General features: G+C 39.6%; 2 protein-coding genes across 2 annotated transcripts in view; both read left to right on the forward strand.

Annotated features, from left to right (window-relative positions):
• VPS4B (vacuolar protein sorting 4 homolog B) overlaps positions 1 to 19,827 on the forward strand; it is a 20,498-nt gene extending 671 nt beyond the window's left edge. Inside the window, exons 2-11 of the mRNA XM_052780605.1 lie at positions 2,218 to 2,329; positions 3,485 to 3,635; positions 4,901 to 4,968; positions 7,928 to 8,047; positions 8,285 to 8,441; positions 9,908 to 10,056; positions 10,215 to 10,296; positions 12,374 to 12,593; positions 15,574 to 15,711; positions 17,578 to 19,827. Of these exons, the coding sequence (XP_052636565.1) occupies positions 2,218 to 2,329; positions 3,485 to 3,635; positions 4,901 to 4,968; positions 7,928 to 8,047; positions 8,285 to 8,441; positions 9,908 to 10,056; positions 10,215 to 10,296; positions 12,374 to 12,593; positions 15,574 to 15,711; positions 17,578 to 17,679 (1,299 nt within the window). The 3' untranslated portion in view covers positions 17,680 to 19,827. The remainder of the gene's footprint in view (positions 1 to 2,217; positions 2,330 to 3,484; positions 3,636 to 4,900; positions 4,969 to 7,927; positions 8,048 to 8,284; positions 8,442 to 9,907; positions 10,057 to 10,214; positions 10,297 to 12,373; positions 12,594 to 15,573; positions 15,712 to 17,577) is intronic.
• Positions 19,828 to 34,642: 14,815 nt separating this feature from the next.
• On the forward strand, positions 34,643 to 60,226 carry KDSR (3-ketodihydrosphingosine reductase). The gene is made up of 10 exons (XM_052780619.1): positions 34,643 to 34,927; positions 44,231 to 44,320; positions 45,438 to 45,494; positions 49,399 to 49,464; positions 49,616 to 49,711; positions 50,814 to 51,005; positions 52,834 to 52,917; positions 55,622 to 55,705; positions 56,743 to 56,844; positions 57,200 to 60,226. The coding sequence occupies exons 1-10, from the start codon at positions 34,820 to 34,822 to the stop codon at positions 57,317 to 57,319; spliced, it is 999 nt and encodes a 332-aa protein (XP_052636579.1). The 5' UTR covers positions 34,643 to 34,819; the 3' UTR covers positions 57,320 to 60,226.
• The last annotated feature ends 722 nt before the right edge of the window (positions 60,227 to 60,948 follow it).

A 60,948-nucleotide genomic window follows, 5' to 3' on the forward strand; every position in this document is an offset into this window, starting at 1 on the left:
TCTTCTGCTTGTGTTAACCCTCAGGTGGGGCTGTCTAGTCGGTCCCGCGGCTAAGTTGGCAAAACAGATCCAGAAGTGACCTGTGGTAAAAAATCGTAATCTTTTGTTGAGCTGTTCTGAACCGTGATCATTTCTGTAAGCTCGTTACAGCCACGTAATGCTTACGCTGGCAAAGCTAGGGGAGATATCATAGGGTCTAGAATAAGCAGAAGGAGAATGAAACATGTTTAAGCTGATGTTCTTTCTGAGAGTGATGTTCATCAAACTATCAAACCGTAGCCTGATAAATACAGCTTGTGCCTCATGGATAATTAGAGCTGGGCATCTATTTCCCAGTCCACAGAACTTTCTAATAACTTATTTCCTGTTTGATAGCAGTGTTCTTCATCACAGTAACAGGCTAAGATTCCAGCTGATGTAGTTAGAGCTGAGAATCCAATACCCAAGTAACAGTCTTTGAGTATTTACAAAAACGGAGTATATCAAAAACAGTCAATACATGATGTAGACTTTCTTCTATTTCAGAGGAGCAGGGCTGCAACGTGCCCTGTTTTCTCACAGTTCCATTTTAGCAGGTGGTCTTTGCCATTTATTCTTTGAATTTAGTGTCACGTCTGTCACTCTTTGTTGTACTGGATCCAGGAATCATTGGACTGTTCTGTGGTAATTTAAGTCTCTAAGGGACCCAAGAACTTTAAGAAGGAGGTAACTTCTTTTTTGGGTTAATTTTTATGCTTTTGCTGGATTCGAATGATGCATAGCGGGGCCTAACAGAGCCAGCACAAGGTGAGCAGCAAGGAGGGGACTGCTCATTCAAATGTGGTAAACTGCTTATCAGCTCATGGCTTCTCCAAAAAGGAAAGGCTAAGTTCTGTTCCAAAGAAATAAGTGCTTCCAGTGTTCCAACACTTGCCACAACAGAACTGTAGAGTCTGCTTTATTGGATCACTGTTTTTAAATAGATTACTCTTTGATGTCAAGTACATCTGTTGAGATGATCTTTGCTTCCAAGACAGCAACACAAAGCAATAGAATGAGAGATTTTGCTGTTTCTTCTTTCATGTCTGCTGTTTACTATCTTTGTTTTGACTGAAACACCTCAGAGTGTCCAGATAGTGGCAAGAGTATCTGTACTGGAATGTCTAATGAAAACTCCTTGCTGCAGTTGAAGCTCTCCACCTTGCTCCCTGACATTACCATAATCATCCTGAGCATACTAACAATGCTTAGGAAAAGAAATTGACTGAATGTGGAAAAATACATGTGGGGCTATAGAAGATTTAGTTAGTCTTGGTTAACGCTGGCTAACAGGCTGCCTTTTTTAAACTTACATGAACTAGTTGCTCAAACCGTCAGCTTTAATTGTCCTGAAGTGGTATAGGCATTCCAAGGACCAAAGTGTAATAAAAGGTAATGAGCACTTAAGAGCAAAGGAATAACGGTGATACCAACAAATCCACAGGCTGGTGTATGCAACATGATGGCTTAGATCACAGTCAGTTTTATTTGAAACTAGCTCAACAAATAAATTAAAAATCCATCCATAACTTCTCCTAGAACTTTTCTTGATGCTCGCGATTTGGGTACATTCTTTGTCTGGTGGAGTTTTTTCTCCCCTCCCACTGGAGTGGTAATTAGAATTTCTCACTGGGATATCAAGATCCTAAATCCTTCTAGAGAAGCCAAACAAATAGTCAGTCTTTGAAGATGTTTCCTAGCATAGGGTTGGAAGAGTGATAGTGCTAGTTTCAGTGCATTGTAATCACGTACTTCCTGTATTGACTCTGCTATTGACAGGGTTTGCTGATGTCATCGGTCATAGTTCAACGTGTCTGGGTCTGTGATAAAAACCCCACAACTTAGAATGGATTTCCAAATCTTTCCATAATAAATGCAAGAGATTGGTAAGGAAAACCGCATAGACAAACCAGTAGTACTTCCAACTTAGCACTCATAAACTTGTTTTTCTAACTTACACTTTTTTGTGTGATAGTAAATTTCAGCAGTTTGTTAATCACTGTTCATAAAAGGATAGAAATATGGTCATGTACAAAGCACCACCTAAGACTTGCAATCAATTGTATTTGACTTTTGGGGATAAATGTTGAAGAGCAGAAAAACTGGCCATCAAAAACCAGTCAGAGCAATAGCTTAGAACGTCTCTTTGATCATGCAAAATGCTCTCACACACCACTTAATTATTTCCTTGTGTTACAGAAAGCAATAGACCTTGCTAGCAAGGCGGCACAAGAAGATAAAGCAGGAAACTATGAGGAAGCCTTCCGCTTGTACCAACACGCTGTGCAGTATTTTCTCCATGTTGTTAAATGTAAGTGTAATGTATTGGTTGATTAAGTAAAGTTTAGTAGTCAAATTGCACAGAGTAATCTCTTATGTTGACATCAGTATTTAAATTTTTACTTTCTTCATCAGCTGATACTTGCAAATTGTAGTTTGACTGAGGTCATATATTTTGTAGCTTTTACCTTTACTGTGTTGTGTACTTGCTCCGTTCTCGTAAGAAACCAGATTTTTTTTTTTGCTTGTGTTTTGTTTTAGGGGTTTTTTTTAAGAGAGGAAGGCAGGGGTTTGCTGTCTCTCTTCTGAACTTCTGTCTTTGTATGTTGTAATTTTTCTTCAGTTTCCATATTCTCATTATTTTATGCCTTTTCACACTTCCGTGTACCTTTTGTATCATGTCAAGTGTTTGTATGCAAGGAGTGGGCTTTCTTAATGTAGATACAGCCCTAATTTAAGTGGGCTAGGGTTGTTGGCCTGACATAAGTGCACTTGCAGATCTCCATGATTTGAAAAAACCACTATTTTCTTTATAGTCACATAGGATAATTTGTGTTTATCACTTCCTATCCATTTATATTTCATTGACTTTATCAGAATATCACTTTTTGTGCTTTTAACAATACTGATGTACTTTTGGAAACTTAACACATAAACCTAACGTTAAATTTTGATTGCTGATTTGAAATACTGTAATAGTGACTAAGAGAACAGTGTGGCTGTTGAACCACACCTAACTTTCAGATGTTTTATGTAATTTTTTTCTTTATGATGTGAACATCTTTTAAATTTAGTAGGCTATGGAAAAATAAAGTATGCTTCTAAATAAAAATTGCTTAGCACAAGCAGCTTCTTGATGAGCTATTTTAGAAAAGGAGTTACTAAGACAATGCATAGCAGCTCGAAAGGCTGACAGAAAAGCTTCCAGTGCCATTGTCCTTAATCCTGTACAGTCAAATTTTAAGCCAAAGCAATGTTGAGGTGTATATTTGATTTCTGGCAGGTAATGACATCCTTCCTGTCACTTCTTTCCGTGATACAGTGGAAAGATAGGCGTTTGATTATGTGGTGAACCCTGAGAGAGGTATATTAATAAGATATAAAGAAGACAGATTTAGTCTTGTTTTCTGATTGATGCACATGTGTTTTGCTGTTAACAAAGCATTGTTTCTCTTCAAACTCTTAGATGAAGCACAGGGTGATAAAGCAAAACAGAGCATTAGAATGAAATGTACAGAATACTTGGACAGAGCAGAAAAGCTGAAAGAATATCTGAAAAAGAGAGAAAAAACTGCACCAAAACCAGTTAAAGAGTCTGGTCCTACTGATGGAAAAGGGTATGTTTTTGGAGAAGGTAAAGCAAAATACTTCCTGAACTCAGCTTATTCTAAAATTCAACTCTTCAAAGATCATTTTAACTAGTGTTTTTTAAATGCTTCAAATGACTACTAATGCTGAAATACAGTGGGCTAATAAAAGAAAAATAACATGTATTAGCGTCACGGGCATTTCTGTGCTTGTTTACTAAAATGTGCGAACATTTGCTTAGGAAATTCACTGAAGAATGAAAGCTGTTTCAGACTAACACATGATTATAGGATTTAATGGCAATAAGTCTGATGACCCTTAACATTTTTCTACATTTAAATACTTACTAACTAGAAAATAAATTCAGACTGATGATTACTAGGGCCCGAGTTTGATCTGTCTCGTGCTCAGTAAGAGGTGCAAAGCTCTATGTAGGGTGAAGTTTTATAAGATGGACTGAATCATTCTAATGCCTTGCTGCATTAGTTTCTCTGCTGTTTTCCTTCTATTAGATTTGGTTTTCATTTTGCGTATCAGAGCGCTGAACAAGCAGAGCCTTTTTTGCATTTGCTACTGCCTTTGTGGGGATAGGAGAGAGGAAGGATTCAGGATGATACCTTCTGGTGGGATTGCCCTTTTTAGCAGTCCTGAACAGCTAGAGTTGTTCAGTTGTCTCTTGAAACTTCACCTGATTTTCAGTCTCCTTCATTGTCTACTCGTCTCATCAGTTTTATTTTTTGAGCTGTACTGTGTTCTGCTGGTTTATTATAGAAGGAATTGGTAATATCACAGAGGCTACATGTATTTTCATGACCTCCACTCCAGTTGTTCACTAAGTCTCTTTTTTTCCCTTGTTTAACTTCCGGTTTCCTTTGTTCTGACAAGATGATGGTGTAGAGTTTCATAGTACTAGAGGGAATTGACCAAGTCCTGTGGCAGTTCCAGATAGGGGACAAGTGCCAATATCTACAAATAAACCATTTTAGTGCTTCCCTGTTGCTTTTGTTTCCTAAAGGCTGGCTCAGAGCATGTAGGAGTGTGTTAAAAGAGCTCAGACCCATAAGAGGAAGTTGAAATGGTGAGGAGGGTGAATTAGAAAGAACGTGGTGTAGAAAAGCAGGAGTACAAGAGGACAATGATGTAAACTTGTAGAGATCTGAAGGCATCTCAAGGTTTCTTTCATTCCTCAGACTGGTGGTTTTTCTGCTTTCTGCATTCTGATTTTTATCCGAGGTCAGCAGTCTCCCTTACTGTATTTCAACATTTTCTTGTTTTTCGTGTTTTTCCAAATCAGGAATGACAGTGATGGGGAAGGGGAGTCAGAGAATCCTGAAAAAAAGAAGCTACAGAATCAACTTCAAGGTAATTTTGAAGCATCCTTTTCTTTAAATAGGGGTGTCTTCAGTCAAGCAAATTCCTATGTTTTTGCCACATAAATGTTACGGATTAACTTGCTGTCTGTAAGTGGCTCAGATAGTATGAACTCTTCACATATAAAAGCATGGTCTTTATGGAAGTATGGGTTTGCGTGCCATGAAATTATACAGTGACTGTGTTGAAATGTTTCTCCTGTACCCTGTGCTTCATGTTAAAATTGTACCATTTATCAGGAAAGCGTTTTCCAATGGGAGAAGTTGCAAGATCCCAGGTAGCTACTGGCTAAACTGAATCAGTATTTTTTTACTCTAAAGTGCATTGGATTATTGCCTAGAGGCTAAGGTAACAGACATCACACAGTTAGTGTAAGCAGGACCATTTTCACAAAAAAGCTTGTGCTCAAGCATAGGAGTTGAGAACATGGATTCTTGCCCATTTATAGTAACAGGCAGCATTTTCTCATATGCAGTGATGATGCTTTTCCAGTTGAGTAACATAATAGTTTGGGTTTTTGAACTGAAATGTTGAATACAATCAGTGATGTGATGTATAGCAGCTACCAGTAGTTTTATACACAGTAAAAAAGAGGCTTTGTTTGTTGTTTTACCCTTTAATGGTGAAGCACTGTTCAGAGCTTCCCTGCCAGAAGGTGCTTATGGATCTGAAGAAACGTGGTTGTTCTTCCCCTATTTTTCAGTGTAACAAAGATCAAATGCATTTACCAAATCTCTCTGCCTGTGTAATTTCAGGAGCTATTGTATCATATTTGGAACCTGTGCCAAGTTTTTTTCTACTTCTCTGCGCATTTATTTAATGTTATGGACAGTTTCCTATACTTTAAAATGACAGAAAAATGATGAGCATTAGACTGTTGTCCTGTCTCTCACTATAAAGGCTTTGTTTCTTCCCATATGAATCTGATGTTCTTACTTCAAGAAGTAGTTTCTTGCACCCACCACTTCTTTGATACTTTTTATAAAATGACGATGTTCTTGCTTATACATTTGATTGCTTGAAAGTCTGAGGTGTGAGATCCTTGGTACCTTTAAACGTAACATAGGAGTCTGTTACTCAGATAATACAAGCTCTGGGCAGCCTTCAGATTACCCATTTTCATTTTGCTTCCGACAACAGCCACAGAAATTTTTTGTATTTAATTTTGCTGCCTTGTTACTCCCAGCTGACTCTGCCTTATGGAACTTCCCCAAATCTGTGGGTATTTATCAGGTTTTTAATTATAATAGCAACTTGGCTTATTGTGGGTGAAGTGACCAGTAACATTAAGACTGGATAGTAGTTGTGGGTCTATTGTCATGTACTCTCATTTAGAATTTTAAAGTACCTTTTGTACTCTATTGCTTAATCTTCCAGCTATTAATTTACACCTACAAAATTAGGAAGCCTACGATTCCAGTTCCATTTGTGTCCTGGTACAGGTAATCTCTTACAGTGCAGTGATTTCAGTTACCATGGCATGTCTGATTAAGATAACTCTGATATTTCAACTTTAAAATAATCTCCTATTCCTATCTGAACTGGTACCTGTTCTGCTAATTATTTTAGTGATGGAGCCCATAGTTCTGTTTACTTTAAGAAAAACTGAGATGTAATCAATCTAGCAAAAGAATTTAATGCATTGGAAGTGGGTGGTTGAATTAATTCCAGTAAATAGATTGCAAGCCAAGATGGTTTGCAATCAACTTTCTCTATAACATTTTTAACACCTTTAACAATATGATGTTGCTTTTGGACTCTAAATTCCACATTGTTAGCAATTGCAATTGTTAACAGAAATTGTTCATTTCAATCTGATAGAAAAGGAATGCGGCAAAAGAAAAAATCTCAAAGGAGATACTTAAAAAGTAAGCAAGTGTTATTTGCTTTATTCATTAGCCAGTGAGTAACAGTAAATTTTCAATCCTGTAGAAGAAAAAAAGCCTTAAATTACTTCACAGAGCCCTGAAGGCATAAGGTGAAAGTGTCAAGAAAAGAGCTGGTGAAAGCCAGTTGTGAAATTATAGAAAGCTCCTTGTAGAGAAATAGGGCAACTGAAACTTTCAGTGTGTTTGAGTACTTAGATAAGCATTGGGTTGGTTGTCATTTGTTCATGTTAGAAAATTTCGCTTACCTTTTGGATTTGCCTTGGCTAGGATTACAAGATCTAATATTCAACTACTAGCTCAGATCCAAGTTGTCCCATCTAAAAGCAGTCAAGACAATATCATTTTTAGCATGTCAGACTAACCAGTCTGAAGTGAAGGCTAAATTACAGCTCAGTTAGCTAAAATCAAGCTGAACTAGTTGGTTGAGCAAGATGAGACCTGATGATAAACTTTGAGAGAATGTGGCTAGACTAAGAAGATGCTGCTTCTGCAGCTAAGCAGGCTCCATAAAACCTTTCCAATGCTTTCAGCCCTAGCTCTCAAAGCTCTTTACCATGAGATGATCCAATTGTTTGCTGCCCATCTGGAGATACCCAACAAGTTACTTCATCTGCTGGAGAATCTTATAAATCCTGGGCTAGTGCAGCTACATTGCTTCCCTTGTTTAAAATGAAGTTTCAAATTTTTCAGGAAGTACAGTGGTGGTTTAGTGAGGAGATGATGCCTGGGTACCTGTTAGAGAAGGTACTACTCCTCTGTGACTACTAAATGCACATTTGCTGGTCAGTTTTGGGCTAGCTTTAACCATTGCAGGACTTCTACTAACTCTGAGTATTCTGGTTATCCATGGTTTATTGCGATAAAACAATGTGACAGATTTCTGTAGAAATAACATCCATTTGACTAACAGTATTTGATGTTTATATCTACTTAGAAATGCCTTGTTTTTATTCAGTATGGACATGGGCATAGATTTCCTAATTTATTTCTTTCCAAAATGGAATTTGTTGAAGTTGTGAAAAGATATGTGCATCACTAATTTATACAATGTTTTCTTATAGGAGCAATCGTTATGGAGCGACCAAATGTCAAATGGAGTGATGTTGCTGGCCTCGAAGGTGCCAAAGAAGCACTTAAAGAAGCAGTGATCTTGCCCATTAAGTTTCCACACCTGTTTACAGGTCAGAATTAAAGCATTTATTTGCTATTGGCCAGTCAGGACCGGCAGTGGCGTCTGAGGAGTGTTGTGCCAATGTATCAGATTCAAGCTGAGCTCTTAAAAAAGAGATTGTGATCCATCTGACAGAAGTTTCATGGGTAGATGTGGAAAACCTCTGAGTAAATTAGAGGGACTTCATCAGAAAAATAGGTTCAGTCTTTCTACAGTATTTTGAAGACTGCTGGTTTCTCTCTTGCAGGAAAGAGAACACCCTGGAGAGGGATTCTCCTGTTTGGACCACCAGGAACAGGAAAGTCTTATTTAGCAAAAGCTGTGGCGACAGAAGCAAACAACTCCACCTTCTTCTCAGTATCTTCCTCTGACCTTGTCTCAAAGTGGTTAGGTGAAAGTGAAAAGTAAGTTAGAGTTGCCAGAGGTCCGGGAAAACATTGGCAAGAAGAAATTAATGTAGAGCTAGATAAGTTGCTGTAAAGAAATTGAATTTGAGGGAAGGGTCATGTCTTTTTAAAAACAAACCTCAGGTGTTTCTATGCTTCATGCTGCAGTGCCATGTAAAGATATCATCATGTACTACATTTTGTGCTGCTGCAGCTGGACCTCTCTTCAGTGTTCAAGATAGTTTTTAAAACTAGCTTAGAAAGGTTTTGGGACCACCATGGAGCTCATTCCCCTTCTGAACTCAGCTGTGATTGCACACTACATCAGTCTGAAGCATTGGGGTGCTCTGCCTCTTGGCATCTCCCCACTCATCTGTCCCAGCAGCTGTGCTGTTAACACATGGCATTTCTTCATCCATACGGAGGTGTTTTTTCTTTATTCTGATTTCAAACAAAATCTGGAAGACATAAGAGACTTGCAAAAATAGGTTGAAGGAGAGGAGCAGCCATGAAAGAAAATTTCATGGTTCCCCATGCTAACTCTTTGTTTGTTACTATGTGATGTGTGAAGAAGACCAGGAAGCCTGAAGTGACATGTTGTCTGCAGTCTAGAAGTGCAGGAATTTGTCCATCTAGGTTTCCAATGAAGATTACCTGAATTAAGAAAAAGCTCTGGGTTTGTACAGAAGAGACTTTCTGTGATGATGAGAATACTTGTCAAAACCATGCTTTAATAGTTTGAAGTGTGGGACAACTGAGCAACACTATTTAAAGTTGATAGGAAGAGGAAGAAAGGCCATTAGATAAAGTGTTTGAACTGGTTTTTTTCCTCAAAGCTGGAAACCTTAAGCTGCTTTTCTGTTGCAAAAGGAATACAGAACTGGAGTCCAGCTTGGCGTTTTTTCTGTTTGACTTCATTTGAGACTATTGCCTGAGATTTAGTGACGGTAATGTGAAGAATTTCCCAGCATGTTCCTATTTATTTTCCTTTTTAACTTAGTGAAATATGTTAATAAGATATGGCTAGGGTTTTTTTGCAAACCAACTTTTCTTGTCATATAAAAGGTATTTAGTAAAGTTTTATAACATAAATGTACATGTTATTTCTTACAAAATCTCTAGAGTTAACCTGATTAGGTTACAAACGTTAAATAAGAGAAAGCCATGTTCTTTTGAGTCTGCCAAAAGTGGTGGTTTTGTATAGTCCAGGCTGTCTTGTAGAAATGTAAACCAAAAAAGGGCTTTTTCTTGCAAAACCATGCTTGGAGTACTCTAAAATGTTTCACCTCCATTTAAGCTGGGCTATCTCGCTCAGTATAATGCTGAGTCTTGGAGCTGGAAGAATGTTGTGTCTTTGAGTAGCTTTATGTTAATACTTTTCTTTTTTTAGCTTTCTCTAAAGGAAGTGACTGTATCATAATCTTAAGTTATGTGTTTTTACTGGTGTAATCATTAAGATAACTGAAGCTGTTTCCTTTTTTAAGATTAGTGAAAAACTTGTTCCAGCTTGCCAGAGAAAACAAACCTTCTATTATCTTCATTGATGAGATAGATTCCCTCTGCGGGTCAAGAAGTGAAAATGAAAGTGAGGCTGCTAGACGGATAAAAACAGAATTTCTAGTCCAGATGCAAGGTAAGTTTACTTGGTTTTCAGAATCAGTCAAAGGAATTAAGATAGGTATTTTAAGTATAGCTTGCATGAGAACACTAAAAAGATCTGCAGTTCCACGACATTTTAAAACAGTCTCTGTTTATCATCTAAACGGCGAAATGATTTCTGCCCTGCTATAGGGGTTGGTGTTGACAATGAAGGAATCTTGGTCTTAGGAGCGACAAACATACCCTGGGTTTTGGATTCTGCTATCAGGAGAAGGTATGATGGCATTTTTTTCATGGTATGAAATTTGCAACTGTTGTGAGAGTTCAGTCTGAGACCACTTTAGGTAGTAATCCAGCTCATGTTTGCGGACATGGCTAATGTTCTACAACTCAATTCCATGAGATGGACTGAGCCAATCTAAGAGCCCCTTGCCCCTTTAAAGAGGTAGGTTGTTCACTCTTATATTGGCCCTGTAGTTTATTTGATTTCTTGGTTAGATGATTGTGCTTGAGCAAGCACAAAACTATTCTGTTTCCTTGTTGGTTGGTTTTCTGGTGGGCTTGGGGGACAAGTTACAAAATATGTACCTCAGAAGGACAAGAAGGGGTAGAGGTTTCCTTTTCAGCTGTTAAACTGTTGAGCAGCTTGAGTTCTTTCATGGAAATGTAGCCTTATGTTACACAGAAACAGCATGTTTTTGTACTGGTCAGGCATAATTTGTGATCTTTCAGTGCATGTTTTAACTGCTGTTTTGTAGATAAAGGACTTCCATACCTGTATCTAATTAGCTGGGTCTTTTTTGAGCTGCAGAGCAGCAGAGGACAAATAACAGCTATGTGGCAAATATGATTATGTTGTGATGAGAACACAGCTTGGATAATGGTCATTTTTGTAGGCTAAAGAAACATTACTTTTTTGTGCCTGTCAGTGACTTTTATTTATGTACTTAATTGAAGCTGGCCATACTTTGGGGGTCGGACCAGGTGACCTCCAGAGGTCGCTTCCAACCTGTATGACTATAGTTTTGTGCTAGAGATTTAGAAGTGAAGGTGTTGCTTAAAATTTCAAGTCATTTTTGAAGTTCCAGCTCTGGGGTCCACAGCACAAGGCAGGTATGGATGGACCTGATAGAGTGGGTCCAGAAGGGGGCCACAAAAATTATCAGAGGGCTGGTATACCTCTCCTGTGAAGAAAGGCTGAGAGAGTTGGGGTTGTTCAGCCTGGAGAAAAGGCGGCTCCAGGGAGACCTTATTGTGACCTTTCCATATATAAAGGGGGCTTATAAGAAAGACAGAGAGAGGTTTGGGATTTTTTTACCAAGGCCTGTAGTGACAGGACAAGGGGCAACGGTTTTAAACTGAAAGAGGGTAGGTTTAGACATATCCTTATGTCTTAGACATATCTTCCTTATGTCCATGTTTGGACATAAGGAAGAAATTTTTTATTATGAGGGTGGTGAGACACTGGAACAGGTTGCCCAGAGAAGTTATGGATGCCCCATCATTAGAAGTGTCCAAAGTCAGGTTGGATGGGGTTTTGAGCAACCTGGTCCAGTTGAAGATGTCCCTGTTCATTGCAGGGGGGTTGGACTAGATGACCTTTAAAGGTCCCTCCCAACCCAAACCATTCTCTGATTCTCTGTAGTGTGAAAGAGCAGCTCTCTAAGTCTTGTCCGTAAGACTTAAAGGAACTTGTACAACAATGGCAGTAATCAAATGAGGTTTTCATGGATTTGGCCCACTTTGTCATGTATATCAAGTTGATTGTCTTCTACAGAATTTGGAGTTGCTCCTATTTTGTTGGTGGGAGGTAATCCCCACTGTGAGAACAGACGCTGCGTCAAAGGAAAAACTGCACTTATCAACATTTTCTGACAACTGTATTGAGAATATGACTTCAAATTTGCTTCCAGCTATGAGGTTTTCTTTAATTTAGTTGGAGACTGTAGAAAGTGGTTGTGTCGGCTTGTTATCAGGCAGTTCTTTGAGTGTGAAAACTGTTCAAATATACTTCAACACTTGAAGACTTTTTCCCCTCAATTTTTTGTTTTAAAACACAAACTCTGATGGAGAATATCTGGAAAAACTTCAGTCTGAAGAGAAGATCTTTGTCGTGAAAAGGAAGTAGTTGTTACATTCTGGATGTTAGCTTATGCTAGCTACAGTATGTATGAGAACAGGTTGTTGAATATTTGCCTTAGAAATTTTTTTTAAAGGTTTATAATACTGAAACTGCTTCTTTTAATATTGTTAGGAACAAACTATATACTTATTTGCATAAGCTTCTTTCCACTGTGCACCTGCATGAGCTAGCATCTGTGGAACATCTTGTTTTTTCTTTTTTAAATGAGGTTTGAGAAGCGTATCTATATTCCTTTACCTGAAGACCATGCCAGGGCTGCAATGTTCAAACTTCACCTTGGGTCAACTCCGAATCTCCTAACGGAATCGGATTATCGAGAGCTTGGAAAGAAAACTGATGGCTATTCTGGTGCAGATATAAGCATCATTGTACGTGATGCACTGATGCAGCCTGTTAGAAAAGTGCAATCAGCTACTCACTTTAAAAAAGTAAGTAGGAATCAAAAATTTTTCGAGTTATTTCATCTCTGAGAACTAACTTAATTTGAAAATGCCTTGCAAGTAAACTGAATTGGTTTTGGGAAATACTGCACGCTTATGAATGTCCTTTTTATTGACCAGGGGAGAATTTGGGTATTCCTCCTCTTTTTTAATCTTCCCTCATCTCCCTGCCCCCAGCCTGTCCTGCCATAAGTCTGGTGGAGCTAGTTTCTGGGTATTCATGCTGTGTAATCCAAGCTCTGATGACTGTTCATGTCTCTAGGTAGTGTTAAAAGCATTCATTTTGAAGTTTGACTTAAATGGGAATGTTACAGAGGTGCTCTTTTTCTGGACCAAGTTACATGTTCTTCATGTTTTTCTAGCATGTTTAAATAAATGTATCCCTCATCCACATGGGAACAGATGGGTTATAATTATGAACATTCTGCTTTGTATATTTTTCAAACTGAAAAATTAAAGTTCTGGTAAAAACATTGAATCAATGTTACTTGTGACAGTAGTAAAGACGCAAGACAACTGAGCAAGGTCTGTGTTTCATTGGGCAGCATGCAGCATCCTATGGATGCTGCTGTAATGTGAAACAGTTTACACTTATTTAAGTGCACTTGAAGGAGACTATTGAAACTATATTGTTTGGCTTATCTTGCAGTTACCTCTACATACTATGTACTGACTTAAACATTTTTTCTAAATGTTTGGATCTCAGAAACTTTATCTGACAAAGAACCAGCTAGAGTTCTTTAGCACCAGTCTAAATCCATTAAATCTGGGAATGCTCTTTTTTCCCCTGGAGAATTTGCACATATGGGTCTTGTTCAATCAAATTAATTGTTCTCTATAAACTATTAAGCTCTTCAATGGGAAAAAAAAAGTGTGATAATGTTATCAATGGTTATAAACAGAGTTCCAAATACATACAACATGTGTATTGGTTAAATAAAATTATATTTTTCCTGTGTAGCATTTTTTTTTAGAGTAGACCCAGACTAAAAGTATTTTTTGTTTACATTTTTACTGTAAACTTTGATTTTGCAGAAATTCGTGTATCTTGTGTAAAGGCAAGTCAAGGTATTCTGTAGAGGTCTTTGCTGCTGTAAAGGGAAGTTTTCATCTGTTGCTCCTTAAAAGAGCAGGTGTGGGGTTGGGTAAAGTAGTAAAAAATTTAGATCCTAACCTGTCAAGAGATATGTACCATGTAATTTGTTTTGGCAGCAGTTCTTCGTCATCTCAGTTACAATTACAGGTTTTTTCACCAGTAACTCAGCCTGACATAAAAGGGTTAAAGGCCCTAACCTGAACAGCTACAGTTGTTTAGAATTGAAGATAGGCTCTTTTTTTCCATGTAGTTTCTTCCAAGGAACACATTCAGCTTAAGATTTGAAGAAAAAGGAAGACTTAAATCCAATATGGTCCAGAATATGAGAGGACTACGTAACTTTCCAGAGTCTGCATTGAGGAAAGCTTGGTCAGCTTTGTAGTTATTAACATAAACCTGCAGCCTGTCATTTTGGTGAGGGGGGAAGAAAACCAAATAACATTTTAAAGGGTTTTTGAGGAGCTTTTCCCAGTTTAAAAACAAAACAAGTATTTTGAAACACTGAGTTGATAAGTTTCTTTGGGGGGCAACTCAGCAGTAACACTGTAATGTAAACTGTTTAAAAAAAAAAAAACAGCTCTTTTGGTATATCAAAGATTTTCTAGGTGCTTCCTTTCCTTAAGCAGTGATGCCTGAAGTATTGTTGACTTTAAGTGACAATGACATTTCTGGCTAAAGGGCTGTTAGCTTTTAGCCTTTTGTTCAAATTTGGAAGAATCTGCAGCATGTCTCAGACTACCATGGAGCCATGAAATAACCTCAGTTGTCACAGTTTGCAGAGCAACTCAAAAGGAATTCTTACCTCTTGCCTCCTTTTGCCCCAAAAAGAGGAAGGAAAAAAAGGCACAACTGCAGTACTTTGAGGGCTCTGACATAAGCCAAGTTGATAGTTGATTCCATTTGGGCTCTTAGTACTTTAATTGGATGCAATTTCCTATTTTTGTAAGCAAAATCTTAGCTTTAGTAATGATTTGCATCTAACAGGCAACTTTCCCCAGTTAAACAGTGCTTTCCTCAATTATTACTCATTCATTGTAAAACATTCCTTGCTTTATGTGGTAATATACATTTGTCAGTATTTTGAATATTACAATCTGTGCTCTCCAGCATCGTCCTTTAAATGCGGTTTAGAATAGCAAATCCAGTTCTCTGCTGTTAAAAATAGCCAGTTAGTGTGGTGTCTTTCAATCTTTGCATGTGTCTTGAGTTTCTGTGGATGTGTGATGCTTCAGGTAATGATGAAGGAAAATAAAACTGTGGGTCCCAGATAATGTGTTGCAGAAAGGGAACAGACACACCTGGTGCAGCTTTTTTGGGTCTGTCCATGTGTCTGGGGAAAAAAAGGATGGTTTCTGTTCTCCCACTAGATGGCCCTGTTTTCTGTCGAGTGGTACTGAAGTGGTGTCAGGAAAGGTGCTCAGAATTTTGTAGTGCAGTATGTCAAAGACTGAAAAGCCCATCTCTGGCTTCCTAACCTGAGGGGCACTCAAGGATAATTATTGAGAAGTTTTTAGAAAGCTGTTAACCAGTGATGAATGAACTCCCAAAGTGACCAGGGACTAGGAAGCGTGGTCTTTTCCAACTAGATTTCCTGGCATGTTAGTTTTCCACAGAAATCCTTGACCTTAGGAGGAAGCAGCTCCTGGGATTTGACCTGATGTGAATTTAAGTATCTGGCTACAGCTGCATGTTTTCAAAGTGAATGATGCTAGTACATGTATACAATTTCTCTTTCACAGGACACATCTTCCCAATTGGTGGGGCATCTGTGTAAAATCAAGGAATATTTTTGCTCTAAAGATGCTGTTCAGCTTCTGGGCTTTGTCTTTAAAATCGTAACTCCTGTAAACTGAGTGTTTCCATTTTTTTTAGGTAAAAGGACCATCAGTGTCTAATCCAAATACAATGGTAGATTTGTTCACCCCTTGCTCTCCAGGTGATCCTGAAGCCATAGAAATGACATGGATGGAGGTACCAGGTGATAAATTACTGGAGCCTCAAGTTTCCATGGTAGGTATTCTTCCTCAGCATTTCTTTCTTGTTTTGCAGAACTCTGAAAAGACTTTAAGGTAAAGACTCTTTTTCAAATGGTTCTGCAAGGCAATTGGATGAGTTGCTTGTTTTCAGAAATGCCAGACATACCAGATAACACTCGAATTCCCAACATACAGTGCTACTGTACGGTGTGCTTGTGAAAAAGCCAGCTCTCTATCCCTGATAAGCATTTCTTTCTTACTGTTCTTGTCTGCTGGCATGCAGCTTCTGTCCTTTCATCCGTAGACACAATCTGGCTCTTCCATTGTTCTTTCGCTTGTCTTTTATTCATTTAAAACCTTCGGGTTCCCTGCCCCATGATGGCTTCGTTCCCATCACTCTGTAGCATTAATATTGATACTGGGAAATGGAAAACTATATTCAGTGTAAATTGGGAAGTGATATGCTGTAGGTAAATATTGCCCATTAAATACATACAAGCATAAATAAATAAAATGTAAAATAATCGTGGATGTAATGGTAGTTTTGGTTAAATTTCATCACAGGGGAAACAGCTCTTTCAGCTGTTTTCTTTGTGCATGTTAAAATACTTGCTTTGGTCTAGGGAATAAAATATGTCATTTTAAGACAAATTGAAATTTTTAGTTCGCTGATTAAAAAATAAAAATGATTGCTGGACACTCATTCTGTATCTCTCCCCCAAGAGCAACAAAAGAAGATTCTGAATTTAATTACAATGTTTGAGGGAAGGACTTGATTACAAATCTGTGCTGCTGTCATTTCTTGTGTGCAAACAGTCCTGTAATGAATGAAAGAAACGAGTATATTTCATGGGGATCACAAACCTTTAAAACAGTAGGCACTGCTTTGTAAATATAACTGTCACTGTATTTCAGAAAATAATTTTCTGTGCATATCTGCATACTGAGAAAGCACAAAAGGATGTGTGCAGATGCAGGCATGCCCTAAAACTTCTGCCTGCATGGTCTAAGCAGATTTTTAATTAGTCTTTCCTGGGATTAAACATAACAATTCCTTGTGTGCTTCTAATGATACCTGGGCTCTGATGCACTATAGTTGCATAGGCAGTTGTTTCAGTGTCCAAAATCAGTTCTTGTCCTTAAAAAGATCAGTCTTTAATTCTTTCTAAGCAGGGTATCTCTAGTCTGATGAGACAAATATCAATTCTAGGAAATCATGATAGTAACTTTTGGTTTTACCCATAATTTTATAGCAATATGAGGTGTTAGGCATCTACTTTTTTCAGTTGCCTTTGGCTAGGACTTGATTAGTTTTCTTGCCCCTTTTTATTCATAGGGTGTTTTAACTGCTGCTTTCAACTTCATAGACCTGTGATTTTTCTGAACTCCATTTTCTAGTATCTGAGCATTTATCTAGGAAATTGACTGAATTGAAGAGACAGAAATTACCGGTCATGAACAGTAAAACTTCGCTAGAGATGAATCACAAACTACTGTTTTGTATTGTTGGACTATGAGAGTACATGGGAACATCTCATTATTTTCCACTTCAAACTGCTTTAGTTAAAGATGGGTTGAAGATAGTAACTGACAAAATAAAAGGAAGTTTGGTTCTTTACTGAAAAGAGATGAATAAAACTTGAATGGATGAGTGGCCTAAACCTGAGGTTGTGGTTTTGTTATTAGAAAACTCACTGACGGTTGTCTGTCTTCACAGGGTTAAAATGCTGCCTCTGTGCAGAAGTGTTTAGGCTTACTTAAAAGCTTTGTGTAAATAGGAGCTCCTGTGGTCATCTTGTTTTAACGGGCTTTTTAACGCATATTCGTCTTGGCAACAAGATTATTAGCAGTGGTACTATACTTGTTTCTGAAAACACTTGTTTTCTTTCTTTTCTGACAGGCCGATATGCTCAGGTCGCTAGCTAGCACAAAACCAACAGTTAATGAACAGGACCTGGAGAAGTTAAAGAAGTTTACAGAAGACTTTGGTCAGGAAGGATAAACCAAAGATACATGTCAAGCATTAGAACTTTTTTGCTTTCTTAAGTATTCTTGTGTCTTTATTGATGGCACTTCAAATAAATGCCAATAAAATCACTCTTTTCTTACTTTGCAGAAGGAACAGAAGATACCTTTGCAAAGACCCCTAAGCTTTTGTATTGTATTGTTTTCCTCAGATGTCTATTAAATGTCTTCTATTGAAAAATAATATGAAAATACAATTTTAGGGTGAGACAGCAAAGTGATGTGGTAATGTCTATTAAATACTAGAAAATTTTAATCTATTAGCTCAATTTTAGGTATTGGTACAAGTGAGTTTTAAACTCCCAGTAGGCTCAAAAAACCCTTTTTTGAGGGGTGGAAGAGAACATATTTGTTGGGTGTTTTCAGTATCAGTCAATCAGCCTACATATTAATTGCTCTCATTTCATTTAGAAAAATGCAACAAAATTTGCTAATCAAGCATATTGCAAGTGTGGGTTAGCTATTAAAGTTAAGAAAGAAAACACTGTGAGGATAAGACTACATGGGCCAGTACTTTGTTTAAATATTGATGGAACTGGTATTTGGCTTTTTCTGCTATGCTGTGTTAAAATTTTGCCTTAAACAGCAAGCTTTTGTTTTTAACTCTACTAGCTGATACACACTGTCACTATGCAATTTAGCAAAAGTTTGTTAAATGGAAGTATCTCAGAAGGTGTTTTGCTGGCTGTTCTTGTGGTTTTGGTTTGGTTTTTTTTTTTTTTTCCAAATGTGGATTTACTTTCTGCAGGAGTTTGACTAAAGTTAGAAAAAAGCATTAGTAATATCCTGTAAGATTCCACATGTCAAGGCTGGCAAGGTATAGGTAGTCTTTGGTGAATGTATGGGGCGTATTTTGTGAAACAGCATACTTTCACATGCAAGGAGAGTATAACGGATGTTTTAGCCACAGGCTTCCCAGTGATAAATTAACTCAGAACCCTACTGTTGACTATTGCATATAGGCTACATCAATTTAGTGCTTAAACTTTGAGAGAAGGCTGGCACTTTAGTACAGAAGTAGCACTTCCATTGATCTTTTTTTGAAGAGCTGTAAGTTGAGATGTGCCTGAATGTAACTTACAACACTACAGTGTCAGCACTGAGTTTGTGCCTTGTAAGTTTGCACTGGCTGTAGATACAAAACATCATTAGGATACCTAGAATACTCTGTGTTCCATTATCATTGTACAACTCTATCCTGCATATGCTTTGTTTAACTTGCATTAAAAGAAATTTGCACATTGTGTGTATGTTATATGTACATATACACATATATGATCGTCTTTTGATGGGGTTTGGTTTCCTTTGTGTACATATTTTGTGTACTTATAAATCATAGGATGGGTGAAATTTGCTGTACTTAAATGAAGTAAAATATTATAGTACATCAGCTATGTTCTTTGAGTATTTCCTCAATGTTATGTTCAAGTATTTACTACTTGATTTTTTTTTAGTCCTTGGTTTCTATGTTTAACAGCTAAACAAAATACTTAGTTAAAAATTCTTTGATCTGCAAGGTGCTGAGCTTTTGTTTACTAACATGATGAAACATTCATTCCAAAATCATTGTTACACACAGCTTTACCTTTGTCTTACATTGGAACATGTAAATGTGAATCAGTGGACTGCAAATCTTTTTGTGGACCTTTGTGGGGGCAGGGGGGACGACAGGAATTCCAGTGTGGGTGCAGGCAACTATGGTTAGTAAACGTAATCCTCATTGCAGCAGGATTGCTTTTTTGTCATTGCCTCTTGTGAACACTTTAGAAGTAAGCCACATACTGGCAGGGCTCTCACTCAGAGGTTTGAAGCTACTCTCTGAAGTACTTGTCTCTTGACCTTTTTTTAAAATGAGAGTCCTTACTGCAATCTTAAAATTCTCAGGAACTTTTTTTTTTTTGTGGTAGGCTGATTTGTCCTATCGGTTTCCATAAGCTTAACTGTGTAATCTCTTATCTTTAATGTAGAAGCAAACTATACTGTATGTTTTAAATTTACATCTTGCTGCTTGCTCAGTTGTGGGATGACATCTGTAACAGAAGCATTAATGTTTGATGTTTAAAGTTGTTTTTAGAAATATATTCCAAATAAACATTGCTGCCTAGAATTGCAGCTACAAGGACAACTTTTTGGTTTGCTGTCTTTGTAAAATGGGAATAAATTAATATAGATCACAGAGCTTCCTAGCTAAGTTATCCCAGAATAGATGATAGCCAAATGGGGGTGAGGGGAGGCTGCAAAATCACTTTTTTTTGTTTTCGGTGTTAATTGAAAATACTCTAAATTAAAGAACTTATGAAAGGTTATATTTGCTTTACATAATCAAAACCTCTGTAAATACTGGATAAATTAGTTGTACATTTTTCATAAGGTCTGATGTATGACTCATCTTTGGCTAATTAGCTTACAAATTTTTTTCCTAACTTCTGGTGTTACTGCTTACTCTGACTACAATATGAAAAAATGTCATTTTCCTTCCTGAGGGTAAAATAGTTATTCAATTAAATCTGTTGTACATGTGCTTGTTGTGTTCTTCACAGATGGTTTCTTGACATTGACATTAAACTTTGGATTTCCTGTCACTTGTGGTATACATCTCAATGCATGTATACTCATAGGGTTAGGAAAGCTCAGTAAATTAACTTGTATTTTTTCCCATGTTGCCTGACAGACCTCAGATTCCAGAGTCTTGTTTCTTCCCTGATTTACCTGTTGACTTTTTGTCACTCTCTAGCACAACGAAAACGTACAGATTTCCTTTAAGTTTTTTGTTTGGTTGGTTTTGTTTTTCAAATTATCTGCTGGTCTTCAAATATGCTTCTGTTTTAATTAGTGGAGCAGAACACATGTAGTTTAGGGAGATACTCTTGAATTAGCTTTTGTTCGTGCTCCTGTCTGTCAGGGGTGTCTGATCGTAGTTTGTTCTTTGTCAACAGAAGCAAAGAAGCTGCTGAACATTCTCTGGTCTGATATTTTGATCTGCTTTTTGTGTTTATTTAGTCCTCTTCGTAATAAGAATATATTCTGATATTTTTTTTGCGTTATTTCTGAGTATTATCTTGACAGGAAGCTTTCTAATAGTTCTGAGTTTGTTGAAATATGCAGGAACATCTTTATTTTGCTGTTTACTCTTTCCTTCCTCCAGAATGACAACTTGTTTCGTGATTGGCTTCCATACATATTTTTGGTCTTAACCAGATTCATCCTAGTAATCATGGTTGACTTAAACCCATTCCTGTAACTTACATAAACTATTGCAAGAACTCGGTGGAGTTTGTTTCCTGCTGTGCTGCTTTTCCAACAGATATTTAATTCTTATCAAAATATTGTTCCTTTTATTCTTGAGCAGGTGGCTTTTGTTGTAGCTCTTGTGGCATAGCTCCAGTGCTTTCCCATTTGATTTTTCTTCAGCTTTTTTTTAAACAGTATTTTAATCTAGTGATTTTATTCCACAAATCCTCTGTCGTCATAATTAGCTGTGTAAAAACTCTTAATTGTTCATTCATCCTCTGTCCTGGCATTTGTGTATTGACAGCCCAGGTATTAGATAAGCTTGTCCTGTTATTTGTCTTTTGGTCCCTGTGACCTAATTACAGTTCTTCCTCGCCCTCCCTACCTCTGCATACACACACGCACACGCCCTTCTGATGGTAGCTTTTTGACTAGGTCACTGTTTTGTGCCATTTTCTGTTTACTCACCTTTGCATGCTTTATCCTACCTAAGAGACTCCAACTCGATGAATGAATGCTCAAGGATACTTCTTCATCACATCAACTCAGTGTTTGGGGACGCCAGAGTCCATCTGTCCGTACCATCTGTGCATGGTACCTGCCACGTGGACAATCTGCTAGTCTTTTGCAGAAATACTTGACGTTTTAGGACTCATTTATTTGGACTTCTCAACCATTAGTCATGAAAACAAAATACAATGTCCTATCTGCACCATAGCAGGAGCTAAGTTCTCTTCTAAAAAGGCTTTGGTCATGTTTTGAGACATCTCCAGGAAATAAGTCACCAACACCTGAGCGCAGGCCCGATGTTGATAATGAAGGCAGGGTTTTCTTTCCTGCATGGTGACCTCTTACCAGGCACCGTGCCATGAATTGGCAAGACTTCATTTTGCTTGCCCTCCCTCCTCCTCTGCTGCCTCAGCTAATTTAAATCTAAGCTGTTCAAGGCAGGGACTTTGCTTTCAAACATGCTCAGTGTCACCCGTGTTCTGTAAACTATAAACAATAATTTCCTCTGACTCACTCTGTTGTTGGTTGATGACTGTCCACAGGTAACTTGTTAAGAAAAATCCCGGCTGGAGTAGTTGCCTTCTGCTACTGCTCTGTCAATGTCTCAGCAATAACGAGTCAACTAGGCGAGGGACTGAGAAAGTTGCTATAAATATCACCACCTCATACAGGAAATGTAATGGCAAGTGAGGACTGTTACCTATAGCTGTGACTTGGGCTCTGGAAGTCTCAAGTGAATCGTTTGCCCAATAGGAAGCTAGGAATAAATGAAAATTAAAACTATATTAATTCGAATGATCGTTTCTCTTTCCTCCCCTCCTTGAAAGCTGGAGCATGAGCTGTAGCCGGGAGGCTCTGACCTGCCAAGGCCTTTGGGTTTTTTTAGGTAAGGTTTTAGAAAAATCTGGAAAAGTAGCTGACTACTGTTTTCAAATGTGCCATTTAAAATGCCAGTTGAAATGCTCATGTTCTTGCCTGGCTGAGCCTGAGCTCACTTGGAGTTTTAATGATGTTTTAATGAACTAATCACAGCTGTGAATTGCTATGTACACAACTGAACAGCAAAGCAATTACTGTTTTTTTAATCTTTACACCTGCGCTTGTTTTGATGTGGACTTGTATGTTCGTGTCCAGCCTTGTTCTGCCTCTGTAATTTAACAATGTTTTCTTTTTTAGTTTGTTTTTACCTGCTGGAAACCCTCGTGCCCGTGATGCACGTGTCCCCTGTCAGTATGGAAACAAGCGGGTGGTTTGCCTGCCTGACAGCAAACCTTGCGTGGCTGCAGCGTAGCAGTAGTTCCACGGGCACCACGGGGCCTGGTGACAGGGCCTAAAATCTTCTATCTGCCCTTCATCTCCACTGTCCCTTCACCAGCTTCAGGACAGTCTGCTGCCTCCCTGGGACCCGGGTAAAAGACATTACCAGGAAACTCCCTGGTCTGGTTCGGACCTCTGATTATTACCCAGTGCTAGTTGTGCAGGTTGGCGGTGATGAGATTGCAGAGAGGAATCCAAAGGCAATCAAAAGGGACTTCAGGGCACTGGGACGATTAGTAGAAAGATCGGGAGCACAGGTAGTGTTTTCCTCAATCCCTTCAGTGGCAGGGAAATACACTGAAAGGAACAGGAAAACACACCTGGTTAATACGTGGCTCAGAGGCTGGTGCCATAGGTGGAATTTTGGGTTTTTTGATCATGGGGAGACTTACACAGCACCGGGCTTGCTAGTGATAGATGGTGTCCAGCTGTCTCAAAGGGGTAAGAGAATCCTTGCTCATGAGATGGCAGGGCTCATAGAAAGGGCTTTAAACTAGGTTCAGAGGGGGCAAGGGATAAAACTGGGTGCACCAGAGATGAGCCTGGGGGCAGCGTGCCGATGTTAGGGGTGGATTCGATGACCCAGCTCAAATGCATCTATGCCAACGCACGCAGCATGGGCAATAAACAGGAGGAGCTGGAAGCCATTGTGCAGCAGGATAGATATGACTTAGTCACCATCACAGAAACATGGTGGGATGACTCCCATGACTGGAGTGCTGCAATGGATGGCTACAAGCTCTTCAGAAGGGACAGGCAAGGTAGAAGAGGTGGTGGGGTGGCTCTTTAAGTTAGGGAATGTTTTGACTGTTCAGAGCTACATGATTCTGATGACAAGGTGGAGTGCTTATGGGTGAGGATGAGAGGGAAAGCCAATAAGACAGATATTGTGCTGGGAGTCTGTTATAGACCACCTGACTAGGTTGAAGAGACGGATGAATCGTTCTACAAACGGCTGGCAGTAGTCTCAGAATCGTGTGCCCTTGTCCTTGTGGGGGACTTTAACTTTCCAGACATCTGCTGGAAATACAACACAGCAGTGAGTAAACAATCTAGGAGGTTCCTGGAGTGTGTGGAAGATAACTTCTTGACACAGCTGGTGGGTGAGCCAACCAGGGGAGGAGCCTTGCTAGACCTGTTGTTTACGAACAGGGAAGGACTGGTGGGAGGTGTGATGGTTGGAGGCCGTCTTGGGCTTAGTGACCATGAAATGGTAGAATTTTCAATTCTTGGTGAGGCAAAGAAGGTGGTCAGCAAAACCACCACTATGGACTTCCGGAGGGCTAACTTTGGCCTCTTCAAGGCACTGGTTGAGAGAGTCCCTTGGGAGACGGTCCTGAAGGGCAAAGGGGTCCAGGAGGGATGGACATTCTTTAAAAAGGAAATCTTAATGGCTCAGGACCAGGCTATTCCCATGTGCCGCAAGTCAAACCGCCGAGGAAAACGACCGGCCTGGCTGAATGGGGAGCTTTTGCTAGGACTTAAGAAAAAAAGGAGAGTTTATCATCTCTGGAGGAAAGGGCGGGCAACTTGGGAGGAGTACAGGGATCTTGTTAGATCATACAGAGAGAAAATTAGAAAGGCGAAAGCTCAGCTAGAACTAAATCTGGCCACTATCGTAAGGGACAACAAAAAATGTTTTTACAAATATGTTAACAGTAAAAAGAATCCCAAGGAGAATATCTATCCTTTAATGGATACAGAAGGGAACGTAGCAACCAGTGATGAGGAAAAGGCTGAGGTACTTAATGCCTTCTTTGCCTCAGTCTTTAATAGTGAGTCCAGTCATCCTCAGGGTACTCCACCTCATGAGCTGGAAGGTAAGGATGAAGAGCATAACATACCCCCCTTAATCCAGGAGGAATTAGTTAGGGACCTGCTACGCCATCTGGACACTCACAAATCTATGGGACCTGATGGGATCCATCCAAGAGTACTGAGGGAACTGGCTGAGGTCCTTGCCAAGCCACTCTCTATCATCTATCAGCGTTCCTGGTCAACAGGGGAGGTCCCAGAGGACTGGAGGCTTGCCAATGTGACTCCCATTTATAAGAAGGGTTAGAGGGAGGATCCGGGGAACTACAGGCCTGTCAGCCTGACCTCAGTACCGGGAAAGATTATGGAACGGTTTGTTTTGAAAGCACTCACATGGTAAGTCCAGGATAAGAGGGGGATCAGGCCCAGTCAGCATGGGTTTACGAAAGGCAGGTCCTGCTTGACCAACCTGATCTCCTTCTATGACCAGGTGACCCGCCTAGTGGATGAGGGAAAGGCTGTCGATGTTATTTTCCTAGACTTCAGCAAGGCCTTTGACACTGTCTCTCATGGCATACTCCTTGAGAAGCTGGCGTCTTGTGGCCTGGATAAGTGCACTATTCACTGGGTGAAAAACTGGCTGGATGGCCGAGGACAGAGGGTAGTGGTGAATGGGGTGAAATCCAGTTGGCGGCGGGTCACGAGTGGTGTTCCCCAGGGCTCGGTGTTGGGCCCTGTTCTGTTTAATATCTTTATTGATGATTTGGATGAGGGGATTGAGTGCACCCTCAGCAAGTTTGCAGACGACACCAAGTAGGGAGGCAGGGTCGATCTGCTTGAGGGTAGGGAGGATTTACAAAGAGATCTGGACAGGCTGGATCGATGGGCTGAGGCCAATTGTATGAAGTTTAACACAGCCAAGTGCCGGGTCCTGCACTTCGGTCACGGCAACCCCACACAGCGCTACAGGCTTGGGGAAGAGTGGCTGGAAAGCTGCCCGGCAGAGAAAGACCTGGGGGTGCTGGTTGACAGCCGGCTGAATATGAGCCGGCAGTGTGCCCAGGTGGCCAAGAAGGCCAACGGCATCCTGGCCTGTATCAGGAACAGTGTGGCCAGCAGGAGCAGGGAGGTGGTTGTTCCCCTGTACTCGGCACTGGTGAGGCCGCACCTCGAGTCCTGTGTTCAGTTTTGGGCCCCTCACTACAGGAAAGACATTGAGCTGCTTGAGCGTGTCCAGAGAAGGGCAACCAAGTTGGTGAGGGGCCTTGAGCACAAGTCTTATGAGGAGCGGCTGAGGGATCTGGGGTTGTTCAGTCTAGAAAAGAGGAGGCTGAGGGGAGACCTTATCGCTCTCTACAACTACCTGAAAGGGGGTTGTAGTGAGGTGGGTGTTGGTCTCTTCTGTCAGGTGTGTGGAGATAGGACAAGAGGAAATGGCCTCAAGCTGAGGCAAGGGAGATTTAGGTTAGATATTAGGAAAAATTTTTTTACTGAGAGGGTTGTCAAACATTGGAATGGGCTGCTCAGGGAAGTGGTTGAGTCACCATCCCTGGAGGTATTCAAAAAGCGAGTGGACAGGGTACTCCAGGGCATGGTTTAGGGGTCATGGTTAATGGTTGGACTCGATGATCTTGAAGGTCTTTTCCAACCGAAATGATTCTATGATTCTATGATTCTATGACAGAGAAGGGATGCCTGTATAAATAGCTACTGTCATTGCCTAAACGCGCACAGAGGGCTGTGATACAGGTGCACATCCATAGACACAAACGCTGGTTACAAACACCTCAAAAAGGAGCACGTACCTGTGTGACGACCCACCAAATGCACAAGATTTAGGTGCTGCAGAGTCCCCTTCATCCAGCACTCGCAGCACTGCGAGGTGCCTGCTCGTTCCAGGCTTAGGTGGGCTCAGTCCAGCAAGGAACGAACATGTTGGAGCGTCTGTGGAGGGTTTTTTTGGGGGGAGGCATAGTGGTGGTGGTCTTTCTGAGCAGTCTGAGGCTCTACAAGGGGGTAAATGCATCTACAGAGATGTGTATGGGGTGAGACGCTGGTCTGTGCCTCAGATCTCCCGTAGCTGGCACAGGGTGGAAATGGACTGGTGAACAAGGGCAGCGATGCCGATGCTCCGGGCTCCTATGGCTTTTTGTCCTGGTTTTGTCCTAGTTGTCAGCTGTGTAAAATGGTTTCCACAAACTTCGTGGCTACTGGGCTTATTCTCTTGGGCCTTGTTTTGTGTAAAGCGTGCTTGCTTCACCACAGTAGATGCTGGAAATGTATGATGCTTCTTAGAAGAAGAAAAAGGGTTTGATCAGATTTTTCCTTTGATGTGGAATGTTAATTGGCAATCTATGCCTGCCTCTTTCCTGTTGCTTTTGAGTAGTAGTCTCTTTTTTTGCTGTTCTAAGATTGGTTTTTCTTTTTTTGTCTGACTTACCCTCTGTCCTTCACACCTTTTTTTTTTTTCCTCAAATGGAAGATAAGACACTCATTCCTTTTTAAAATCCTATTTCAAAGCTCTTTATGTTCCTATATTTCTCCAGTGTTTATAACCAAAGCAAGCTTATACACAGCAAAGCCAAAGCTGACAGAGTGCCTCCGATTTCCCTTTTTCTTTTCCAAGGCCCATCTGTACACGCTGTCCTTCCCCTGGCTGACAGCAGGATGGCAATGGGCTGTGCTGTTAGAGGATGGAGACAGACTTGGAGGAGTGCAAGCAACTCTCATGTATTTGATAGCAATGCAAGGGGGAGAAACAGTTGAATTGCTTGTTTTCAGCATGCTATTTTGTACTTGTTTCTTGGGTTAGAGGAGGAGAACTGAGCTACGTACAAGAGATCTTCTAAACTTCCATGGTGTAGCAGCAGCTTCTCTGCACTGCATGCCACAGATAATTTATCAGGGACTGATAACAAGGGCAGATGTTGTGTAATTGCATCCAAGAAATAAACACCAGCCTCTTGCTAGTGCTGTGTATATCCAGTATGTTACCTGGAACTGGAAACAGGCTTAATTTGTGTTAAAAGATTAAGCAAGCAATGTTCTCTGAATTGCTTTGAAAGAGAACCTGGCATGAACCTGGAGGAGCTAATTTCAGTTCTTCCAGTATTTTTAAGAGTGTGGCTATAAAGCAAAGAGCAACAAGAGAGTATGAAGCTCTCCCACACAGTGACGTGGGGTATGGCAAGCAGCTCGAGAAACGTAAAATGTTGTCAGCAAGAGGCATGAAAAAGATCTGGGGAGTAACTCAGTAGCTTACAAGCACAGAAACTACCGAAGATGATCACCTACAAAAGGTAAGCTTTTGAGAAACCAGAGGCCTACCAAGACTGCAAATCATTAACGTGACTTTTTGTAACAAGATTGAGTCATACAAACGTGCGCATAATAGACATGGCTTGACTGAATGACTTGGGGTGGTATAACTGGTAGCTTAATCCAGAAGCAGAGCAAACTCGTGAAAGTTTAGGACCTGTCAATCTTTAAAGATTACCTAGAAGTATGTGTTTCCAAAGGCACTATATAAAACACAAAATTATGCCTATTTTGGAAAACTAACAGTAGCGGCTTGGGTGGGAGCAACTTCACCACCAAGTTGCTGAGCAGAAATCAGGTAAAGTGAAAGAAACAGGCCAGAAGTTGCTGGAAGTATAACTACAAAAATGTTCCCCATCTGGCTAAAAAGCAAAATCATTCATGCAAATACATATCCAGGAAGGTAATAATGACAGTAATAGGTGAAAGACTGTCTCTGAGGAAAGGCAAAATGTGATACAAACATTGTTCAAGCAGTGCGATAGCTTCAGTGGTAATTCCTGAAGGACTTAATTGAAAAGAGCTAGGAAAGGCTTCCTTCCTTGGCTGTCCACCTAGAATTACTATCTGAAAACCTAAAAACCTATAGTGACCAAGGAGCTAATTTCTCCACAGATGAAATTCCATATTAAAGCGCTCTCTGTCACCATATCACATGAGCTTCGAGATGGTAACTGCAAGCTGCAGCAGCTGTGGATTTCCTAGACAGGTAGGGAGCAAGGGCGGGTGGAACTGTGGTAATCCTCACATTACTGTTCTCAGCATTTGTTAAACAGTGGGGTTTCTTAGGTCTGTGAGACTCCTCCCTTTCCCTCATTATCCACTTTTCCAGTGGGAGGTAGGTGCCACCCCACAGTAAGCGCAGCACTGGCATCTTCTCTTCTTCCATCCCCCTGAAGCATAGATTCCCTATTGAGTCACAACTTCTTCTCTCCCTCCGGATGGCAGATCCTTGCTTCATGCACTCAGCAGTTCAGCTCTTCCCTAGGACACTGGCGAAAGGGCCCAGCTGTCGCCAGGATGGAGAACTGTGAGGCAGGAGTCGCAGCATCTGATTTTGCTGGCAAAGGGGGAAGGGCTCTACCACAGTGCTGCGAAGTGGAAGGTTGCAGGGGTGAAGGTGTGGAAAGCCAGAGCAACTCCAGACAAGACTGACATGTGTCCCATCTTGAAATGCCGTTATTGTAAGCGTGGTTCTACAGACCAATTTTAGGATGAAGACCTTCAAACTACTAGGACTAAGCTTTGTGCAATAAAGACGACAGCTTGTCTGCTATTAGAAAAACAATCACTTTTTATTAGGAATAAAAAAAATCCTCTTGCCCAGCATTCAAGGTAGAATAAGTAGTGGAGAAAACCATACTTACTACAGCTGAGAGGAAGGCAACTTTGGTGCAACCACGTTTCCAGACTGTGTCGCTCCTACCTGCACAGTGCATTTTCCTGCACATGTTAATTATGGTAGCCTGGCAGTGGGTTCCCAGGGGCTGGGTGCAATACGATGGGAAGGGCAACAGGGGTGTTGTACAGCCTGTCATGGCTTCTGGGTCAGGCAAGCACGCGCTTTGTGTCTCTGTGGCTTCATCTGGTCAGACAACTGTTGTTATTGATAATGTCACGTGTGCTATCTTGTAACGTGAACTTCCATTGTAATAATCTACTTAAATGTAATTTTTGAGGCGATAAGAAAAATTGAGAATGGGTGCTCTTGTGTCAAGAGGCAAAGTGGATATCCCTGTGTGAAAAGCCAGAGTTCACTTCTTACAGGCACTTAAAAGTTTTAGCAGAGCCTTCTAATGCAAAGGACAGCCATAGCCTGTTCCCTCCTCTGACCACTCCTGCCTGCTTTCAGCAGTACTCGCTCCAGAGCGTTTTCCATGCCACCTGAGGAGAGGGAGGCCACTCAGTCTTCTCCTCCAACCCACAATCCACAGCGTCCCTAGGAACACTTAGCAAGTTAAAGGAGTCTCTTATCTCCAAGTGTGAAGTCTGGTATAAGTAGGTATACCAAATAATGAAAAGAAACACAGATACTAAATTAACTTCAAGATCATCTTGGACCCAAGTTTAATTTATGCCTTTTAAATTAGACAGCAAAGATTTCCTTTTACTACTGGGTTGTCATTAATTTTATTTCAATAGATCTATTGCTCAATATGCAAAATACCAGTACAGTTACTTCTTCAGCATAAAATAAAAAATTAATTATAATAGATAATGGTTCACAATTTACAAGTTGTTGATTTTGGATATTGTTTTACCTTTTTTTTTTTTAAACAACTATGGAAAACACATTAAACAGTTAAATAAGCTTGAAGAACAGTGTGAAGACAAAAATCTCATTTAAACAGTGCTTTCAGCATTTTTGTTTCCAGTGTCTTCATCCCAAAACAGCTGCAGAAGCCCTGAGAAAGTAGGCTGGTGGCTGGGCTATGTATGTACATATCACCTGCTTTTGTACCACACGAGCAGCCACCTACACCTGCTCTGCTCCCAGCAGGCAGCCTCGGTTCGATCTGAGCCCGGGCTGCCTACAAATACCACCTGCCTGCGTGCTGGCAGCCTTGGGGAGCAATTCTGCAGAAGCCCCTGGGCCATCAGCCCTGCCCGAGTTCATTGCGATAAGGGCACCTGGAGTAGCTGGTGGCTGTGAGAGCACTGGGATCTGTCCCTGCTGCGAGCAAGCACCTCCTGGATGACATGCCGAGTTTGGCAGCACTGGAAATCTTCTAGGAAGACCCACAAGATCAGCCCGATGGCTTGCCAGCAGAGAGGGTATGTTGACAGGGTATTCTGGCCTAGGTAGCACTCTGCGAGCCGTTTTACCCTGCAATACAAGGACAATTCTATGATCTCTGCCCAGCGTGATGACCAGTACAAAAGCTGTTGTCTCACTACCGGGGGCCTGGTTTTTTGTTTGGGGAAGCACAGCCAGGCGGACAACTGGGTGCGATACGTATTTGAGTCGCACTACATTAGTCACCACCATATACAGGCCATCGTTTCTTTCCTCTTTCCCAAGTATCCTCTAAGGACAACTGTCAGGGACAGACAGTATGTTAGATAGATCCTTTTCTGATCAAGTACAGCAGCTGGTACATTCCTATTAGCTATTCTTCCTCAAGGGATATGGGATCAAGAAAGTTGGTTCACTGGAACCACCTGTTTAGGCTGCCATTATTCTAAAACCTGGAGTTTCACAGGAATCCCAGAATTACCCCTTGTAACCATTAACGCTCATTTCTTAAGAGGGCTGTTGGATGCCACACTTATGCTTGCTACAAAAAAAAGGGGAAAGCTAGAAAAGAAAGCAAGTTAATTTGGAAGGATAAAAGGAAAAAGTTGTTTTCCTTGGCCATGGAAGTTACTCTTTCACTGCTATTTCTTTTTCTAAATGCAGTAGGACAGGCTGGATGGAAATCACATCAAGAAGTCTCCAGCTTTATCAGAGTGTAGCCTATAGATCCTTGTCTCCCCTCCCCCTTCCCAATATGCAGAAAATGCAGCCAGAAAATTCAGCAGGTGAATAGTCAGGCACAATACAAGTGACTACAGAGGCTGGAGGCTGCAACCTTGCTACCTGCTCTCCTAAAACTTCATCCATTCTCCTGAAGGCATCTTAAAACAAGCCATATTTCTTTTATGTGTACCTGGTATGTTTTGGGAGCATTTATCTTTTAAGAAGAAGGTCAAAAGGACACTCCTAATATCAGCCATTTGTGCTGTAGTATTACCAATTCACAAATTTGTTTCCATGTTTAAATGACTACTTGGATTCTTCAGTTGCCACACTTTGGAATCTCAACCCACAATATTGTTATTGCAAAAGTCTGTTGAAAGATTTAAATTAACAAAACTGAGGAAGCAGAAAACCACAGCTGCAACAGCTCTTATAGTTTGACCGCTTTCTTCTACTTGTATTGTATTGCCTCTCCTTCTCTAAACACATCACTTTTGTATTGAAGCATCTTCTAAAGACTAATTAGCAAAGCAATGAGCATGTTTTACCCATTCTTTTTCCCTCCCCATCCTCAGGGTATATACAGACATTGGTCAGCTTGCTCTTCAAAATTATGCAGTTTATAATGTTATTTATGAAGGTCAGATTAATTAAGTATTGCTTTATGTACAACTGCAGTTTGGAGTGGAGAGCAATGATGTTTACGTTAGCGTTCAATTTCCAGTTCCACAGTCATTGAGAAAACAGTTCTATAGTAAACAACTCCCTTGTGCCAGGAATGTATTTCCTTCGTGAATGAGGTCATATGAGATGAGCACAAACCAGGTAAGTCAGGAAGGGGAAACTTTAGGTTTTGTTGCCATACCTTAAAAGAATCAAAAAAATCTGCTGGGGAATTCACTGGTGAATTATATGCAGTTCATAAGGTCTTCACTTTTGAATATATTTTTCACACAGAAATACATGACACTTTACAATCCAGAGAACAAAACAAGAGCGGACGTTATCAGAGCTGCATTGTCAACCCAAGGCTGTAAGGTGGCCTCTTAGCCAAAAGAAAAAAGCAGTATGGATTTCTCCATAAAATCTACTAAAAGGGAACTCCACATTAGTCTAGGAGTTTTTAAAATGTGGTTAGTAAGATGTGATCATAACTGTGGCCAATCAGGACCGTATCATGCATTCAAGGTTTTTAAAGGCCCCACCAATATATTTAACCTTCATTTTACTAAGAATTTACTGCAGATGATTTCTTGCACCCATGCCCTCATCTCACCTTGATGTTGAGAGCGATATTATATTGTGAAAGACAGATTTATCTCTGTCTGCTTTGCTTTATCTCCACACTGCTGACATTTGAGCTTTGAAAGTCTCACCGTCTTCTGCGGTAGAAGTCTATAAATAGTCTGTAGTTATTACCTGATTAATCCCCTCTTTTGTGTTAATGTTGTTGGAAGGATAACACCTACAGACTGTCCTATATGTAAAAGAGGAAATAAACGTGTTTTCTGCTTTTCTAGTCCATATCTTAGACTTCTGCTGACAATTAACATACAGTCTTTTCTTAGATGGATCGCTAATCAATTTCCATTGTTGTCACTGTAGCAGCTAGCATCTTACTATGCACGATTTCTTCCTCTCACTTCCTCATACCTCTGCAGCACTGAACTCAAAATGCCACCAGACATATTCCAGGTCAATCCCATTTCAGGACTAATTCTTGGTTTCTCATCCTTTTACTACATCAAATTCAGGTTCTCTGTTCTCACCTTGAAAACTGCATAATCCCTGCCCACATCTCTGTTCCCATTTCCGCCTACTCACTATTTCTAATCTCCTCTCCGATATTATTCTCACACCCTTCTGCACACCCTCTTGCCTAGGGGTTTTTGGTTGTTGGCTTTTTTTTTTTTGTAAACTATTTTGTACAAGTTAACGACTGCACAATAACTAGTGAGAAAAGTAATTTGAGGGAGTTTTTCACTTACAAATAATTATACCTTAAATTAAAAAAATATCAAATGCAGATATTTATACTAAATAAATATCTAAGTCAAATATATGCAACTATTTTATTTGGACTGCTCTGGGAGGGTTTTTGGTTTCTTCGTTTTAATCTTTGTTCTACTATTATGCCTTAAAGCTGAAAACCATGCTTTTATCTTTTTTTCATGTGAGTAATACAAAAATCCTGTAGTTTCACCCAGCAGGGAACAGCATGCTGAAAAAAATTTGGATTTAGAACGAGGGAGCAGCATTAACTCCCACTGCAGCCAGCAGAAACCGGTGGAACTCAACCGCTCTGAAGAAGTCTCGCAGAACCCGCACCTATCTTTACTGGAGACAATGATGTAAAATAGGCTTTAAAACCCGTCCGTGATAAAGTCAGTTAATTATCTTTCATAAAACGTTTATGTTTTCTACCTCACTGACACACGATGTTTTCCCACACAGGGGAGCGCTCCCTGCTGCCGTCCCTTTCCGAGTGCACGTCCCAGAGACGGTCTGACACATCTCCACCATTTTAATCGCCTCAATTGGTAACCTCGGGCAACGTATTAAAAAGTTTGTGTACAAACAGGTGCTTAATATTCAAGACATTCTTGTAAGCACAAGAGGAAGCCGAGACAAGTGCTTAATACTGCCATACTTAACCAACATCACTTTTTTTTTCCCTCCCCCTCCCCAAACTGGCGTTTATTATGCGTGAAAGGGGCATTCGGGGCTGACACCGAGCACGCACGTCTCCACGGCCAGTTGGCGCACACCGGCCATCTCCAGACGGACGGCAGCGGCAAGCCCAGGGGAAGGGGACGCCCCCAAGCAGGCCTCTCGCTAGGAGCCCGTACCTTCGCAAGGGCCGAGCTCTTCTGACCGAAGCTCTTCTTCGGTCACCCCCGCTCCCCGGGCCGGGGTGCCGGCCAGCCGGCCGCCCGCCCCTCACCTCACGGCGCCCTGGCCCCGCCCCTCCCTTTCGGCGGGAAGCCACCGCCCGCCCCACGTGACGAGGCAAAGGCGCGGCCCCGCCCGCCCCAGGCAAAGACCCCGCGGGGCGACAGGCGCGCAGCGCTGCCGCTCCGCCCGTAGGGGGCGCCCGCCCGACCCCCGCCTCCTCGAGAGGGATTCTCTCTTCCCCGCCGCCCTTCGCCTCCAACCGCGACCCTGAAAACACCCTCGGGCTCCAATCTCCGAGCCCCGTCCCGCCCCTCGGCCAATCCGCGGGCACCTTCCTTCCCCCCTTCCCCTCCCCTCTCCTCGCCGGCCAATCCGAGAGCGCAGGCCCTCGCCCGCCTCGGCAGCCAATCAGGTGGCGGAGTGGCGGCCGGGCCCTCCTCCTCCTCCTCGCTCGCCCCGTGGCAGCGCCTTCCCCCCTCCCGCCCGGTGCCGCGGCGCAGGCGGGCGGCTGCTGCTGCTGCGGCGGGCTGCGGTCGGCGCCCCCTCCTTCCCCGCGGCGGCAGCGGCTGCCGCCTGACGGGCTTCGGCGCCCCCTGCTCGCCGCGACCCTTCCGCGAGCGCAGCCCGAGCCATGCTGCTCCTGGCGGTCGCCTTCATCGTGGCCTTCGTCCTCCTCCTCTACATGGTCTCGCCGCTCATCAGCCCCAAGCCCCTCAAGCTGCCCGGCGCTCACGTCGTGGTGAGTGAGGCGCCCCGGGAGGGGGAGGCGCTGGGCGAGGCAGGGGTCCCCCTCGCCGGCCCTTTCCGCCCGGCGCGGAGGGAGCGGGCCGTTGGCGGGCCGCCGCCGCTCGGCCTCGGCGCCTTCCCCCGCCCCGCCGCGGGGGTGGGGGCTTCCGCGCGAGCCGCCCTCGGCCGTTTTGTCCGTTGGGCCGGGGCGGGAGGGAGGCCGCTCCCTCTGAGGTGGGCGCGCAGGGCTGTGGGGAGGGGGGTGCCGCTGCCAGGCAGGCTGGCCGCGGGGGGGGTACTGCGCCCTTGGGGGGGCCCCCGCGGGGAAGGCCCCGCTCCGGGGAGGGGGGGAGTGGAGGAAGCCTCTCGATCACGGGAACGGCGGGCTGCAGGCGGGGCGGGGGGGGTGGGGGTAACTCCCCGCAGGCCGGCGTTCGGCGGCAGCCGGAGCGGGGCCGGTGGCCGAGGCCCGCGCCGGGGAGGTTCAGCGTTCGGGGTGCCCGCTGGTTTGCAAGGAACCTTGGCGGCTCGCTGTAGCACCCCAAGCTACCAAAAGATGGGAGCCACAAGTCCGAGTGATAAGGAAATGACCTGTGCTGATGACTCTGACAACGGCTGTCTTTCTCGGTTGGCTTAAGGCGATCTTCTGAGTCACCAGACATGCAAACCCTCTTCAGTCTTAATGTTGACTTTTTGAGACGTTCCTTTTGTACTCTCGAAGCTACCGGTTATCTTGAGTTCTGTTTTCTTTCAGCATCTGCCAAGGTATTTAAGTAGTGTGTGCGCTCATAAACAAAAGGGAAAATCTATGGTTTCCTTGGTCTAAAAAACAAGTCAGATGTGAGGAAATGGGAAGGCTAATACAAAGGAAGTGGTCAGATGACACTCATGAAACTTTTCGTATTTAAATACGTAGGTATCGATGTCTATGAGCAATATTTTGACTGTCTGCAGTCAAGAAGGTAGAAGTTTTTAGAAAGGCGTCTTCAGAAGAACGTACTGGTGAAACAGTTCACAAGTAGATGACACTCATGAAACTTTTCGTATTTAAGTACGTAGATATTGATGTCTGTGAGCAATATTTTGACTGTCTGCAGTCAAGGTGGTAGAAGTAAGTTTTTAGAAAGGTGTCTTCAGAAGAACATACTGGTGAAACAGTTTACGGGTAGTACACCATTAGAAGTTGTATGGGTGTGTGGTTTGGCAGGGGAGGAAGGGGAACAATACCTGGGTGCTTTGAGGTGGATCACAAAGTCGTGAATTTGGATGCACGAGAGCAAATGAGTTAAGCAGTTGAAAGAATCGGGGTCCTAGAATTAGCTTTCTAAACTTAGCTTTAAATCCCTAAGGTATGCTCTATGCAGAGAAGCTGTAGTTTACAGTTTGGTTAAATTTGCTTGTAAGGGGCGAGTAACACTTGCAGATGCCCTTTGTTACAGTGGGAGTTTGGGATAATCCAGAAGTTAGACCTTTTAGGTGCAAGTGAATTTACAGCTACTCTGAGTTTATTATTATTATTTTTTTTTTTCAGCTCTGTATGGTGCCTTTTTGGTTTTGGGTTTTCATTATTATTTTTGGAGCTCCTCTTTGGAGGATGGAGCTGTCCCTAGAATAATTTAGACCTGTCCAAGTTGCAACAGTGTTCCCTAGTTGCTTTATGCAATAGGTGTTACTTGGATGCTGTAACTGGCTTTACAGCATCATATACTGTGTGAGGTGTGTTTGAGCTTGCATTAAGGTTCCCTGGTTATGGTTCTTCCCACAGGAGTAATGCTTGTTAGGGAGGAACCCTTCAATAGGATTTTAGGAACCTTCAGTACTGTGTAAAAGAAAAGGTGAAGCAGACTTAAGAGCCTTCTGCAACTTTTATGCAGAAATAGAATAGAAAACAACAAAAAGTTTAATGGATTTTATGCCAAATTTTTGCTTGCTTGTTTTTTTTTAATATGCATTATGATTATCCCAACTTTTGTCTGTTCTTTATGTGATTAGACTCTTTAAAAGCTACTGTCCTTGTTCTTCTAATGAGAATGGTTCATTTAAAAAAGTTAACACTGAAAATGACGAGAATATTCTTGTCGGAGAAACCTCCCTGTAACCACTGACGCTAGTTACATGAGCAGTTTAAGCTCAATTTGAAACAAGTGGAAGTCTCAAAAACAGTGTTCCTGAAAGTAGTATAAAATTAGGAGTTTAGCTAGAGAAGTAACTATATTAATATATTGATTGAGGAAAAGGATGTAGATACATTTAACTTGATGATACAAATCAAAATCTGCAGGTAAACAGTTTTATTGGTGTCACCAGTGGCAGAACTACATGTTTTATTTTGACTTGAGTTAAGCTTTTAAAGTATTCATGCAAATTAATGACATGTGGAGCAATTGTTTCAGAGTTCACTAATTCTTAGATTTGTAGATGCTGTTAATGCTGGATGCCTGTACATTTGGATTTCAAATTTTCTAGTGTAATCCATAAGGAAAAATATTGGATGATGGCACTGTAAATCAGGAATTTTGTTCAGGGAGGCTTTCCACGTTGTGTATGTAAAGTGAATTCTTAAATTGTATACTGGGAGTAAGTGTTCTCTGCTACTGAAATGACTGAGAGACTTCATGAAAATATTTAAGGACCATAACATTCTCTAAGGACTTCTCTGAAGTCTTCTCACAGAAAAATATCAAAATCTGTTTAAGTAATCTGCATATGTAGATTCTTTTTAGTTTATGACTCGATTCAGATAAGACTGTAGATTCATATTTGGTAATCTTTGTCAGGTGTTAGTTAAACCCAGTCTTGAAAGAATAAAGGAATAAAGACCTGCAAATTACGTATTTAGCTGGTTAAGCCCTCTAAAGAGGGCAAGTGATTACCATTACACAGTAAATATGATTTTTCAAGATGTACTTGAATAAATTGTTTTTCTGAAACAGAAAAAGTCAGTCTTACCTAGAAACTCTTGTTCCTGGGGGCCTCTTGAAAGTATGGTGAAAATGTATCCGTTACATTTCTGAAGGAAGGTCACTGGGCAACTTCAGAGGCTCTTACATACCAGTTAATGAATTTTCAACTTAAGTCAGCATTCTTTTCACTCTTAATCCTTCATAAAAAGTACTTCACTCCTAACAGTTATGGTTAATAGATGTTTGAGTTATGGCTAAGTAACTGGCTCTGGCTGCCTTTTGGGACAGAAATTTGAAGCAGAAAACTTGTGAGTTTTTTTCTCTCTGTCCTCTCCCAGAGTCATTGGCATGATGGAAGCGCTTGCTGTGTTAGGCGAGGCATGCTTTCTGGAGGAGTCATGATCATAGGAGTCTCTTTTTCCTTTGAAAAGAATAGGACTGTTACTCAGAGTGAGAGTCTACAGAACTCCAAAATTACTAATGGTCTAATCTTGTGGGTGTGTGGTCGTCCCCCCCCTTAACTGCTATGTATTTTGGTGACCCCAGTGAGCACCATTAAATAAAAAGGACTTCTCTGCTATCAAATTGGCTCAAGCATGAGGTTTAGCTTATTTAAAACAAAATGCCTTTTAGATGTTTAATGCTACTTGCTTTGTTTCTAGCATGAGTAGGAAAGTGTTCTCAAATAAAGGGTATAAAAGTTATTTTTGTGCTGTAGAGCTGCTGCTTCTTGTGCTGAACTTCTCCATGCTTCAAAATCCGGAAGACTATTTTATACATCTTTTATTTTGCCATGGGCTTTAACTCTCTCCTTGGCTCTTAGGCTACATACTAGCACACATCACCTATTCTGTAACAATAAGCTATTATTTTGGTAGCTGGTTCTCATAGTAGACAGGAAAATAAAAACAGCATAAGGCAGTAGTCATCGCTGCTTCATATGCATTGTGCTCACTTGCATCACATTTAACTGTCCTTTGTCAGGGATGTTACACCTGGCCTACACATGTTCTCTCTGCTCTTTCCTTCCATTTCTCTACAAAGGTACTTTGCTTGATGGAGCAGAATGCAACAAAAACTTAAATTGTTAGGGCAAAAGCAGCCTTCTGTAAATTTCATGAGTGATGTTTAGAAACTGTGTTTGCTGAAATATCAATGCTAAGCTTCCCCCGCCTTGTTTCAGCCTTAATCTTTCTAAAACAAAGTTGAAATTTCTGCAAAAAAAACCCCTGAGATCTTAGTGATATGAATGCAGTTTATCAAAGTTAGTGGACTGACAATGGCAGGAAATGTAAAGATGTTCTCTGCTTGGGACTATCTCCCATTCAGATTGAAAAGGGCCTTTTGCTTGGACATTGTTCAGGATGATCATGCCAAATCCACATGCATAAGGGTCATCTCTAGTCTAGAAGTAGTTTCACCACTTCTGTGCAGAGCCCAACTTGATAACTGCAGTCAACTTTAAGGATGGCCAATCTTGGTGTCTCAGCATTGTAGCTCTTGTGTTGGGAGTGATATGATCTGTGGTTTGGATGCATCTGAGTGGTTCGACAAGAGGTCATTTTGACTCTAGTCAGGCATACTAACCACTTAGAGCAGATTACAGGGATGTTCTGTTTCAGTGGAACTAAATACCTTCTGTCAGAGCACTGTCTAAAAGCATGAAGGCAGCTTGGATCCAGTGCCAAGTGAAAGTTAATAAGCTCTGTTGGAGATACCATATCAATCAAGTCTTGATTTTGATCATTCCTGATGATAGTTCTGTTAATTTGGAGTTGCACTGTCTCATCAATTGAAACGAATTTCCAGTATCTCAAATCTGAAAGTCAAAACCAGCAATTCTCTGTACCCTCACCCCAACATTTCCATTTATCAAGGGGGAAATAAACCCTATGATCCTTAGAAGCTGAACTCTGTTATTGTGGCGGTCTGATAAATTATAGTCAATGTCTCAAACATTTGTTAAAGAACTTTGCTGGAGATGATGGCCTCTGTAAAAACGCTGGAGTTGTGTGAACAGGACAATGTGGCCGGAGGACAGGGCCCCACGGAGGGTGGGACTACACTTCTCCAAAGCTGCAATTCCTTATCTTAAGTGACCGTGAGAAGGAGCACAGCATATGCACCTGGAGGAGGTGGCCTCATGGAGGATGGGACTGTGCTTCTATCTTAAGTGGTCATGCCAGCAGTGAAAGAGAGGCAACTCCCCAATGAACCCCCAAGCTCACCAAACAATTCCCGAGAACCCCGGGAATATGAACTGCGCATCTCGAGACCACCGACTAATATGCTATAAAAGAAGGGAGAACGAGTTCTCAGTGCGCGCCCTCTGGAACTGGGTCTCTCCGCTGGCTGGACCAATGCTGGACCCAGGACTGGTGAAACACTTTTCTTCTCTCTTTCTTTTTCTTTCTTTCTCTCTCTCTCTTTTTCTTCTCTCTTTTCCACAGTCCTTACACCTCATCCTTTTAAACATAAACCGTTGACCAAGTCTGAGACTAGGAGTGGATCCAGCCGCCCCTGAGCTCCTTTTTGAGAAGGAGTCCAGAAAGCAAGGGGGTCTGCTCTGAACCTTGTGACTCAATGGGAGGGCTCTCCTTCTGACACAGTTTCATGCTCCTTTTTCTGCTTCTTTTTACACCTCCCTTCTCTTTTCAAACAGCAGCTTAATGACATGATGCAAGGTTCATATTGATAAGTTCACTTGTACTTGGGCAAGGTTAGCTAGGTTGAATAAATGTTGATTGTTGTTTAAACTCCCCTGGTGTTGTTTCATCTTAATTCTGACAAAGGAAATCCACAAACCTGAGTCACTCCAACTTTGGGATGTGACAGTTATCAAGGATCATAGCTCCAGAAGTTGGAGCCAGACTCTTTTTGGAATAGCTAATTTGGTACCTGTTATTCTCAAACACAGAAACAGCTCAACAACACTGCTCAAGGCCTGGTAGTACTGCATCCTGAACATCTAAATTAATACTAGGATTTAATTGTCCCTCCCTGTCAAGAATTTAGTCTGTGTTTTGAGTTGCTGTGACCAGATTTTTATTTTTGCTAACTCCTCTGAGGCTGGGTTACAGTGAAATTTAAAAATGGGATCAGTGGCAATTCAAATGTCTGGAACTAATGAAAGGCAGTAGCACTGTAGAACTATTGGCCACAAAGGTAAGTAACTGTAATAATGTCTTGTTTAATGGAGTAGATGTGTGCTCTTCCTTTAATTCTGAGCATCTATGTTAGTAACTTACCTACCTAACAGACTTCATAGATTTGCTTAGGCTAACTTCATTGTAGCACAAAGCAAAGTTTTCACTGGTGTTAGGGTGGGGGTTTGGGGTTTTTTTTTTTCTGTTACATTGGCATTCATGGTGAATGTTCCTGAAAGATGTGCGTACTAGTAACAACCTCCCACGTACCAGTAACAGCCTCCCACCTAAATGATAAAGTTCCCAGCTAATGGATATTGCCTTTTGTCATTGACCTATCTGACATGAGCCCTATCCAGTGTTCTTGGGTGTGACTGTGAATAAAAACTTCCTTTTTCTGTTTCTTGCATGACTTAGACCTTCTCTTTCTGAAATGAACATTAGTGTTGCCTGACAAGCCAGGGGCTTGGTGCTGGTACCATCACCTTCAAAGAATTTCTCAAGCACTGGTGTAGTTGACCTGTTCATGATACTCAGCAGTTTGTGCAGGTAGTAATTGGCTGTCTCTTGGTGCTATGCCAGAAATTGGAATTGGAGTAGTCTTCCATGCACATTGATTAGTTGACGTGCTGGTGTACCTGCTGCCATTGAAAATCTGTAGAAGCAGCTCACAAGTGCTGTGGAACTGAGGTCTGCGTAAATGTATCAAACTGAGCCTTTTAATCTTTTCAGAGATGTATTGAAATCTTGCAAGCTATTCTGCGAATACACTAACATTCTTAACTTCTTTCCATTGTGAAGCATTAAATTAATTCTGGGCTTCTGCTGAAGTCCTGAATCGTTAACTAACACTCGCACTCTTACGAGCTTCATTTACTTTGAAAGCAGTCATCCTTGCTTCAGAATGTTACAGACCAGGTTTCACATTTCTGGAACAGGACATGCGTCTTGGAGTCATCCTCAAAGATTAGTGTACTGTGAAGCTAATCTTGGAGAGAGAGAGAGAGAGAGTTAGAAGCTAGTTTGAAGCACCTATCTCTAATAATAGAGGAAGCCTAAAGAGCTGAAATCAGTCTTTGTGAATATCACACCCCTTCTTGGCACATTTGTGACTGCACACAAACCAGTCAGAGACTGTGGGCCACGTTGTAAATCTTTGTTTGCTGGGATTATTTGACTTACACTAAGCTATTTTTGAAGGTTAGTGGTAAAATACTCATATGAAAGAAGAATTTAGTGACTCGTGGGAATGTATTTCTGACTCTTCTGACTTTACTGCCTCCAAAACAATTTTAAGGATAATGCATCTCTAAAAACAAAACTGAGTTACTGGCAGATGAGGAGGCAACACAAGGTTTTTGATAGGATGTATAGTTAGAGATTGGGGATCTTTGCTCTTCCACTAATTAGCTGAATGCCTCCATTTTCTCATACTTAAGATGGAGGTGATACCTTACTTTCTCTGATGCCTTTTGAAAGGTTTTGATAAAGAACAAAAAATTACAATTTCTAGAGCAATCCCAGTCACTTCTTTTTCCAAGTACTAGGAAATCTGTATTTCAGAACTCATTTCCTCAACAGAATTTTTTTACAATAACTGCTTCTAGGCATTTTGTTCCAATATTTGCTCAAGTGTAGCCTCTTAATATGCTGTTAAAAGAAAATTCAAATAATTTGGGTATATAAGGAAGATACCAGTGTTTGTTTAAGGGCCAAAGTCACATGCAGACTGAGACTGGGCTTAAATGAACAAGTCATCTAAAGGCAGTGTCAGACAGGCAGACGTTTTTATTTTAGTCAAAAAGAGAGGTCAGAATTGTTGTCTGCATCTTGTTCCACATGGAGTTCATAAGTAGGTTTATTGAGGGTAGTGAGAGAGGTGTTAAGGTGACTTTAACCTGTATATTGGTATCATTTGGCAGTGTATCCTCCTGCAACATATGGTGTACGACTGTAGTCATCACCCTGCGTTTGTCTATAGACGAATGTCGTGGTTTAACCCCAGCCAGCAACTAAACACCATGCAGCCACTCGCTCACTCCCCCCCACCCAGTGGGATGGGGGAGAAAATCGGGAAAAGAAGCAAAACCCATGGGTTGAGATAAGAACGGTTTAATAGAACAGAAGAAACTAATAATGATAATGGTAACACTAATAAAATGACAACAGTAATAATGAAAGGATTGGAATGTACAAATGATGCGCAGTGCAATTGCTCACCACCCGCCGATCGACACCCAGCCAGTCCCCCGAGCAGCGAATCCCTGCCCCCCCTTCCCCGTTACTATACTAGATGGGACATCCTATGGTATGGAATACACCGTTGGCCAGTTCGGGTCAGCTGCCCTGGCTCTGTCCTGTGCCAACTTCTTGCGCCCCTCCAGCTTTCTCGCTGGCTGGGCATGAGAAGCTGAAAAATCCTTGACTTTAGTCTAAATGCTACTGAGCAACAACTGAAAACATCAGTGTTATCAACATTCTTCGCATACTGAACTCAAAACATAGCACCGTACCAGCTGCTAGGAAGACAGTTAACTCTATCCCAGCTGAAACCAGGACAACGAACTATTAATTTCCTGTTTGCGTGTAAGACTATTCAGTGTTACAGTTTAGAGGAAGAAGAAAAGGTAATGGAAGTTTAGGTGCAGCCATCCCCACAAAACTGGAATTGCGGGGTGGCATGGACAGTTAAAAGTCCAGACTGGGGGACTGAGAAATTCTCTACAGAGGGCCAACTGTTGAATTAATGGATTTTTTTTTTTTTTAATAAGAAAAGGTATTTTCTGTTTATTTTTACATGATGATATTTTCAGCAGGCAATCTACAATTGTTAATTTTACAGATAATTACTGCTGTGATCAGGTATGGAAGGGTGGTATATAATTGTATTATTATGGCTAACATTAATAGTGATTTCAAACTTGTAACTACTGCTTTTAGAAATAACATACAGAACTTAGTCAAAAGCATGTGAGAGCCCATGTGGGAGTGGGTCTAAGTGTGCCTGAAGTAAGAAATGAGCAAAAAAATACCACTGAGGTAAAATTGGTTTTGGGATAGAAACAAATACTCATCCATCTGTTCAGATGTTATTTTTCATTCATACTCAGTAAGTAAACTAACTTTAGTGTTTATTCGGTATTCATACCTAATTGGGTGATATTTTAATCTCAGTATATTTTTAGAATTTTCATTTGATGTGACTCATCATATGGGAGAAGGAATGAGAACAGTGAACTAACACTGCCATTTTCAAATAACTTTCAGGTAACTGGAGGCTCCAGTGGAATTGGAAAATGTATTGCTATTGAATGTTATAAACAAGGTGCTTTCATAACACTGATTGCAAGGGATGAGGTAAGTGTATGTGTGTTTTTACTGGCTAAACTCTATTCACAAAATCTATATAGGTGGGGAATAATTTTGGAATTGATAATTATTCATACTTTCTTCAGTGTATATTTTAAGGGTATCCTAAATATTTCAAATTAATGCATGTGAATAGCAGACCTGGCTGCCTTTTTAAGGAGTATAGCCCAATGTGGAATTTGTGATGAGGTTGCCTTAAAACTGCCAGTGCTATCACTTCTGTTAATGGCATTCATTATTTCACTGTCTAGATCTGGTAGAGGACAAAAGCAGGAAACACCCTATATTCTTTAAAACTGTAGAATTTCCCTGCAGTAAGTGACAACTGGGGGGTTAAAGACAATTCTTAAAATTCACAGAATATTTTGGTGTCTAATTAGCATTACATGATACTTTTTACTAGTGAAAAACTGTTCATCAAGACAGCTTTGGAGGAAAAAAGGTTTCGTTTTTTTTTTTAACTAAGAGGTATTCTGAATTTCATTGGAATGACTCTGTTTTCATAATGGGTTGTTATTTGTAGAGAAAAAAACCTAATTATTCAGGAAATAAAAGCACTTAACCTCTTTGGGGGGCCTCAGTCTCAGCTGTCTTTGATAATTTACTTACACTTGAGAACTGACTTTGCATAATCTTGAATGCAGCCAAAATTAACACAAGTTTTCTTCAAAGGAGTATGACAATTTGAATTTAATAAATTTTAGTTTTATTTTTATAATTCCATGACAATGATTGTTATTCAGAATAGTTTATGTAGTGTTACATAAATACAAAGTAAAACCAAAATCCAGGAGAAAAATTAATACCTACAGCCTTAGGTGCTCTGTGTAGTTGTAGGAAACAAAAGCATTAAATCTATTATAGAAGTCGTTACTGGCTTCAGAAGATGAAGTGAAAAACAGATAAGCAAGCTCTGTAGCTTGATGGATTTCATGTTTTCAGCATATATTCATAAATATGTAAAAGAGCAATAGTAAAGTGTTGTAACTAGTTGAGGATAACTTCTGGGGGGTTTAGGGAATGTTTTTTAAGCCTTACTGAAATACTGAAGACTAATGCTGCTCTCGGAACTGCAATGCTTTAGCTGTTCTTGTATCCATTTCAGAACAAGCTGTTGCAGACAAAGAAGGAAATAGAAAAATATTGTGTTAATGACAAGCAGGTAAGATCACTGCTAACAGTGGCTGTTGTGTGTTTTGTTTAAGATAGTCACTACAACGTAGTTCAGTAGTCCTGTCTTTAAAACAAAGCTGTTTGACAAAAATGAGTGAGGAGTCAGTATTTGAATGCAAAAATACCAATCTGGTTACATGAGATGTTATGCGCTCTGCTATGTTTGATGTTGCCTAGCTAGTGCATTAGCCTGCTTTTCTTAGAGGGAAAGATTGATGTCTTCAGCTGTAGGTGTATTATGCTTTTTTGGATAGCTGCAATTTACTGTCACTTGATAAGTGTTTGTATTCTTGAAGATGAAGAACCAAATTTTTTTCAAATATCTTGCTTTTTGCAGTTCATAAATACAGCGATTGTCTTGGCAAAGAAATTTAGATACTTGTTTCCACGTTTAGTTCACTACATCACACTTGTATTCCTTATCCTGGCAAAGTACTGTAACACATACACAAATTAAATTTGTGAAGTTCTGAGACTTCTAAACACTGAAGCTGCTTTGGTGAATAGATAGTGCGCTCGTGCATAAAGGCACCATTTTAGAGCTTGCAGAGCTACTAGCTTAAAATAGGTAAGCTTGCTATATTCAAAATATGCAACTTCAACATGAAATGCTAAAATTATATTTTTGCAGCACTAATAATCAAGGGGAGAGGGGAAACAAGATTGAGACTGTTAAAATCTTTGACTTCTTTCTTGTGTTCAAGAACTTTTTTGTTACTTTCATGATTACAAATAAAAGCAATTTATTTGTTTATGAAAAGGGATTTGAATTGATAAATTGGATATTCTGTTGAAAAGCAGCAACAGAAAAAGCTGAATATGTAGAGGCAATAATGTTAGTACTAGCTGATACAAAATTTTCTTAATACCTCTATGAGATTGTCTTCACTTCCTTATTTTTTTGTCAAATGGCTCAATCTGATTTTTTTTGTTTCCTGCACATGCTGCCTTACTCAGATCAACTTTATTTGAAAAACTAAGCCATTTGAGGTGAGGAGAAACTATATTTCGCCCATTTAAAAAAAAAAAAAAAATCCTGATAACCATTTTCTTTTAGCTGCTCTAATAGTTTCCCATACTTAGCATTAAAGTTAATCTCTTGTCAAACACTGTGTCAGGATGTTCTTGTTAAAATCTGTCCAAGCTTGATAGATGCAGACTTTTTAAAAGACTGTTACTTGGTGCGTGTTCGTAAGAGTTTCAGTTAAAATCTCCGAAAGTACCCTCAGGGTTGAGCAAGCTCCAGTGTGGACTGAACAGGACTGCTTTTGCAGAAGCAGCTTTAGACTTGCAGCCAGGTTAAGCATAGGCAGTGGGAGTCATAGGTAGGCTGGCTCTTTGGTAGCTGTTATTGGGTTGTAGATGAGGTCACAGGGAAGCCTGCCTGATCTAAATGCAAAGAACAGAACTGGAAAAAGCAGGAGTCTGGGGCAGAGCTCGCACTGGAACAGCAGATCAGAAGCTGGGAAGTGAGGATAGCTGAACTGAGAGAAGCTGTACAAAAGGATTGCTGAAAGAGTGTAGAGAAAGATGTTGTCTGATATGGATCATGTACACAGACTGTTAGGTTTACTAGATGTTGAGCTAAGAGGTGAAGATCCTCAGGAAAGATTACTTTCTATGTGAGCATATACTGTAACTGTTCAGCTCTTGGATATATACATGAAACCAGGTTGCGTACATACATTTTAGTGTTCGATGTTTACATGCAATTTATTTAGAGTGCTGACCGTGCAGCCTTTATGGGTATAGGTGTGCAATGGAACAAAATCCTTGCCCTTAGAGGTTTCTTTGCAATATTTTTTTTTTTTAAATCCCTTTCCTAATATAGAATATTCCCAGTTACTGCACTGGGAACTGAATTGATCTTTTATAGTGAAAGCTTTATTAATGATCCAACACCACACAATATTTAGAACAAGATGTGAGGAAGAGGGCTGGTGATACTAGACCATTTCTGGCAGCATATTCTATGTCCTAGGTGTGGATCTATGGTGCATGCTTTGGAGTGAAGGTAATCGGTATATTGTAGCAGAAGAAAGAACGTATGATAATAGAAGCAGAGGTGGATTGTATAATGTGATAGTAGTCAATAAAAGCTGTGGTAGTTCCTGAGTGTTGTTCACAGCATGTATAACTAATCTATGCAATCTGATATATTAAACAACTGCTCTAATTTTGATACAGAACTGTGGGGTTTTTTTAACCTCCTCACTGACCTTGCAAAGACATCTTGATAATAAATCAATGTCCTTTTCATTCAACTGCTATTTTGTTCTTAAACTTATGTAAAAGATAAATATTTCCAAAATACAATAAATGCCCTAAGGGCATGCAGACCCACCGATAACTTGCACCACAAGTTTACTCTGATGTCCAACTACACACAATGCTGGGAGGCAGGAATAGCCAACCTGCTGTACAGGAATGGCAGGCAGATGCTGTTTATGCAGCTGAGAAGTGTTGCAGTCTGACCAGAGGCAGAACTGACAAATGACTAGCTGCCAAAGCAGTTAGTTACACTGTGGTAAGCCTTTTTTTGTGTGTGTGTGTGTCCACGTGCTCTGACAAGTGGTCATGATGATACTTGTTACAAACTGGTGATGACTTTGTATTATTTCACCTCAAACTGAGTTTAAATGAATTGACCAAAGTAACAGAAAGGATAGAAGTTGGAACAAGAATACAGGAGTCCCTCCTTTTATTGAGATAAGAGATTGCTTTTGCTTTCAAGATGATGAATTGCCCTGAAGCTCTGCTGATTGCTCAGCAGAGAGGGTAGCTTATTTGTCACTACCTGGCCAAGCTGGAGTTTGTAGCAATCTTATAGCTTGTAAGTGGTAACCCAAAGACAGTGCTTCCTTTGGCCAGAAGTTGGTTTGAAGGTGCTTCAAAATGTAGATTCTGAGATCACCTTGCTGAAAGTAATCGGTAACTTTCAAGAAAAACAGGGCCTAACTTTCAGTTGCAAGAAAACTTAGGTATCACTGTCACCTGTTTTTTGTCATCCTGTCCTGCCCCCCTCCTGCCCCCCACCCCGGGCCAATGCTTATTTTCATTTTTCTGTATCTTTCAAACTAAACCCGATAATCTCTGGTTTCTGGACAAGGAGTAAACATATACACATTATTTCACTTTTTAGGTATTTTTGACACTGTGCAACTAGTCAGTTTCTCATAGAATTTTTATTTTAGTTTTGTCCTTGATGTGTCTCAATTAAACGGTATCCAATTAAGTTTACTACTATTCTTTAAAAAAAAACCAAAAAACAAACCAAAAAAAACCCCATGAAAAAAGTGGGTAGCATGCATTGCCAGTACTAAAGTCAGCAGGTTTTTAACACTTGCTTTACAAATTTTGGAAAAGTTTCTTTGCTGTGCTGATGCTGCAGTTTCAGAGCAACACTCTGCAACCATGCCTTTCTATGATGTGGAAAAAAAAATGTTTTTTCTTAAAGATGAGCCTAAGCCACACAAATGGTTCGACTTGTGTTTAGCGCTGATGAAAGTTAAATGTAGCACTGTGGAATTTTGACTGCCTTAGAATAGTTTTTACTACACTTTATGTAAATAACTTGAATCATAGTGTGTCTAGGTACAGTAAATTAGAAATTATACTTTGCACACGAGTAGCTGCTTTGAAGATCCTGAAGTGCTTATTCGTTCTTAATATAATCTTTATTATACTAGAATGGGTGTGTGAGGGGGAGGAGCTCGGAGGGGCAGGGATGGCTTTCTCCAGTGTGGGGGAAGTGCAAACTGTACTGTCAAAAAGACTACTTGTTTTTCTGGAAAAGATATGCCATTAGGTTTTGTTTCATTTTGAAAGGCTCGGAGTCAACAGTTACTGGACTTACTGTGTTGTAAAAATGTTCTTTCACTTCCCTTTTCTAGGTTGTACTATGTATTTCTGTTGATGTATCTAAAGACTACGAACAGGTGGAGAATGTTCTAAAACAGGTGAGGAAGTAACCGATTCCTCTATGTATCTTAAGAAGCTTATTGGTGTGTGATGTATTTCTAATGGAAATAGTTTCTTATAATGATACTGTGCTATAGGAAGGGGTTTTTTCCTGCTAAAGAACAGCTTAACCTCTATCCCTTCTTCCAGGCTCAGGAGAAGCTGGGGCCAGTTGACATGCTTGTAAACTGTGCAGGAACATCAGTTACAGGAAAATTTGAGGATATTGAAGTAAATTCTTTTGAAGTGAGTGAGCATGCTTTTTTATTTTATTATATGATGATTTCTTACTCAACAGTTCTAACACTGCATTCGTATATCTTTGCAGACTTTGTATTAATAGTGGTACACTTGATTTGTGGTAGCTGTCAGAATTAGAATGTATCTTTAGATTTGTGAGGATTGCCTCTGATTTCTCAGCTAACTATCAATCCATTGATGGGTCAGAACAGTGAATTCTCCCTCTGGGAAAGAGTCCTCAAGATGGCAAAAAAGCCTGGCATGTATTTTTGTAGTTTAATGCACTGTGAAAGGCACTGAATTTCACATGGTCTCATTTTTATTCTGGTGAAGACATTTTTTTTAATACATTTTTAACCTGTTTAAGAAAAGTTTGGCTGTTATCAGTGTTCAACTCTGAGGTGCCCAAATTGTTTGCAGCTTGAGAAGCTGCTGCTCTGATGAAAAGACCAAAAAAAACCCCACCAAACCCCTGTATTTTGGTTACTTTATGCCCACAGTCCTCAGGCCCCCAGTCATCTACAGATAACGTTGAATCGTCTGAAAATAATAAGCGTAATTTTATAATAAATTTGAACCATCCCTTCTATTGCTTCTATGGGCTATCAGTTATGTTTTAGGTTGTCTAGAGAGTGAAATTAAAGACTTCCCCTTATCCTGCCAAAGATTAAAATCTCTGAAATGTATAAATACATAAAATTTTTCCTGTTTTAGAAAGCTCTTTAAACTTTCATTTCAGTATGTTTTCATACATCATGTGTAAATGGATTGCTTCCTGGACGCTGTTTAGGTTAGATTTTTCTCTCAAATATTCTTCTTTTTTCCTTGAAGGCCATATGATTCACAGTATTATCAGTATCCTGGATGCTATTAAGACTTGCAGATAGACTGGATTTCTTTTGGCTTGAAGTGAGATTTTTAGCTATAAAATAGTTTATGAAGCTGTAGAATAGAGAACAATTGTTTCTTTTGCCAGCTGATAGAACTACAAATCTAGCGAACTTCATTGTTAAAGCAGACTGAAATAGGGATTTTTGATAAATAATGCCAAACAGCTGAAGGATTCCGAATCTGTGGCTCAAATACCATATTAATATCGTTTGTGCAGAGATTAATGGCAGTCAATTATCTGGGTAGTGTTTACCCGAGTCGAGCAGTAATCGCTACCATGAAGGAACGAAGAATGGGAAGGATTGTGTTTGTATCATCTCAGGCTGGGCAATTAGGCCTATTTGGTTATACAGCTTATTCTCCAACAAAGTTTGCTCTTCGAGGGTTGGCTGAAGCCCTGCAAATGGAGGTACGTGTGCAATAATTTAAGTATTTTTGATTGTAAACAAAAGTACTTTTTTTTAACTAGCAGCACAGCACATTTTCATTTAAATAGTTCTCTTTTTGTCTTGTGCAGCACTGCTGATATCTGTGTGCTATGTTGGCCCTTTTTTTGGCAGCAGTACAATCCTATTGCTCTGCATGGGGTTGTAGAAACTAAGCTGATTTCAATCGCATAAGAGGGAATAGATTGAATCTGTTCCTAGAACTGAAGATGACCACATGTGCAGACATTTTTTAAATAATTTATTTTAACTAAAAGGACTTGGATTTTAAGTCTTTTGAGTAAAAGTCTTTTTCAAGGCTCTAAGTGGAGAATGATATTGAAGATCCCATGGATGCATGAGGGGCAGGCCACTGATTCCCAACTTGTTTGTGAGGCCATGGTAAGTGGTATGTGAACCATATGAAACAGTAAAACTTGGAAGCTAGAATTTGAGAACTGTCCACAAAAAAAAATTGTGTTGACAGTGGTTCACCCTTCTAAATTTTGGTACATATGAGCTTTTTAAAGTGCAATGATCTAAGCTTATGCTTAAGTCAAGACTAAAAACCAAAAAACCACTGTTTTCATTATTCAATAGAATGAGGTTGGTAAGTACATTGTAGTAAGACAGGTAAAATTGATTTGAAAATTACTTCTCTTATTCTTCTGTTAAGAATGTATATTTTAGTTGTTAAGTGTTTATATATTAAGTGTCTGTGTTTGGTTCTAGACCCTTGCGTAGTCCCTGTTGTTACCGTGTTCTGTTCCATTTAGTTGTATGCCTTGATCAGGATAAGAACGTGAGGTAAAATTGCCTCTAATCACTTCGGGCCTGCCAAATAGAACAGCGTGACTGCAGGGTCTTTCTTCAGACTGGTGATAGATATTTTTGTGAAGACTGAATTATTCAAAACTAAAAATAGGGCGTTCATGGACCTGTGATGTGGTATTTCAGTAAGTGTTTTCAATATAGAATGTTTCATAAAATAAATAAAAATGCTTAGCGCTTTAGAACACTTTGCTTTATCTTAGCTCTCTGAATATTTTCATTAAAAGCTTCTTTATTTGTATTTGGAGTACAGATTTGCATTGTAGTTTCTGAATAGTAGTGCAGTAAGTGATGTAATTCTGTGACACATACATACAAATACATAACTAAACGCAATTCTTTACATGAGACCTTCCATTTTTCCTCGTGCTTTCTACTTATTTTTTTGTCTCCTTAGACTTTGAGCCCTTGCAAGTTTATACCATGGGTTGAAAAGCCTTGTGACTTGAGTATACCTCTTAAAGATTTCAAATTTGAATTTTATGGTTTTGTTGCGTTTTTTTCTTGTATTTGTCCAGCAGTAAAAATATGTTGACATAAACAGCAACAAAAGAGCATGCTAATAAGCCTCAGTGAAGGCCTTTTTGGCCTTGTGTTTATGAATGTTGGGTACTGGTGTTTGGCAATGGTTTAGTCTTTTTTTGAAATTTGAAACTGGTAAAATTATAGAGCTAAACTACTTTCATATTCCTCCTAAATGTCTTAAAAACACTTAGATTCATCAAATAATTTACATCAAGTGCAAGGGTTTTAGATGCTTTTATTAAACAACACAACCATCTTTTAAAATCTTTGCTGTTTTGCTTTCTCATTTGACAAAGCTCTTGAGTCTTGCAAGTGCTGAATATGAGGGTAGCGTAACCCTAGAAACAGTTTAAATTCATGCTTGCTGTATTTCTTCCGTACAAGAGAAATTAATGAAGTTGAGGGACATGTAAAGGCTGTCAGTATTAAGATAACACTTACTTTTGTAAAATACAGGTAAAACCTTATAATGTCTACGTAACGGTGGCCTATCCTCCAGATACTGACACACCTGGCTTTGCAGAAGAAAGTAAAACAAAGGTAAATTGTCCTTCAGTAATACTGTAATGTTTTGAAAGCTTCACTTTGTAGTAAGCAGTGCAGTTCAGATTTCATTCACTTTCTTAGTACTTTTGAAATCAGTGCATGTTAAAATTTTAAGAAGTACTTTTAAACTCTTCAATTTTATCAACTTAACTACTCAGAGTTAAATAGCTTGTAGGATAATTTTGTGTAGCTTATTGTTCTGGCTTTAAATGGAAGAACTACCTACCTTTTAATATCTGAAACACTGCAAAGTCTTTTTGTACACAGTTGAAATATTGTTGTAGAATGGTAAACTGTAAAACCACTATTTGTTTTGATATCAAAGCTTAATGAGCCAAAATTAATATTCTTACTTTGCATCTTTAATATGCAGTTGTTCTGATAGATGTGACAGATCAGATAATCCTCAGTTCCTTCAGTGAAGTCTACGAACTAACCATGCTATATGAATATATGTAATGACACAATTCAATAGTGGCTGTTGTCTAGTATTAAAGTAGGAAGGAAACTCTCTTGTGTTGTGTTTGTAGTGCAAATGACAGTATCACTTTTGAGAAGGGTATGTCAGCAGTAGGCCTTTTTCATTTGGCTTACCTTAAAAGTGAAAGTTCTAACCTTCAAAAAATTTAGTCGCCTCTCATCATTTGACATGTCCCTACACATGAAGTATAATTCCAAAAACTACATTCAGGCCCTGTGTTCAGACTGAAGTATCAGGTTACCAGAGGAAAATATGTCTTATTTTTTATTTGCATACTGTGAACTAGAAACCTGATATCTAAGGAGATCAGCCTTTTCAAGATGCCCCATCATGTATAATGGGAAGTTGAGGTTGAATTCCATTTTGTCTTTCACCCTTTGTATAGCAATCAGTAGGGATTGTATAATGCAATTCTTACTTCATAATTTCTTGATGAGTTGTGTGATATTTATCTTTGTCAAAAAGTTGTTGTCTTTTAAGCAAAGACTTAAGCTTTGCTTTAGCATAAATGAAGTCTTCGGGTGACTTGCTCCTATCGTGATAGTGCACCTTAAATCTCTGCAATATTGCATTGCTCTGACAGTTCAGATACTAATTTATTATTGTTGCATTCATTTAATACTACTTAGTTTAGAACATCTGTCTCTGTAGTTTGCATCTCGTTAGGACTTTGCTATTTTTCTCTGTAATCATTCAATATAGTAAAAGAAAATGTCAGGAACTAGGATACAGCTTTCCTGTGTTTAATCTTTTTTTTTTTTTTTTTTTTTTTTTTTTTTGAGGTAACTGCTTTACAAATTACAACTGTGCTTTGGTTGGCTGACTGATTTCTGCCTGCCTTTTTCTCAACATGTCATTAACTTTAGCTGTTGCTCTGGACCAGTTGCTAATTTTTTTCCCAAACTTACAGTATTTTAATTACTGTTGACATCCCGATATCTCTTTAAGATTTGGTTGATACTGGCCAGTAAGCTCAAAAGTACATAGGGGTTATAAGATGGATATCTGATGACATAAGCGATATCACCGTAGGAAAGCATGTAAAAGGTGTTTGTATGTGATTTCTGCTGGCAAAGACACTGATTCCCCCCCACCCCCTTAAAATACACATAGTTAAAAAAAAACAACCCATAACCAAAGTTTTCAGTGAGCTTGAGTTTTCAGTGAAATCAGGATTCATAATTCTACAGATACTTGGAAATGGGCCTGTTTCTGTGAAATTTAATTTCTGTAGTACTCTGGATTGATAATGAGAGAGAAACCTGTAGTTGCTCACCTCTTCCCTAGAAGTGCTTTTTTAAAGTATTAATCTCAGAATTAAACTAGTTCCAGTATTTGACTAGCTTTGAATGCTTCAATTAAATTTTGTTATTAAATGTAATTGAATTAGCCATTAAAACAAGTCAACCTGTGACCTAGTACTCTTTTTCTCCCTAATTTAGAGCTGTTTTTTTCTTCATCAACGGAACCATCTATCTTAACATACTGAGCATTTAAATAGCTTGCTGTGCAGTTACCTCCATCATTGTTTTATTTATTAAAAGGACATGAATGCCAAACATGCTTCTAAATACTTTAAAGCATATTTTTGCTGTTTGCTTTTGTAACAGACCAGATTTGTTTGGTTTGGGTTTTTTTGTGAAAGAAATTGTGGCTGCTAAAAAACCTGCCATAATTGCTTTCTTCTACTGAGGTAAAAAGGCAAAAATGCTCTAAAACACAAAGAGATAAAATGTAGTGATGGATTTTGTTGGATACCAGTTTGTGGAGTTTGAGAAATTTAAAATAAAAAAAAAAGTGGTTTTGTAGGATCTTAAAATATTTCAGGCCTATCTTTTGCTTCATTTCTGGCAAAAAACCATAAATGAACTAATGCAGGTGTTGAGGGGACATAGTTTAAGCATTTTGATAGCTTTTACTGAAAATAGAATACTTGGGGGGAAAAAAAAAACACTTTTTCATATTTTATTAGTAATAAACTATTAAAAAAAAAAGTACTACTCAAGGAAAAGCTGGCATTTCCCTTCATAAAATTAGACTATTATTTATGAAGGTGCTTTTACCTTTCTTTAAGTGAATGTTTTAGGTGACAGTATGATACCACTTGCTAACGGTGCTGCCATCCATGACAAAAGACCCAAACCCAAAATTTGACCTTCGTATTTTTCTCTCCTGTGTGGTGTTAGTCAAACTTATATTGGTGTTTTTCTACTAAAGCCCTTAGAGACGAAGCTAATTTCTGAAACCTCATCTGTTTGCCAAGCAGAACAAGTCGCCAGAGTTATAGTCAAAGATGCTGTAGTAAGTAAATTATCTTTTTAAAGTACGTTCTTTGTTAGAGGGACTTAAGATCACATGTAATACTTGTTTTAAGAGTGTAAAACAACAGCTAAGCTAAATGCAAAATCAATTTACACGAAACAGTACTCTTTGCTGGTTAGTTTGAACAGGAAGAATTTTCTTTGTTATTCTTTTGCCACTGCACCCACAAATGATTTTATACAATCTCTTGGAACTAAAAAGTATCTGAAGTTGTACATTAGATTGAGACACTGCATCATACTGATGCATCGTTTTGTTCTAAGAGAGATTATGACTGACTTTAAAGCACTAAACTTTATTGACTTTTTATGTATCAAATACCATTTGTCTAACCTCAAAAGCTTGTTGGACTACCTTATTTTTCTTGAAGATGAGTTCATATAAAAATAATTTTACAATAAATGAAGGCAGTCTAGCCTTTTTGGCTTTTAATGTTGTATGTGATTTATGAGTGATTAAAATACATAAAATGCTGCTTTTAGTGGTTAAAAGTGCATTGCCTTTCTGAGGAATTTTTTCTAATGTTTTGTGCTGTAGAATGCTTGCATGCTTCATAAAGCACCTCAGAATGGAAACAAACATGAAATTTCATGTTCATAAAGCACAGCAATTGAATCCTAGAATCTGTAATTATTTTGCAGTTCCAAATACTCTTGATCTTCAACATGATTTACATCTACAGCAAGTGTTCAGTTGTGAAGTTTTTACAATATTTTTACAAATACAGCACATAAAATTGTCTGGTTTTGGAGTAGTGAGTTTTAAAAGCAAGTACTACCTCGCTGTCCATTTTTAAGTGAATGCCTTTTGGAATGTTGCTGTATAGCACAAAATATTTTTTACTATTTTGATTCTTAATTGTGTTAATATTTTTTTACATAAAAATATTCGCTGTTAGTGACATCAGTCAGCTGTGTTCATCAAGAATACCTGTTGAAAAAATACACATCGTGATTTGCCACAACAGGATAAATTACTTTTTTGCTTTTCTTAATCTCTGTCTTCCTTCCATCCAGCAAGGGAACTTTAACAGCTCAGTTGGATCAGATGGTTACATGCTATCAATATTGACAAGTGGAATGTCACCAGTCACTTCTATTACTGAAGGTCTTCAGCAGGTAAGATTTGGGAAGGCCCCATAGTCACAATTCCTTATAGTTTAAAAGACTTTAAAATGTAGAACATTATGCAAACATTGATTATTTTTTCATCAAATGGCTCTTAATACTGTGAAGACTTGCGTTTAGGAAACTGAAGTAGTATTTTCAAGCTGGAGTAGCAAGTTGGCAGGAAAACTAAGATTACTACCTGATACTCAGTCCTGAACGGTTACATAGTTAGGATGGTTTTCATGAGTTTGTTTTCCTGAGATTATATAACAAACCTGCCTGGAACTTTTTTATTTCACGAGTAAATAATATGCTGCAATCTGGGATTTTAAATGAATTGAAAGATGTTTCTCTCTGTTTCCAGGTTGTTTGCATGGGCATTTTTCGCATCGTTGGCCTATTTTACCTAGGAAGTTTTGACAGCATAGTTCGTCGCTGCATGATGCAAAGGGAAAAATCTGAAAGTGCAGATAAAACTGAGTAATCTTTACGTTGAATTGAAAGAAGAATGTCAAACAGTCCTGGACAGCTTGCTGCTTAAGTGGGACTCAGTTTTTCTCCTGAAGGATTTAGACTGGAAGTACTTGCTATGTGACCGATGAGTCCCCTTAAAAGCTATGAAAGAAAACAAAAGTACAACTCCAGAAAATGCCAAACTATGCAAAAGTGAGAATGAGGATTAGATATTTTTTTTTTTGGTGATTTGAGTTGGAGAGAATTTGGGGAACTTGTAAGTGACCTGCAGAGTAGAATTTGAGAATGGACTATGTGTGGTAATTCTGGACAAATGCTTAAGTTTTCTCACTTTGGTGCTTATGGACAAAATAAGTACCATGACAGACTGGGCTGAAGTAGATTGAAGTCCCCCGAACAAGTTGGTACCTTTTGCTAACGTTTTGGGACTGTTTTTAATTTAGAATGTTAACTTTTCCTTTGGCCAATCTACAGATCTTCTGTCAATGACAGCTTTCCTTATTCTGTCCAACATGCAACTGTGGAAACCTTAAGATGGCAGATACATTTGTACGATCCAAGCTTTCTCAGTTTGGGAGTAATTAAAAAGTATGGTTTAATATATGCATACTTTCTAAAGGGAGATGAAGAACCCATTCCCACAGAGAAATGCTAGGAGATTGGGTCTGTAGCTCTTCTGGCCTTTGAAGAATGTTGTGAACAAAAAAATCAAACCAGTATCAAGTGTGTTGATTTATGACTTTCAGCATTTTAAGCCATTGAAATAATGTACAATTTTTACAGATACTTACTTTTCCTTATCTGCCAGTTTTTGCTCTGGAAAGGAAGGTAGCTTAATGCTACTGTTATGCACATTATTTTTCAAAGCTGCAAATGATGAGCCAAACCAGTAGTTGATAGAATCAATTGTAATGAAAATGCCAGGCTCTTCCAGTAGCAGGAATGTAGCTTTTTGGAGCAGAGGGGTCAGGAGGGGGACTGGTGTGTGTCAGAATGGCATTCCACACTTAATTGTATCACTATATGGAAAAACTTTCACATGACAAGAAGTTATTTAAAATACTCTCCTTCTGTGCCCCACTTCTAATTTGTTTCATTTACATTATATGAAACAAGGCTGCTCAATAACTGCTTCAGAATACACAGAACCCAGTGATCGTTTGTAATAAATCTTAACACTGAAAAAGCTTGATGCGTAACAATGATGTTTTAAGGGTGCACTATATATACTGTTTATTTAATGGACCACTATAGCAAGTGCCTTGTGAGCTTTTTTTTCAAAAGCTGCATATTTTGTATATGTTAGCAGTGATATGTTTTCAATGTCATATTTTCCATTTTCACTCAGTACTCTGAATCTAAAATTACTTGTAAAACTGGGGCACTTTCACTTCCTTGAAAGTAGTATTTAACAACAAAATAGGAAAAATTGATTGCTTTTGTTAAGATAGTCTTTACATCTATTTAAGAAGAGGTATTCAATTAAACCGAGATGAAAAATAATAGGTGGTTAACTAGAAAACCTTTAAAATTTAATTTATTGAGGCTATTTATTTTCCCTCTCTGAATTCAGCTGGTCACTTTTCAAGTTTTCTTCACATAGACTAAACTTGCTTTAATACCTGGTTTACAAACATATTTTGGGGGGAGGGTCACATTGACACTCTCGTTTTAACTGGTTAGACTTTCATTAGATTGCAAATGTTGAGGCACTGTTGAATTCTTCACAAAGCCTATGTTTTAGGTCCCGCCTCCTGATTTTTGTTTAGAAATGTGAAGTTGTGCATGCCTATAATATAATACAAATTTTGAGAATAGAGTGTATTCCTGCATTTTTAAACAGCTGGGCTTCAGTGCAAAGAAATCTAGTGTGCATATATGTTTCCTGTGCTGCTTAATGTGAATGACATAATGGAGCATTTATTGTATATCCATTGTCAACATTGCTATATTTTTTAAAGCAACATAACAATGCTATTTGGACCCTATTATCTATGTTAATTCTTATTTTGATGCAAATCAAACACTCCTTTGACCACCTGCAAAAGATACCAAAACGGGTGAATCGGTTGTGCTGTAGTTTGAAAGAAATGCTTATGTAAATGGCTTGACATCAACACAAGCTTGAAGGTCAGGACTTAAAACCAGTAAGACTTTGGATATTTGAATTTTTGGATCTTCAGCTTGGAATGTTAAAGGGTTTGCATTTAAGAAACATAATCCAGAAGGTCAGAGCACACACAAGACACTATGGCAGCTGGGCCTCTTTACAATATTTCAGGTTGGACATCTTAGATCACTAATCGCTCTTTCTTGACTGAGGAGTCCTCCAAATAATGACTGATACAATTCAGCGCAAGTGTCTGTGAAGGAGGAATAAGAATACAGGGTGAAAGTTATGGCACTGATCTATAGAGACGTCAGTTCACACCTAATTTTGCATAGTGTAAGTGGTTGTATTGACAGTAAAACTATAGGTTGAACCCCTCAACAATTGTGGAAATTGGAGCGAGGCAAGTTTTTTGAAGGAACAAGTAAAGAATAATCTTCTTAAATGTCCTAGTTTCTGCTGTCGCAAGTTAATGCAGTTAATTTTAACTGATAAACTTTTCAACTGTTTTATTGTCAAAACATAGTAAATTGTCAGCTACAGCAACCTTAGGTGTAAATTTTGTTCTCTTATGCGCATTTTCTATCTACCAATGTACTCATTTTAAGGTCCAATATTAAGTGAAGGAGATGCCTTGTAATCTTGTGGAAAAATGTTTAGCAGCCAAAAAACTATTTTGCCAGTTTAAATGTTACAAAATCTCTGCATTGAAAAGTTTTAGCAGTGTCTTAGATCTGTGAAGAACTTCAAATAGGCTTTATTACTTTTTGTCAAATTGTCAATAATTTAATCACTTGTGCCATATCAGTTGGTGTCTTGTCTCTTGTTTTCTTGGTCAGTCTTTAAGATTCAATTTAGGCTTTGATAGTCTTTTCCATGTAGTTTCTAATGACTGTCTGCTTTAAATACAGATTTATTGTAACTTCACATACAGTTTACTTCACCAAGGTGTTCATGTGCAATTTAAATAGATTTAATATTTTACTAAGAAAAAAGATAAAGGTAAATAAACTTTATTTGCTGTGAAAAACTCTAGGCACTTTTAAATGGTAAAAATATATAGCATTATTTGTAAAAAGAAACTTTGTGCTTATTGTTTCATCATTTTTGTGCCAGAACTGTAAACTAGTTTTCATATTTTATATTTCTCAAAATAAATGGAGAATCAACAAACCCTGTAACTTGTAAGTTCTTTGAGGAGATGAAGAGCAATGGATAAATGTATTTGCAGGGCTTGGTGGAGTTTTGTTTGTTTGTTTTAAATCTGGGATTAGTTCAGCAGGATCCTCTTAATTTTGTAGGATAGCAGAGGGGGCAATATATCCCTCCATTTTAGCAGATTAGGGCAGAGGTGTACAGCAGATGAAGGATGTAAACAATTTGACTGAATATTGTCAGCAGACCCAGTGTCATCAAACCATAGTGAAAGTGGGATTAAATTGACAAAATCTGCCTTTATTGCAGGAGGTGCTGCCAGTATAGAACTAGTGCTTGTGCTCTCTGGAAGTGCTTGTGAATCCTGATGAGCC

Source organism: Harpia harpyja, chromosome 1, assembly GCF_026419915.1.
Source record: "Harpia harpyja isolate bHarHar1 chromosome 1, bHarHar1 primary haplotype, whole genome shotgun sequence".
NCBI classification, from domain to species: domain Eukaryota; kingdom Metazoa; phylum Chordata; class Aves; order Accipitriformes; family Accipitridae; genus Harpia; species Harpia harpyja.

Bases quoted from the DNA above. Each gene is read 5' to 3' on its own strand.
- KDSR (XM_052780619.1), top strand. From the start codon at position 34,820: ATGCTGCTCCTGGCGGTCGCCTTCATCGTGGCCTTCGTCCTCCTCCTC. The intron at 49,712-50,813 runs GTGAGTGAGCAT...TCGTTTGTGCAG, and splicing joins TTGAAGTAAATTCTTTTGAA to AGATTAATGGCAGTCAATTA. The intron at 56,845-57,199 runs GTAAGATTTGGG...CTCTGTTTCCAG, and splicing joins TTACTGAAGGTCTTCAGCAG to GTTGTTTGCATGGGCATTTT.